Here is a 72,089-nt window from a genome sequence, read left to right as displayed (position 1 = left end):
AGCTCCAGCTGGCAACAAAATTTGTTACCTTGATCTTGCATAATATTGCAGATGAAAATAACAGAATTCCAGTGATCAAACTTGTTTTTCACTTATTACCGAGTGCAGACTCTAACTTACAACCAGATAATCTTGAGAAACAAGACTAAACCAAGCTGCTTATTTATAGATAAACATTTTCATGGGACTTGAATTTATATGCATCAAGGAAAGTATACCTGAGGGTACATTCTTCCTTTATTTTTCCATGGTTGAGTTAATGCTAGAGAGAACACGGAGTTTTAACAGCAGTTATTTATTTCTTTGTGCATTCTCACAAAGCCTTTCACACTCCTAAGTGGTGGACACTCCAAAGCAGTGACTAAAAGCAAAAGGACAACCATATAATTAGGATCAGATTAGAAGTTCTGCCGAGTTTCTCCTAAATTACTACCACCGTAAAGTGCAGAGTACAGATGTTACCCATACATTTACGGTTAAACGTTTTATTGTTGTTAAAGGCTATTTCTTAGAAGGCTGTAAAAGATAGTTCAAGCAGGTAGGAACAAGTCATGAAGGTTCTAATTCCGTACAGTGGGGCATGGAAAATATTTTCAAGTCTGTAATGTTAAAAAAGGTGATAACAGCTTAGTGTGATAGCTCAAGAAGACCCATCTTCTTATCGTATCTAAAGGGATCCTGAGCCATTTAGGGAAGCAAGCAGACAGAATGATTAAAAAATATCTATCTACCTATCTGTGAAGTGAAAAAGCATGAGAGAGATGCCAAAGTCATCACAAAATATCTTCATGATCAAGACTTCAGGTTGACTGTCCAAACACCTAAGGTCAGTACTCAGAATAAGCATGGGTTGAGGGCTCCTCTCACAGAAAATGCTCAGTGACCCATAATGTAAGGTCTTACTGTGTGGATTATAGTGGAATGAGGTCTACAGAGAGAATATTCATCCCACCACTTAATGGAAGAGCTTAGAGATGGTAAAATTTAGGTAATTATGTTGCATCCAACAGGGTCAAGGAAAATAGAATTAACTACTAGTCCTGTAACAGACAAAAAGAAGGTTCAAGAAGAAACGGAAGTTGAGAAACCCACAAATGGGTTCACAAATCTATGTCTAGGATCTATTCACATCAGTGAGTAGGAGACTTGGAAGGTTTGTTGTTCTTTTTCCTATTTTTATACATTCATTTTACCTTCAAAATTGGAAGAGAAAATCTGGAGAGGAAAAAAATAGAGCAAAAAGCACACAAAAGGACACCTGAGGAAAGAAGGTAGTTCTTTATAACTTGCAAAGCTAACATTGTATAACAACAGAAGGAATAAATGTCAAAAAAAAAAAAACAAAAAAAAAAAACAAAAAAAAAACATTGTGTACAGTGCTAGAAAAAGGGCATTACTCATAGCCTGATATAAACAACTAACAACTCCCATCTGGCAAGAAAAGTCTTTGCAAAGGGAAATGCACTAAAACTCTTGCCGTTGATAACTGAGGCCTGTTATGGGAAATGCCTGCAGGATCCAACTGTGATTGCAGCAGAGGGAGGGGAAATGACATGCTCATGTCCAAAATAGCTCAGAGTCCGACAGCATTTGAGGCATTTCAAAATAGCACACATTCAGAAATGAATAGCAAGTAAAAGTGGACAGTGGGTACAATGCAGTTCAGGCAGCTGAGCTCTGAGATGGCTCCTTGTACCTGCCTTATTCATGACTGAGCATCTGTGTTGCCACCATACCTAAGACTCTAGCTCCAGAGCTGGGATGAGTGGAGCAAAGAGGCAGTGCTTCAAATGGAAAAGCACAGGTGAGAATCTATGGGAAAATAAAAAGAGAAACTAAAAATAAGGAATTTTATTTAATTCCTGAGAAGAAATTCTCATTCATATAGAGTTTGAGCCAGAGCCCACCGAAGCCAAAAAGAGCCTTGCTGTGAGATTCAGTGGGCTTTGGCTCATGTCCATAGGCTAAACGCTTTCTCTGGCAAGTCTACAAAGTGATTCAGCCTCAAACTGCTCAACACAGCCAAACTCAAAGGCCCTATTCATATTCTAAAAAAGGCAACTGGACATCATTCCATGGTCCCAGTTGCACAATTGTCTTCAAACAGGTGGCAGCAACAATATCTGTTGCCAGCCAGAAAACCAAAGAGAAAGTCTGGAGCCTGTGCTATAGCAAGACTGTACAACTAACATTCATATCATGGAACCAATTTAGCATTTTCCATTGAGATTATTCTCTTTGAAAACACTGGTCAGGCTTTCTCTTCCACCACCCCTCTATGATTTCATTGCAGAACTAATATATTCGTCTTTTCTTACAGGAAATCACATTAGTGTGTGGAACTGATACAGCAAACAGCAGTAATCATGGTAAGACACTTGAGGGGCTTTCCATATACAAGAAGTATGATAGCTAGAAATTAAATGTTTTTGGATAAAGCTGAGAGGAGATTGGAGAAAAGCATGTCGCGGAATAGGAATTTCTGGTGGGCAGAAAGCAGATATTTTTATATATTCCCCAAGATGGATGCAAATGAATAGGCATAAGAACATTATTGGACTAATCTTTTGTAGATAGAGGTTTTTTAAGCACTATAGTTCCCAGACTTTATAAAACAAATAACCCCAAAACAAACATATACTCTGTGGGGAAGAATGGAGTGATAATATAGGAAGCACCCAGTCAAGGCAGCCAGTAAAACCTCTATCAGGGTCTTCCAGTTTGTGGCAAGAGAAGGCTGAATTATACACAGACCACACTGGTCTCTGATATAGAGTCTAAAATGCAAAGAATACAGCTCACATTTTGCAACCTCTAAGCAGAAAATGGCTATTTAGGTTTTTAGCTGGACCAAGTCTTTGTGGTATGTTTCTGTCTCAGGAAATTTAAGGGGAAAAACACTTCACGATTCACCAACATGATGGGGGAGAGACTAAAAAGTTATAGGAGAAGACAATTGACATTTCCATTTTGACATTTTTTAAATTGGAAAGCTTGTCTGGAAAAGCTAAAATGTTCATTCAATTTTATTTTATAAATGATTTTTTAATTTTCCTTTCAAAACACCATTATTTTGTTTTAAAATTATCCAGCTAACAAGAGAAATTATCACAATTTAAATAAAAGGTTTTGAATTTGTCTTAATTGAATAGTTTCTCTTCTACTTAACTCCTCATGCTTCTCTCTTGCTTTTCAGATTTGGGCGAATGAACAAAAAAATATGTTATTCACCTGTACTGTTTGAATGAAGACGTGGGGTGTATGTCCCTGCAGTGATGCTCGATGAGAATAGGCAGTATCTTAGCAAGGGAGGAAGAGATCCTTAGGAGTAAAATGCTGCTTAATTCTCTGTTGCTTTCTGCTTGTTGCAAACTGTTCGTGCAGAGTCAATGTCTGAAGCATATCTTCACTCTTTTAAGACAGTATTCTTTCCCCTTTTCCTCCTCCTGTAAATTAAAGGACAATATACCATGGGCCCAATGGGTTCTCACCATGGATGATGGTACAGCACCAAGTCCTAAAAACTTGTGGGTGTGACAAAGCAAATAAAACTAACTTTCCAAAGGATTAAAAGGCCAAGATTTTGATTGCTGACAGAGGAATCTTGGTCATGATTTAAACCATTGAAAAATTGCCAGGGTCTTCATTTGGCACAGGAATTCAAGTATGCTCCAGCTTCTCTATGCACAATGTATTTCCTTTAGTCCTGAACTTAATGTAGGAGCATTTTTTAGTTTCCTTTTTTTTTTTTTTTTCCCCTGGGCAAGGACACGAGAAGGAAGCCTCCTTTCTGTGGCAATCGGTACATGTAGGAACTTGTTGAGAGAGAAACAATGAAGTGAATTCCTATTTGCATTTCTGAACTTCTGCAGTTTCACTGTTTTAGTGCTTCTACCACTAAAGAGTTCTATAAGTTTTCCCATTTACACTTTTTGTTATCTGTCAGAGAAAAGCATCTTGAAGAACTTGCCTACTGTTAGATAAAAAAAGCTAAAATTCAGCTTGTGATAAACATTCACATTTAATAGAGTTTGCTGCAAACTTTTCAAAGCAGGAAGAAAAGGAATTTTAAAAAATCTAGGTAAACAAAGGAGTAGGTCACACAGCTAGCTCCAAATATTCCCCCCTCGAGCTCTGCTTCAGCTTGGTAGAAATGAAAACAATTTTTTTTCCCATCCCCCTTCCCTCTCTCTGGCTGTGAGTAGAACAGGCTAGCAGAAAGAAAATTCCCCTGGTGAACTGTAACCCATGTTTAATAGTCTCGAGGCCAAATTATACAACTGAATCAACATCCTTTGATCTCTTACTATCACTCTTCTATAATTGCATCTCACATAAATCACTTAGATTTCTCCAAATTCATCCCATTCCATTATAAACACACCCAGTCGACTGTGCAGTTCTAGTCTTGTCTCTGAGGTCCTCCCAGCCTGACAGAAGGCACATTGACCTTGCCCAGGAAAAAGGACAACGACAGGTTGTGCAGGTTTACTTTCCCAGGCAATTCTAGACATACAAGAAATTTATAACTGAGAAGTTTAAACATGTTGTAAGAATATAAACATGCTGTATATAGTACACAGTAATATGTTCTAACAGGAACACTGCAGGAGCTTTGGCAAACAATCAAACAGCATTAAAAAGCTCTCTTTCCTCACCCCATATTGTAATGTTTTTGGTTTCTTATTGTCAAATTAAATGACTACATGATATAACAAGAGTTGAAGGGAAAAGGTGTACTGCAGAGCCCCTCCAATCACTTGCCAGATCTGTAGATAATTAATTTTGCCCAGGCATATAGTCTACAGTGTCACATCTCTACTGTATTCTATTCATACATACTTGAAATGCATTAAAACAATGCTAGTGTTGCAGAGTCAGCATGCAAGAAGATGAAAATGCCACAATTAAAGCTGCTGGGGCAACATCAATCCAGCCCATTGATGTGAATGCAATGAGGTGCAGACTGACTTATATAACTTCAGATCTATTCCCTACCACCTCCCAGCCTGCCTGCTATTCAGCACACACAGCAGACTCAACAAACAGCCATGTCACATTCGTTTTATATTTTCTTTGTGAGAGTTGATTACACTCAAGAGGAACGCACACGTACTCTGGCAGTGAGTTTCTCAGATGGCTGCTGCCAGCAAGGAACGTGGCATTTCAGTGCAGTCTGTAGATATCCATAACGCACAGGAGAAGACCATAGGCTTTTGACCTGACCCTTAATGCCCTGACCAAACTGTCCTGTTCCTGTCTCTCTCCTCCCTATGACTTCTATGTTTTTTTCTCTCAATTCCAACTCTTCCCACTCCAACAACAAAATATTCTCTTCTACTGTATTTGCAGTTGCAATCCTCTCCACATTTTCCATGCAAATACCCTTCATTCCCAGCACAGCTTTCCTTATTAATTTTTCAGGCCTTCCCAAAAGCTTTATTTTAGTCTTACCTTCCCAACTCCTGATATTTCTACTTTCCACCAGCAAGCAATTCCAGCTTATCTTTCATGATCTTTATCTGAGAAAGTAACCCCATAACCACAACCAGGCTTGAACCTAAGTTCTTGATGTTTTTGATAATGCCTTGTACAAGGCAAACCTATTCCTCTTCCAGACCACCTGAACAGTCAAAAGAAATTTCCTTATCTCCCACAAGCGCTCTTGGCAGCAGGGTAGCTCCCTTCAACAGGGAAAAATACATCTGAGAAAGTCTTGATTTAGGCAAGGCACCCTGGAGAGAGCGCTCATCTGCTAACCACATATTTTTTTTTCTTATTTTTCTCTTTCTTTTCCATTTCTATCTTTTCTCTTTGTTTTTTTTTTCTGTATTTTTTTTTTCTTCCTTTTTGTTTGTGCCTTTTCCCTGTTTTCTGAGAGTTTAGCTGCCAAATCTTAACAAGTTTCAGTGGAGCACGTGTGAAGAGGTTTTTCAAAATGTTCACACTGGCTAACACCAGCCAAGTCCAATGGAAAAGAAGGCAAAAAGATAATTCCTTAAAAGATAAAAAAGTATGCCATGCTTCAGGATGCCATTTCAGAGCTACAGAGGCCCAATACTTCTCCAAGCAATTCACAGTATGGTTGAAGGTTTTTTACTTTTTACTAAGAAAAATATCTTTTCTCTTAAAAGGGGTTTTTAAAAGTGGCTTAACTATTTTGTCTTTAAAGTTTTTTTTCCAGAAATATTCCACCCAAGGCAGATAGCCATTATGGAAAAATTCATGCAGACGTATTTCATTAGAAATATATTTGTGGACCCACAAAATCTAATCATTACACTCAAAAGATCATCCTGCTTCCACTCTACCTCCCTCCAAAATACTTTGGTTTCACAATCAAAACAGATTTCATTTTTTCCCCCAAACAAGTGTGCTTTCTATGTTTTGTCACAACTAGGCAAGATGTTTTTTCCCCCTTGAAAACTCGGTTACTGGCAAATGGAAATTTGGCTCACTGTAAAGCACTTGAGATAACTCAAAAGAAACCATGTGTATCCATCACACTTCCCATGCTCAAGAGTATCAACTAACTCTGAGAGAGACGCAATTCAGGAACCCCTCCAGCAAGTCTACACACAATGGTTTGGAAACATTCCCTGATTTTTTTGCTGCAGCTTAGTTTGGCTGACATGCACTTTGGAGAGAAAAAAAAAAAAAAAAAAAAAAAGCACTTCTTGTTCTTGCATATGTTGGCCTTCATGTTAAATTTTACCTTTTGAAAAGTCAGTAAGATTAAATATGTGAACAAATATTTGAAGAGGCGAGGCCTAAACTATCTTCTGATGGAAGAACAGGAGAATATTTATGATCTTGTTGGCATCTCTTTCTCTCCAGATACTACAAAGGCTACGTGGAGTCTGCAGTGACTTAATTATCAACTACATCCTCTTATGTTTTCATTTCTTTTCTCCTTTCTTCCTTTGTCTAGCTGACCACCAATGGCTTTACTTTACTCTCATTTTAGGAGTGCCTGCATCTCAAAGAGTGCTGCTTAGATTTTCTTGCAGCAGAGTCTTCCAGTCAGACCCATTTCTTCTGGAAGCAAGCCCAAAGATTCACAGAAACTTACTCTATCCAAGTGGATCAGAGCAATTGAAATATCCTTGAGGAGTTCTCCTGAGCTAGGCTGCTCAGGAGAGCTTACAGCTCAAAAGCAATTACCAGATACTTCCAGGAGAATCACTGACCTGGTGCACAAAGGTATACTGCCACATCGGCGAGAGAGGGTCTTTAGGCTGATTTAATTAATAACAAAAAATAAAAAAGAAGAAGCATGTCCTGTCTTGTTGTTGGTAGTTTTTTGTTGGTGGTGGTGCTGATTTTTTAATTGGATTCCAGTAATTATGTTTTCCTCACTTCTTCTTTGGAAATGAAACACCTAAATGCACTGTTTTTGAAGAGGATTATCAAATGCTTTGTGGACTCCAGCAGATAAGATACTGTAACACAGTTGTAGATTTGCTGGCATAAGTAGGCTAAATTTCCACAGAGGTTGCACTGGAAGAAACACTTTGAAGTCAGCCCTCAGTAGATTTTGAATCTTCCTCCTGAGAGAAAGAAATCAAATGCCCTGCACCTCTGACAGACTCTGGACAGGAAAGAAAACTCATAATAACTTAAAGAATAGAGCATGATCCACTGAAGCAAATACATGCTATCATAGGAAACTAAATTTATTTAAGGTATTTATATTAACAAATAAATAAAGTAGAATTAGCATCAAAAGCACATGAAGGATCAAACAATGTACTGTGCTTATAATCCATTTATGAATATAAACAGCTTCAGTTGTTCAAAGAAGTGATGCAGTATTAGAATCTGCCGTGGAATGAAATGGAGGCTGGAGTGAGCCGAGGCTGCAGCTCACATAGTGGAGAAGGTTTCACTAAGGCCATGTGTAGAGAACATTGCCACATTGGCTTGGAAAGAGCATAGAACCCATTCCTTGTGTTGTTTCAGCAACCCCAGATGTGAAAATAGTCACCACATCAATAGAGCAAATGATGAAAGGTTGAGAGGACTGTTAAAAACTGAAATGGCCAGAGACTAGCAAAGATGAGCAGTGTAAACAAACCCAGAAAACCATTCAGTGGGAAGGTTAGAGGGAGAGCATGATGAATACTAAGGTGCCTTTGAAAAACGTGAGGCAAATACAGAACTGCACAGAAGATAACTCTTTCCCCATTGATGCTCCTGTTCGGGACATTCTGTCCAATTCAAAATAATAATAATAATAATAATAATAATTTGAAGCTCTTTCAGAGCTCTTTGGATTTAGCTGTCATTGTGACCATCCACCTTCCTGTCAGCGAAGGTTTTAAAGATTCAGGTTTGAACAATTGAAACATAACAACCTAATATCAGTAAAAGAACTAGATCTTAAAGGTCCCTTCCAACCCAAACCATTCTACGAAAAGAACTGAAATTTGGTATGAATAACAGGTCTTATGGGAGGTTAATTAATCTATGGCACTTCAAATCCCTTTCTCTCCCTTATCCACCAAGAAACTCAAAGAAAACCCCACATTTTTGTATAGTATTAGTAGGAAGAAAGTCTCACATTAGAGACTGTAGTAGAAAAAAATGTAGGAAAGCTGGCTCCCGTTAAGGATATGGCATCAACCAAGCAATCAGCAGTAAAAACTAAACAGGCAGAAAGCTCAATAACTGAGAAATCACAGAAATTTGTAAATCACTCAAATCAAGACAGAAGCCACTTGATTAACAGATCTAAGAAGGACCAAACTACATCTGGTAGATAAATTCAAAGAATTACAGAGCTGAGAACCACAACACCTTGGAATGATTTATGCTCAGGAAATACTGAATGCATGCATACAGTCTCACTCAGCTCATGGCATTGCAAGGCTGAGACCTGAATTTGGATTTGAGTTTCACACTCAAGTTCTCGCAAATATGAGTTCATATATATTGGCAGAAAGAGCAAACTAGTTTCATATGTCCCAATTCTTAAGCTCATTCTGTACTTATAGTAGACACATCTAGACGTACAAAAATACTTGCCTGCAGTGACTATCAAAAATTAAAATTCTTTTTTTCTGAACTGTGAGAGAAAGTGTCTATTGCAATTCACTTGATTTTTTGGGGAGGACAGTATAGGTTAATATTTTGCCTGATCCACTGCAAAAAAACTACTAAAAGTAAAAGCTGTGCAGCTGCCCCTGTTAATCTGAGAACAAATCACAAAGGAAGGTATAAACAAAAGGCAGGTGAGTTCTCAAATGAACAATTAGGAGGAGGACAAACAGGAAGAAAAAAAAAAAAAAAAAAAGGTGAAGCAATCCACCAAGCCTCTTCAACGGAATTTAATCAGAAAAGCAGTTTAGGACAGAGCAGAAAATCTACTGAAAACAAAGTTTCAAATAGCAAACACCAATAAAAGTACAATATAAATAATAGCCTCAAGGCCAAAGTCGAGAGATCAGTGGAGCAATCAAAAAGAGCCAAAAACAAATAATTGCAAGTCTGTGAAGCAGTCTGTCAAGCAAGCAGCTCTTGAAACCAGATTTAGAAAGCAAGCTTTGTGGAAGGAATGGTCTAAGGCTGACTGATAGAGCCAATATATACACCTGGGCTGGATTTCTTTGTGAACATCAATCTCACAAAACTAAAAGACTTTTCCTAAAAAGCATTACACAGTGGTCGGATAAGTAATCATAAAGATCAGATCAGAAATTTACTGCCATAATCTCTGTATTAAATAGAGCTATTCCCACTTGGCACTGGTGATTTTTGTGACATTAACTCATGCTTGCTCTCAGGAAATCTATTGGAGCTGTACTGTAGCGTACAGCATACATTAGCCTAAATGACAATAATCAATATGCCTTTGACATACAGTCACTAAAGGTATGCACTGATATTCAGAAATCTTGCCTTAGGTATGTGTCTAGGTACTTATTTGAGACAAGGTATGCAAAACATCCTTTCTTTTAGTCTTCCATCTCCTCCCAAATTGATGAGATTTGGAGGATACCACAGTTCTCAGGCAATCTCCTGCTCTGAGGTGAATGCTGCATAACAGTCGGTCAGAAAATGACCCTCCACTGGCCTGTCAGACTGTAACATCCACGACAGCAATGTTTTGGAATAAGCCAGCTCTTGAGACTGGACAGTTGGCAAATTGTACTTTATAATGGTGCATAAGCGTTTCAGAATGTTACCGTCAAAAATAATCATTTCCTGCAGAATAATAAAAGCCAGAGTTGATCTCTCTTTCCTCACAATACTTATTCTGACAGATTTCACTTTCTCAGACACTTGTTCTGTGATGAGGCCACGTTTCCAACCTGGCACAGTACCTCCACTGATTCATGCTATGCTGTCCCCTGGTAGTGGGAAGGTGCAGGGCTGCCCAGCGTGAGGCCCTCCAAACCCCATGGTGGGGATGGTGGCACTGGGATGACAGAATTAACACTGCATGTAGATCTGTGCACCCCACTGTGATATTATGAACATGGGATCATGTAATGGTGGGATAAGAAACTTTTCGTTGTGTTTGAGAAATAAATCCCAACTGTTTCAAGGCTGCTGAAGTAGGGTTTTCATGTTTGTCACCGTCTGCTTCCTATTTTGGGTCTTTGTAATTTAGCCTGCCCCACACTTAGGCCTGGAGCAGCTGAGAGAAAAGTCTGTCTGCGCTTATTTTTTATTGCTCATGGAGCCAAGCCACAAGCTAGTTCTCCCCAAAATGGACTGACCCATGAAGGCACAACTGATGAACTGCAGTAAAAAAAATACAGCTCATTTTAAAGCAGTGTCTCTTCAAGCAGCATGACCTTGTGGCTTTGTTTAACATTTCTAGGACAGAGACTGCAAAGTTAATGTATTAAGACAGTAAAACTTTCCCTTTGCCTTGGGCACATCCCTGCTATTCAGCCAGGCAAATAATACCCCACCTACTGCAGCCTGCCCAGCAGCATGGTGCTGCACAGCAACGAGACTGTTTCTTCCCAGCTTCTTGTCTCCTTGAGACTGACACTGCCTGGGTGCTGAATAGCCTGGTGGGGAGAGTTCAATGCAGGGTTTGCACTTTCCCAGCCATTAGCCAGCTGCCACCGCATTTCATTATCTTAGGGGGGGCTTTTGTACATCAAAGAGACTTCCAAACAGTGTGATGAAGTGGAAGTAACTGAGCTTGGTCCACGTTGCGAGTCGCGGTATTATTTATTGTTGTTATTTTTTGCGCCTGTATCATGCCATCTGGCCTGCCGACTATAAAGGCTGGTGATGGAAAAAAGACCCAACACACCCCTCTCCATTTCTTGGAGTGAATCCTGTGGCACAGCCGGGCCACAGAGCAACTGCCCGTTGTTATCAGGCTTCGCCATTGTTTGGCACAGGGAGCCCTCCAAAAAGCAAGAGGGGAAAACAAAGGTAGCGCACAGGATCTCGTGTGAAAACAAAGTAAGCAGACCATGAAAAGCAGCACTGAGATGGCTTTTTCTTTGCTTTCTTTCCAACATAGCCAAGAAGAAAAAAAGAGCTGAAAAAGGTTTTCTTTCAGTCTTCTAAAAGAGCAGCCTGTGAACAAGCCAAGGTATTGGGGCCTGCATCAAATCGCCTCAGATCAGTGTTCAGCTGGTCTAACTTACTTCATCTTTTGTCTCATTACAGCTTTCTTTTACTAACAAAAGCCCATATGGTTAGCAATTCATTGTGCTTCTCCAAAGGGTTTGAAATCTACTTTCGATTACTGGATATCTCTAATTGATACATTCATGAAATCTTGAGAACTACATTAAAAGTGTGATAAAAGTGAGATCTCTCTGTGCCACACACTGCTTCAGTAAGAGTTGTAAGGGCATATCTGATTAATGCTGCAGTCTGGTGTGATGAATCGGTTTTACAGACCACTGTACTACAGCATTACACCACACTAGTGTGTACTAGAGCACATTTCTACCTTTCTACCTATGCTGCACCTGCCTACTACCAAAACATCCTGTTACCAGGAAAATAACCTCAATGAGAAATGCTCAAACTTCTGTAGTAACATTTTTTTACATAAGTGTTTTAACTAATGAATTATTTTACTGTCATGCAGCCATCAGCTTGAGTCTATAAAAACATTGTAGTTTAACTGTAAATAAGGCAATGCAATTGACCATGTCAGGGCTTAAAAAATGTCCCAGACTTGCAGTTCATCACATGCAGATTATTGGTTCTCTTTTTTACAAAACCATATGGGTGTTTTACATTCTCAATTGCTTGCTATGAAGAAAAAATATTTGTTATGGTGAATAGCGATGTATACAGCCTTTACTCTGTAAACCAGGTTTTGTAAGTAAAATTTCTTCTCATACAAACTCCAAAGGTGTGCATGCATGAAAAAGTTTACAATACCAGGATCAAATTTTGCAGCCCTTTAGTGGTCTTGATTAACTTCATTTCAGATTGGCACATATAACACAGAGACAGCATAGGATCTTTAATTCAGTCCTGAAGTTTTCTGCTGTGTGTCCACTGCAGTGACCTGTAGCTGTGAAGTCTCTTCCTGTAAGCTAACAATGAGATTGCTATCCGAAACTGGCTTGGCAATAGTAGTCAGAGAAGTCAAGCTACTGGCAGCCAACATCAAAAAAACAAAAATCCCTGACCTTGACTTATCTCAATACAAAACCCCTTTTCCTGCTGTTTTTGAATGAAAGAATGAATGAGAACCAGCAAATAATACAGCAGACACTTTCTTCTGAAAAGATAAAACAAATTTGTTTCATTTCTATATAGAGTCTGCTACCCAAGTACAAAGGCAGCAAGCAATATTGGGAAACTCTTAAAAATATGATTTATGCTGGATAAAGTCTTTTGAACACACAGTAAGCCAAGAATTTCCTGAACTTTTGCAATTTGCTTGGAAAATTTGTTCTCACTTCCTTGGTACTGCATTGTGAAGAAATCATTTATTTCTATTAAGAGGTTATACATTTCACTTAAAGCCACACTTTATAAGCTGTGTTCTGCTTCTACTCCTACTCTCTTGGCCTTCTTTGTAATGGGATTGAACAGCTGCTGGTATACAGCTCCATTTTCAGGCTGCACACAGATAACCTTCCCCATTTTAGAGCGCAGCAGGCTGTCTGTCTTGAGTAACCAACCTAGTGTCATGCAAATGGAAAGAGTCCCAAATAGAGAAGGTATTTGCTTATTTTTAGAAATATGAATAATCTAGACATACTCAGTATGTCTTCACCAGATAGATTTCTGAAGTACTTTGAGAGTTCCCTGGACATATTTCCTCACCCGAGGTTGGGGCACAGGCTCATAGTGCACCAAGAACCTCATGGATCAGGAAGAGGAGAGTGCTCAGCCTTGGCACAGAGTTTGTCTATGGGAGAGACCAATTATTATCTTCTGATAAACTGGATTAGGGCACAGTCAATAAGTTGTTCTTCCAGCTGGGCTGCTCACCTGGCACAGGCCGATCCCCATCACACCAGAGCACAGTGGCAGCTGACGACATGAACCCTGTGTTCTCTGCCCAACCACAGGCTCTCCAACTGCAGCAGTGCTGCCAACTGAGGACTAGCTTATAGCTTGCCTAAGCACAGTTACCCTGGGGAGTACAGTGCTGTCCAGTCCCAACTCCCCTGGGCCCTGCATGGCCATTGTATGGAGTCCTGGCTCTGCCAGTGGGCTTGGAGCAATCCAGACTGCTGCTGAGGCATGGCCATGGAGAACAGAGACAAATCCACTGTTTCTTTGCTGGAAGTAGGGAAAAACTGAAAAAAAGAAAACTCAAGCAGAACTGCATCAGAGCAATGCAAGACAAAGAGAAAGGTGAGAATGCAGCAGTGCTCAGGATGGCCTACCACACCATGCAGCAATGTGGCTGAGAGCTGGGTCAGCTGGCCCTGAATCTGATGATCGGAGGGAAAAGGAAGCTGAAATAAGGCAAGCTGTTCACCAAAACGATGATAAAATTAGGCTCCTGTGTGAAGACATATTTCCTTTACATTAGGATATAATTAAATAGCGTGAAAGCAGAGACTAAAGATAACAGGAGTTCTCCCTTTGTTTCAGATGTGGTAAACTAGAAGCAGCTTTCTTTAGCTGCATGTATCATTAAAGGTCACTGTGAGGCATGAATCTCTCATCTAAACTTCTCAGCTATTTCCATGCAGTGTCACTGTCTGGACAGCCTTCCTAACACATCAGCAGCTAACGAGTAATGACAATAAGTTATGAGGCACAATTCAAGGAAACCAAAACAAAAATGGAAGGATGTGAATTCTATAGAGTGTGCAAAGAAAAATGGGTGGGATGGTCATTTCCTCAAATTGTGTATCAACTTCATAAATTAGCTACAAATTATCCCACACTGAAGAGTTAGGGTATCATCTTACATCCCACCTTTGTGTTCTTTTTCCAGCACTCCACTGTGGGATGAGATCTTTGCTGCTTTTATGTGAAGAACTGCTTTTTTTTTTTTTTTTTTTTTTTTTCATATTTTGGAACATAGAATTCATGTACTGAATGAATCAGCACTGGTCTTGCAGCACATAAACGTCAAATCATTTCAGAATATATGAAAGAAAGAAATCACAATGCAAATTTACACAAATTTGTGCTCAAATGGTAATGCTTAACACTCTTTTATCAGGATAACAAATTATTGATGAATGACATCTTGAAAACAAAACAGATTTTTTCATACAAAATTTTAGAGCGGCTTTCTGTAGGAGTGTCTTATCTCCTGAATCATTTATATATATATACATCTATTTTGAAATGTTCTAGTTTTAGTTTCCTTTTTACTTCGTTGTCCCTTTCTTCTGTAAAAGAAGAATGATAAAATAACCAAAACATTTTCTCTTTCATTTCTTATAGCTTCACTTAAGAAATGAATTTTTTTCATCCAAACTTTTAGTTTCTACAGTCAAGTATCATGTATGTCCTCTGCAATCTTTACAGTAGTTAAAAATGCTGTTTTGCATTGTTATACTGTAGACAGGATATAAAAAAATGTATTTGCTTTGAATGCTTGCAGTTTTCAGACATTAGGCTGACTTTTTTTCATTTTATGTAGGAAATAAGGAAAAGCCTGAATCCATTTTAAGAAAACAATTACTTGTTTGGTATTAAAATATTTGAGACATTGGTGAGATGCAGTTTTTCCAGGGCACTCTGAGTTATTCTGTGTAAAAATAGTGAAAATTGTTTACAAACAAGATTCATGTATAATTTTCTTCATAAATATGATCTCTTAAGAAAAAAATATTTATTTTTTTTCCTAAGGTAGTATTTTCTAAAAAAACATCTATGAGTTTAGGAAATATTTAATTTATGTTACTGTAGGATAGATTTATTAAATGCCACATCACCATTAGAGCAAAAAGATATGATTTATTAAATGAAATAAACACTTTCTCTAGAACAGGAAGGTCTGCAGAGAGATACAATAAGCAGTTTTGTCTTGAAAGATCTTACAATAAACATATAGCATAGCATTTCAAGACAAAGTAAAATGAATGAAATTTTTTTTTCCATTGTTTGAGTTTTAAAAAAAATAGATGCAAATTAAGATTTAATCAAACCTAGAAATAAATTAAACTGAAAGAGGATGCTCTGTATCAAAATAAATGTAGTTTGACAATGTTAAACAGATAGCCGAGATCTGCTGGGAATACATACCTTGGTTTCATTTAATTGACCTCGTATCATCACCATGGCATGTAACTACACCTGACAGGCCATTGATTCAGCAGTATGTAAAGTGGATCCTTAAGGAAATAGCTTGGCAGAGAGCAGCTTCCCATGTTTTTCAAATTCCCACAGCAAAATTCAAGTCCCTAACATAGGATTCATTACATAGACAGAAAAGAAAAACAACATTCTTACAAAAGACTCTATACATAGAAAAGATTCTTAGCAACAGCTCCATCTGTCAATTAACACATTTCAGGGCTCAGAGAATAAAAATGACAGACAAATATTGATTTCAAATTTCAGAATGAAAAATTCAATACATGTTTTTATCTCTTTCCAATCCAGAATTCACCTGCAATAACTTTAATATTTTTCTTTCTTGGTCCTCCTCGATAATTTTGCCAGGAGTCAGCAGCTCAGCCATGAGCACGATAACGAAACCAAATCAGAGAGCTGTTTATTCTGCTTCCACAAAGGCAATTTTACTCCACTCTGTGCCATCAAATGTACCACAATGTTTTCATCACCAAGTTAAAGGGAGTATGCCTAATGGCTTATTTAGTCCTACTGCACAAGAACCCTATTCAAACATTTGCTCAAGTCATGCATGGTTTTAGTCACATGCATAACAGCCTACAGACAAAGGCACAGGATACAAGGAGGGCTTTATGCATCAAACTGAACGTAGTATTTCCCTGTGCTAATACTATGTAAACAACAGAGAGCTGCAGGATATCATATGAGCATGATTTTTTTGGTCATAGAGAAAGAATGATTAATTGATATCTAATAGCTGTAGTACCTGTGTCTGGAGAGAATAAACACATAAAAACAAGAATGAGAGACAAAACATAATTTTAGATGTTAAGGTAAAAAAAAAAAAAAAAAGTACGGTTATAATAAACCAAATATCATTATTTCAACAGAGCTTAATCAAAAATCTTTTTGTAAAATATGAAAGAGAAAGCAGTTTTTGCTGCTTTATTAGACAGAATTCCAGAAATTGCCCACAATTTCTGGAAGAGACATAAGTAGGTAAAACTTCACTATATATTGAAAGAAAAGTGTTGAGTGAGTGATAACATCCTTCAGTACTCAAAGCCTGCATAAAGCCTTTCACATTAATATGGGGCTACTGTTCTGGAGTCAACACCACGCATACTGTGTTACTCCAAGAGGCAAGAGAAGGGAAAGGAAAATCATTAGGCAAACTCATCAGTTGATGCAAGCTGACAGAGCCGCCTCGTTCACAATGGCTGTAGCTGCACTTCACAGTAGCAAACAAAGACAACTACAAAACTGCGAGTGAAACCAAAGTAATCTGATCATCTTCATGGGCTGGACATGCAACTCTTTTATGAATCTTAGAGGACAGATTCCAGTCAACAGGCTTGTCACAAAACAGATGCCTACTCAGTAACAAAGGGCTGCTTTGGGGAAAAACTATGCCGTTTTCCAAGCTAAAAGCAAACGAGCCATGGGGGATGCAGTACTATGGATCAAGTTCTTTCCATCAAGAAGAAAATATAATGTGCTTCTTCCACATAGTTCAGTTATAAAATTAAATGTTAAAAAAAGCCCATTCTTTGGATCTTATTGAAACAAAATGTTGCCTTAGAACATGCATAAAACATACACTTAAAATATGCTGGCTGTGGACCTTGAAGCACACAATGCATGAGATCAGTACTGGTATTCTCATTTTTCCAAGTGGACATCATGACAAGGGAAGTAAACTAGCCTAAGTCATTCAGTGGCCTGAAAATGAAGCCAGAACTAGACCTAAACCTCTGAGTGCAAGTATCACGCCTACAAGAATGCAACATTTCCCTCAACAAAAGACTGGGAAACCAGCTGACAATGACCACTCCATGGAAAAGAGCAGGATAATTGTATGAAGCAGTGCTAAGTGAAAGTTCAATCACTAATGGATTAAATGGTAATTCTTATAAATAGAAACTGTTATGGAAATCAGTTGTGTTGGTCTAAATAAATTTCCTGGGACCAGAATAAAATTTTGATTCAAAATAAATGAAAGAGATGGAAATCCCCCAAACATCTTTGCAGTTTGAACCCTCATGCAAAGTGTGAGTACTTCCCAATGGATATTTCATATTCCATCAGTATTCTTGCAGACATAGAGGACCGAATGGGGGTGTGAGTTAATGGAAGGTATGATCCAGGTTGAGCATTCTGCCTTCTTATCACAACATTCCTAGCTGCTTGGTGTGTTTGTATCTGGTGTGAGTGTGGCACACTGTGTCAGGAGGAGAGGACAGAATTTCCAAAACTGTGCTTTTCAAATATTCTTCTAAGCGCTAATGCTAGATGATCTTTATTTGCATGGGAATAAGAGGTCAATTTCCCAAAAAAGAAAACCACAGATGGCAAACAGAACAAACAAGAAAAAAGCCCTTGTCCGGTAGCAGAACATGGGATGGTGCACCCTTACCAGGAAGTACTGCTGCTGATCTGTCAGTTAGATATCAGCACTGCCCTTAGCAGAGTGTTTGGTAGGATAGCTATCTGACTGCTGCATGCACATATACACCCTCTTCTAAAGGAACATAACTATCATTACCCAGTGCATTTTTGCTTTTTGTATCTTTCACATACCGCTACAAAACCAGAGCCTTGTTATGAGATTATCTCTATTTACCACCCCATACAGTGTGTTTTATTGTCAATATAGTTCTCAGAACATTCATTTGTGTGGACTAGCATGTTAAAATTTCAACAGAAAACTGTACAGGAGGAAGTAGCAATATCTATAGATTAACCTCCAGAATTTAAAGTAGCAGAAAGATTCAGCAATGTTACACACAAGATACCCCTGTAGCCTGAGCTGAGTCAGAGCTGAGGCAGAGGCTGTGTTTGTGTTGAGTGTGAGCTGATGTCAGAGCTTAGACTGTGGCCCAGAGAGCCTGCAGTCCCTAGAGCCTGTTCTATCCCTTCCCTTATCTTCCTTTTTCCTATTTCCAACTGGGAACAGTTGATCAGCAGTGCTCTGACCACCTGATACTAGGAGCAGACATGAAGCAAAGCAGGAAAACTCTGCCAGGACCACAGATTTCTGCCATTTCATCCAGTGCCAGTTTAACCAATGGTTATATCACATGTGCTTACAAGTCCTAGCTCACTTTCCAGAGTTGGCCCTTGATAGCATATAAGAGTCATGACACCATTTGCAGAACATCTAAGCTTATTTTGACGGTTTGAACAAGGCAAATGGAAAAGTGTTAAAGCTTGAAACTAAGGTTTTGACCTTGGCTTAACTTGTGACCATATACCTAGATACAACTGCCAGCATCTTTATATACTATTTTAAGGGCATTTTGGTGTATTCACCTAATGATTGCTTTCTTAGTGCAGACAGAAGCAAATTCACTAATGAGTAAAATTTCCCATTATCTCTTAATGCTGTGCGCTGTGGAATGAAAATACAGTCTGTCTGAAAGTCAGCAAAGATACTATCATAAGCTTTATTGAATTGATCCTCAGGTTATAAGACCTGAAGAATACATGGAGAAGCAGTTTTTCATTTTCTTTAGAGATTTAGGGAAAATCACAAAAGCACAGGTAAATTTACAACAGAAGTTTGAGATACTTTTTCTTTGTTTCCAGAAGAGAAAGAAATGCAAATGATAAGTACCTCTTTCAGAGATACCAAATACTTTGCAGATTTGGATTAAACTGAGTGAATTAAGTATGACAGGTTGAAATAAAAAGCATCAGAAACACAGAAAACTTTGCTTTTCAACATTTGCTAAGCAAACCATGAAGGTTTCTGATTATAGAATGTTTTCATTTGGAAATGAAACTTTTGAGAATTTTAGTGGATTTTGCTTTGGGACAATTTGAACATTTACTTCTACTCTGTGGTTTGACCTCTAAGTATATCATTTCTGTAAAAATAATCTTTAGTGTATTTGTAATGACATAACACTTATGTAACCCTGAGGAGAAAAAAAAAACCTAGCAAATTCCCATCTACTGTATATCTAATGCAGGATAAAGACAAACAAAGCAGGTTGCTCTTGGGCATTCACACTTCTCTTACAGGTTCCTTATTGGGTTTGAGTTAGGGACCTTAATGATCATCTAGTTCCAACACTCCTACCACAGGCAGTAACACCTCCCACTACATCATTTTGCCCAGGACCCCATCCGACCTGTCCATGAATGCCTCAACACCCTCACAGGGGAGAAATTCTTCCTAATACCTAATCTAAATATACCCTCTTCTAGTTTAAAGTCAGTAGAAAGAGGTTTCTAATAAGCCTGGACTCTCTGATGATGCAAATCAGCTGCAACATTTGCAGCACTGCTTCCCAGGGCTGCTTCTAAGGGAAGAGCCACAAAAAGGCATGGGACCTTGTTTTCCAAGAAGACAAAACCACCACCGAGGTGGCTCACACAAGTTTTCAGGTCCCTGAAGTGCCTCTAAGCAAGGATGTCTAACTCTGTCAGCATTGCAATTTAAACTCATTTTTAAATGGCTTGATGCAGCTGCAAGACACTAATGTGCACCAACACTGGTAAAGAAAGATGACCATCTGATATCAAGTGCATAGACAGGAAAGGAACCTAGGGTTTAATCTCAGCTTTCATTTCCAGTCACCAATGTATTTAATGAAATAAGAGGTAAAATCAATCAAGCATCTGTTTTTCAATACTGTGGTCCATTTTGAAACGTTATATTAAACCTAGAGATGGCCGAATCCACAAACAATCTCATGAAGGCAACTAATTTGCAAGCATGAAATGGCAACTGATGCTTTACAGTTGTAAGATGTATTTGGGACCCTAGTAATTACTAAAACATTAACTGAAACAACTATCCCTTGTTTCTGTCACACATTTTGCCGTGTTTTTATAAAAACTCTGTGCCTGTTTTTGTTTCCCACCTGTATTTACCTTTTCTCTGGTCACTAAACTCTGAGCTCAAAATGAAAACAGAATGTAATAAAAAATAGGCGTCAAAGTGTGAAAATGTTGCAGTTAACAATTTTCAAAGCATCAAATAAGTAGAAAATCACCTTTGCCATTCAGAATCCTTGGATGCCTCTTCCTTTTCCTCCAGGCTTCCTGTATCAGCTCATGTGAATATATAGAAGACTTATTTTCATAGTACTTAATGCAATCAGTATCTGTACGTTACTTTATTTCTACCAAGACACTCCCATGCTAATTTAGACTTGACTCAACTCAGAATAGTGAAGCAACACGAAGTATTTTAAGAAAGCACAGTTTATAGGTAGAAAACAATCCTGCAATTTGTTAGAGAATCAAAGTTGAAAACAACAGTCCTTGAAAAGATAAAAAGCACCTTTAAGTGTGTATGCATCGTTGATGTTAATGGAAGGAGAATTCTTCCTCCCTAAGAAAAGCATGATCCCTAAATACTCTTATAACTTTTTAAAGATACTGCTTATCAGGACAGCTGCAACAGGCACAGCTTTGGAATTAGGTGCAAAAAGTAAATCTATATATCTTTAATGGACAACAGACCCATATATAAAGAATGACTGCCAAGCCAGCTTGATACAACCAATTACTGTTCAGGGAATGCAGATAAAAATGAGAAAATGCTCCAAATATAGAAGTTTACATATTTGTAAATTCAGAATTTAAAGACAAGAAAAAGGTCCAATAATCTAGTATTTTGTTAGCTGTTCTATTTTTTAAACACATACCACAAGCTTGCACATTTCATCCAGTTTTCCTAATATGAAACCTACTAACTTACATTCAACTTTAATATATTTTCCAGAAAGTCAAATGGTCTTGATTTGCAAACATAAGAAAATGGGGCCCTTGGTTACTTTGGTAGGCTGCTGGAAGGATTAAACCTTCTTTGTAAAATAAGTATGTTCTATTTCCAATCCAAAAAATGCCTAGATCCAAGCATTTCCAAGACTTTGCTTTTCATTATCTCTCTCTCTGTAGAGCTGCAGCATTCTTGGTCACCCAGTACTTCATGCCAAGAAGCTTCTTGCAGACTATAAGGTGAGATCATCTGTCCTGGCTTTTTGATATGCTATCTGGAATTGAAAGCTGAAGTCTAAGCACTGCGAAATATTTGAATTCTGAAAGTCTTCTGGTGGCCTTGCTCTGTCCTCTCCCCAGTTTCTGAAATCCTTACTGTGACAGTGCTACCGACAAGACAACCAGCTTCCTGGCAACAGTCATGCCATATTTCAGAGTAAAATCACACCTCTCCTTGCCCAAATTTTATGCACCCAAGGGTCTCACTGGCTCTTTCTGCTATAACATCGTTCTGTTGGCTAACACTTTTGCTCATCTGCTGAGCTGCAAACTCATTCAGTCTAATTTCTGGGACACAGTTTCCCATTGGAAGAACAGAGGACAGATATTTCTTACTTCTAAATAAGTGACTTGAATATGTTTCAACAAGATCAAATATATCATAAATGGACTGTTTATTGAGTAATGCAGATCATTCAGGATCAGCACTTTATTGTCCTTGTTTTATGTTCCTCCAAATAGTGGTATATGGGCATTTTAAGAGCAGAATTTTTTCATGTGTTTCCAAAACACTAATGAGAATTCTTAATAGCATTTTTACAGTACTGGTCCCGACAGAACTTCACTAGAAACATTTCCATTCAGTGATGAGTCTCCATTGACAGTCTTTTTAAGAACAGCCAGTTCTATTCCATTTATTGTGTTCTGTGATACATTACACAGTTCTTAACAAAGCTATTATGACTGGAAAAATATCCAAACAAATGGCAGTTCTGTATGTTAGAGCACCAAGGGACAAATCCTGTTCTGAATGAAGTCAAGTTGTGCTTGGGAATGTTCTTTGTTGAGAGCAGGAGAAGACCTGATTTAAACATTTAAACCACAACTCACTCCTATAGCACCACAAGCACAGAGGAAACTCATTTGCAGCAATCAACAGCATCTTTCCCTCTAGTCCAAGGTAATGATAATCTATTCCATGTAATCTAAAAGGCAGTAATCAACCAGGAAAGTTTTTACTGGCTTTGACTCAGATGTGCCATTAGCATTCACAAGTATAGGCAGCAAGTCAAGACTGAGTGGCAGCTGACTTTGAAAAAAATAAAGCACAGCAAAATAAAACAACCCACAATTATTTATTTCTAAGCGTATTAATTTACAATTGGGATAAATTCACACCATGACCATATTAATGGATCATAATGAAAAAAGCATGGTCTTGCAGGGTTTTGTGCAGTCAAAATATCCAAACACTCAGAGGAAAGATCGTGTTTACATTTCAATGAGGGAGAAAATACAGAGCACAAGACAAAAACAAGCAGAACTCCTATCATTTAAAGGAAACACAAGTGAAAAACTGCTGAGAAATGATTAAAGCCACTGGGCTTGTATGCCACTGTGAAGATGAGTCCCTTCCTTCCCACCATCACTGATCACAGAAGTTTTAGCTGGCCAGATAACCAGTAGTAGGAGGCAACCTTACTTAGAGCACATTATAAGAAAGATAAGATGGTGTTCGGGACACCACCTAAAAAAAGGGACATGTCTTAGAGCCTATCTATTGCTTTGTGCTCCGTCAATGACCCTGGCTGCTCTTCTCTGCCATGAGTAAGCATCTTCTGTGACATGAGACAGCCCTATTTCATAAGATGACAACTCAACATGACCAGTCCTCCTGCTTTTTGTGTTAGTTACATAACACATCTCAAAAAACAAAAAAAAAGACGCGTTCACGTCCTCTTAGAGCATCTCTTAGAGCTGTTCTCCAGGAAGATGAGCTTAAGAGGTCTGGACACTGGACACTGGGAGTTGGTACAGGGAGAGAGCACAACAGGCCATGAAGAAGCATTCTGGACTTGGGGAAGAAGGGACATGCCTCTCTAAAATTATTTTCCCCACCTATAGATCAGTCTCTGAATCTAGATAAAAACAAACCAAATTAATTTCAACTTAAACTGATGACAGCTATGCTACATTTAGTTCATAAAAGAAGATATGCTCATAGATTAAGGATGTTAAGACTTGTAGGTGAGATTCAAGAGGCCTTGATTTCAGACTTCCATAAATCAAGCTCCTCCAATTCCCTCCTCTCAGGATCAATTTTTTCCAAAAGGCAGAACTTCACATAAAAAGTTGAAATATGAGAATTGTCCCCAGGTGGGCAGAGAATGCTTTCCTGCTTTTGGATGTATCCACCATTTTTTTCATAAATTTTATGCAATAATCATTGTTTAAACCAATCCAGAGTATTTGCAGATGTTTTTAAGCCAATCTCCTCTTTTATAGCAATGATTTAGCTTCTTGTACATTGCATGGACAAACCTTTGTGGACACATAGTGTGTATGTAACAGTACTGTTAAATATTTTAAGCAACCTGAGCGTTCTTGAGAATGTAAAGCAGTGTGCAGACCCACCACTGGGACAGCCAATCAACCACAACTACATCTTCCAAAAAAATTTCCACTAGAAGGATTTTTTTCTTTAGAAATAATTAGCCAAAAAGCTCTTCTTGCAGTTTTTGTTAGTTCCCCTTACCCCAGTTAGAATAACTGGCTTCCATATCACGGCAGCAACCCTATCCCCTGACCGTATGTTATCTGCAGCCCAAGCTGCATCCACGCTGCTCATAGCTACATCTGGAAAGTAGGCTGCAAAGAAAATAATCACTTGGGAACCTAATTCCGGCAAATCAGCACGGTGCTTTATCTTGGAGTTGAGCAATATATAGTAACAGTAGATGCAGTCAAACACATACCAAACTCAAGGACCGTGAAAATGAAGGATAGGATTATCCACTGAATTGTACATGTATAAAGTCAGGTTCCCAAAGCACCGCTGCTGTGCTACCTAACAAGAATGTAACATAAACACCGCAGGATGGTGTCCCACATTCTTGTAGGCATCTAAAAAGCAGTTCTATAATGCCTGCATGATTCCTAGCAAGCACACGCAGTTCAAAAGCAAAATTTGCCAGCCTTGCTAGCACAGAAGCCTGGGGCAACGTGGTTTAGAATAAAAGGAAACGTTCATATATACACAAAAAAAGAGGTAAGCTAAAATTAAAAGCTTGGTTTCTGTTGTTGTTCTTTCCTTTCCTATAAATTCCCTTGTTTGTCCCAAAGGACAGAAGATAAATGTGTATATTGCAGCCTATGTGATCAGACATCCTCTCAACAACTATAAACAATAGGACTGTGAGTCACGATTAGGTTGAAATTACATTCAATTCTCTTCCACTGACTCACCATATGGATTATTTGCCTGATCTTTCGCTCTCTCCACTCCCTTCCCTCCGCACAGCTCACACAGAACTTCATCCTGACAATTCAGCACAAATGTGCTTTGCCATACACCTCAGCTCTTGACATCAGGTGAAAACAGCAGCTTGCAGGGCTCACACAGACGGGTGTTAAGCTCGCAGTGCCTCCATTAACGCAGCCCTCGGCCAGAGGCTGCTATCTCCTCAGCAGGTGTGAGAGCAGCACTTGGATGCCACTGTGTCTGGGGTCTGCCATAGCACAAATCTAGCAACCCTAACAACTTCAGTTCATTTCGAGCAAGGGTCAGAATGGCCAAGGAATGTACCAGACACACTTTCTGCTACCCCATCTACCAGAAGGGCAGTTTCTGTGTAAGCAGGGGAAAGTCTGGGTTTGAATAGTTACATTTTAACCCACTGCAGCTAGGCCAGACCTACTAATAGCCAATCAAGGCTTTCATTTTTCATTTAAAAGAAAAAGGCGAAGACAGCCTCTAGTCTTCATAGCTGCATAAAAAGCGTTGAAGCTTCGAGTTCTAAATCTTCAGATTGTAAATAAAAGTGCTGACATTTATTGCTTTTAAGCAAATCGCATACTGGAGTGTGACTCACGTACACTGGAACAGGCAAACACCGAGGCAATCATGTTGAGAATGAGATCATGATGCAGTATGTGTGCAGCATTCACTTTTCAGTCTATTCACTATCTCTATTCTACTGCAATAAAGGGAAAAATTCTTTTCAGTCAATAATAAAGATTTTAATGTGCCTTCCAATGCCTATGGAAATAATAAAAACCACATTTCTGCCTCATTGAGAAGGCTTTTGACACATACTTGATCCTATAAAACACTGAAGGGCAGATGACGTATTCACATGAATAAGTTAAGAGGTTTCATGGTACTCATAATGGTGAAATTAGGAAAGTACAAAGATTGTGGCCTTAGAATCTAAAAGTGCAAATCCAATTCAAAATCCAATCTTCCTTCTACTGATTATAAACTGATTACAGAGGGATGTTTCTGAAGATAGGATTATGCACCTAGAAAGGGCAAGAAAAGGAAATCAACATATAAGAATTGCAGAATTAGTCATGGGGTTACATCAGTCTGATAATTCAGGAGACATTTTGTACACTTGTCAGCTTGGCTTGGAATTAACTTCTTCAACTTCAGTAAACTCTACTAATGATTTCAAACATGAGTGACATGCATGTATTTTTCCTTTTGAATAACTGTGGAAAATACCACTTGCAGGACTCGGCCAGTGTTCCGCTGTTTGAGATGCAGGACTTGTCATTTCTGCAATCAGGCTCTGAAGATATTCACAAGAACATTTGCATGAGCAATCAAGCTCATATTTGCTCAGGTGCCCCTCTGAAAAGGACTTACATCTTTGCAACATGCTTTTCCTCAGTCATATTACAAAAGCCTCATCTTGGTTAAACACATAAAGTGTGATAAATAACATCAAAATGCATATTCTAGTATCTTAGTCACACAGAATCAAGATCCTTTACAAACATGGCACTAAACATATTATTTGCTTTAATGTCATCCTGATTCAGACTGATATTGCCATTTCCTCTGCTTTATTTTTTCCCTACTGATCTGAATGCTTATAATGCAGATGATGTTACACTGACTGCAAGCCAGGGAGTTAGAATATAGGCTGTAAATGACAAAGGAAGCAAGCAGGCAATGGTTAAAGAAAAGATTACAAGTTAAACTTAGTGAAGCAATTGCAAAGGTTGACATAATGCCACCAGTATAAATTTATATCATTAAGTGTACCAAACATGGATAGCTTAATCTTATTTTGCATGTATGATATAGAGCCCTTCACACTTGGATAACAATTTCTAACTCATACACCACTGAACACAAACAATATCAGATAGAACCAACTGCTGTGGTGCACTTACGCAGGAAAAGGTGCTCAGCTCCACTGAAATGAAGCTTTTTCTGGTGGTTCATGTGACTGTTTACTGGGAAGTCTCCTGTGTGACAAAGCTTTAGTATGAATAAATCTAAGATTCTAAAGGTATCTTAGCTGCACTGAATTTATTTTCAGTCATATTAAATCGATTAAAATATGGCAAATATTCCTTCAGACAAAAATTTTTTTTTAAGCAGCACAAGAATATTCCAAAAATCTGCTCAGCCAACAAACAAAGCTGAGCTGCAAATTCACATTTGTAAAATTGAAACAGCAAAACAGAACGTGAATGTATTAAGGCACCAGAAGTAAGAGGAATCATTTTTTCTCATGTGCGTGCATTTACCATCTTCAGAACATCTGCAGTGACCTGTGAGTTAAATCACTAGAAGCAAGGAGTTATGATGACCCACTGAAAAAGATTTTAATAATTATATATATATATGTCTTTATAAAAGAAAGTTATTTGTGCCTCTGGGTATATGTATGCATACAAAAATGAGTTTAAAGTTCACACTGGAAAGAAAGAATGCATGGGTGAAGGTTGTCTTTCAGTATTCTTTCAAAGTACAAGATGTCTGTTAATGAACATGTTTGCTAGCCAGTAGAGTACTAGGGCAGACACCCATAATTAGTTGGTTTTAGGTTATAAAAAGCAATAATAATGGAATTTTGTAGAACAGCAGAACAGCAAGGGCATGCTGTTGAAATATCTCATTTGCAACCAGTGTCAGCAGATGATACTATAAGGACTAGAAATCTGTCTTTATGCTGATCTTGGAGTTTGAAGCTGTACCTAAGCCCTAGTTCTACATTGGAGCCAGTTGGCTGAGGGCTGAGCCTGGGAACGCAGCAGTGAAAGGCAGGCAGCATCCCCAGCCCTGTCCCTGTTGTTTGGAGCCTCAGATACTGCAGCTCCTTGCACATATTCAAGGCTGCTCCAAGAACGCTCAAGTTCTCCTCCCCTGCATCCTCAAAATCCTGACCGATTAAATAGTTGTTTATCATTTTATTCAGTTATATAATCATCACATAATACAATTGTACCGGATTTTACAATGCCCTAGAGAAATGGCAAAGCTAGAGGCCATTTCCTGACATCCAAGAGATAAAAGCATCAAATAAAGCTACACCTCTCACAAAAACTTTTAAAAGCTCATCGCAAACCATGATGAGATACTGAGAATCATGAGAATCACAGGGTGAAAACACTTCCCTGCGCATAAATGAATTTAATATCATCATAGTCCTATTTCCCTTCCTTGTGTGCTGCCCTGGGAGATTTTCGGTGAAGAACACCTCAAAACTCAAAGATGTGATATTTCACTTATTTTCATTAGTTGAGTCATTTCTCAGTGCTAGCTATGTATTTACAGAACTACAATATGACAAGTATTTCTTGTCACACATAAGTCCTAGCAGTCACGTGGATCCCTCCCGAACAGCTGGGACAAAACGTTCTTGTTTAGACAACAATGGTTAGGAGATGGGGAAAGCTGCATCTTTCAGAAATACAAGGGCACAGAAAACTACGGCAGCTCCATTGGACACAAAGTCGCAATAACTCAGATGCAATCATTTATGGTAAGTCAGCCATTTTACTGTTGACCTACTTTGTATCAGCAATAATTTGTCACAGTGCATTCTCCAACAGCTACTGAAAGAAAGGTTGAAACCATACATTAAAGCATAGTGTCAAAGCAACTGATGTTAATTATACCCTGCAATTCCTTTGTTGATGAAATTGTCACTTCTAACCATTAATACAGCATTTACTGTCAAAGCCCAGCTTGCTCTACCAACCTTTGAAAGCCACTGAATTAACATCCTGCTTCACAGTATTCACTTCATGCCACATTGGAATGTAAATCTAAAACGTGTAAAAATAACCTCTGCTATTACACCAAGAATGTGTAAATATACATTCCTTTTTAGGAGAGCTATTTATCTCCACTCTATACATGTTTCGCTCTGTAAACTAAAAACAGCTTTAATGTTCTTCAGTCAAGTGGCAACCTCTGCCAATATGAACTTATTTTTGCTAAAAATTATGACTTCAAATAGAGGAAACTTTGGAAAATGCAAAGTGCTACTTGATTTATGGAAATTCAGAAATAAGCTTTACATAGATAGTAAAGAAAAAAAGCTATGTTCTTCATTTTATTCACTGCTAAATAACCTGTGCAATAACAAGAAACCATATTCTCAGCGCATAAGTAAGCAAGGTTAATTAGAAGGACATCTTATGTGGATTTGGTGTTCACGTTCAGTGACATCTGCTTAATTTGGTGACAGAAATGTTTACAAGCATCAGTACAAACTAACCACCCTGGGAACATTAACTGGATTCTTTATGGTTTGCACATCAGTAAACTGTTTTGCAAGGTCCTAATGCAGGAGTTCCCCCACTACAAAATCATCTCTTAAGCCATTCTTTTAACCTGTTTAAGGCTGACACAGCCAAGAATATACAGAATGGTCATCATTAACTATGACACGAGACAGCACCATCTTCTGATTCCAAGTTGTCTTTAGTGACGACTAGATTTTTTTTAATATATATCTTGTGAACTATTCAAGTTCACACAAAATCAACAGAAGTAGATCCCAAAGACAGTACCTTCCCAAAAGAACAGTGCCCATGTAGTTTATTCCCAAGATCTCATGTAGCCTGATACAACCAACCAACCATCAGAAAATCCTGTGGCACTATAAGGCCCATCATACCAGATCTGCCAGAAAATCCTTGTAGACTTGGTAGAAAAGTAGAACACTAAAATCAGCATTATTAGAAATTTAATGAAAGTCTTTAGAACCTCTATTCAGACCTAAGAATGATCCTAAAGCCTACAGGAGAAAAAAATTATTATCTGAATGACTGCTTAAAGCAGGTGAGTATCTGTGGAATAGGTATGAACAAAAAAAAAAAATCACAACTGCAAGGAGAAAAGAAAGAAAAAAACCCCAAAGATTCCTGAAGAACACATATAATACAACTTGCTCTAGCAGCATCATTAATGAACATGAAATACAAAAGTACACTCAGGATCTGACACCACAAGACACAGTGGGGAAGCATCCTCTGAGAAAAAGAAAGATTTGCTCACCTGGCATAAACATGGAAGCAATTGTATACTTAAAAAAGACATTCACTGAAAGGTCGGCAAGTTTCAGCAGATGCTACATAAGTCTAGGATATGAGTTCTAATATTAAGTTGCACAGAGCTGAACACTGACAGAACAACAGGATTATTCAGTACCTTGCAAAGAAAGTCCAGATTATTTAACGTGCATTTGGCAAGCAAGTCTCGAACATGCTTCTCTCATCTCTAATATTTTCATTAGAATGAGAGTCATGGTTTCATAACAGCAACTTAAATAAAATTCTGAAGTGACAAACATTCGGCTTACTGCACTGTTTGTTCTACTTGAATCAAAACACAGGATTGGCAACAGCATTGGCAGTTACTCCATTTCTCTCAGAGTCCTTCCTATGCCCTGCTGCCTCAGTATGTTAAGTATTTTTAAAATTAGACAAGGGCACATTGTGTGCACATTGGGGTGTATTTAAATTCCAGCTGGAAGAAATCCCAATAACCGAGGACACAGGTTGTGCCAATTACTAGTTACAGCTGCAGTTAAAAAATCATGCCATGAATGAAAGCACCCCACCATAAAAGGACTAAAATGTTAACCATCTAAGGGAGCACGCTCATTCTTAGATCAGCATCACACACCAGCCTCACAGATGAAACACTTGCTGGCTTGCAAGGCTATGCTCAACTTATCAATATGATAGTACCAACAGCTGATGCTTTCATAATTTACACAGCTCGTGTCAAAGACCAATTAGATAGCCAATCTTTCTGCTGCTCTTATTGCACAGCAAAGACGACTACAGAGCATCATGACATACCAAGCCCAGCATAGTCAGCAGCACATTTCATAGAAGTTGAATGTTGCTTCACAGGAAGCCAAGCTCTATCTTTTTCTTTCAATGCAGGCACAGCATATGCTGCCTACGGCCATGTCATGCAACAGAAGCATCGCTTGAAGAAGTTTATTATTTGAATAAATCCATTAAATACTTCACAATTTGGAAGCATCATCTTGTAAGTGTAATTTTTAAGGTGTAAAGATGTGAAATTATATTTCAAGTATACTTAAGAGTAATGTCTGTACCCCAAAGCAAGCTCATTCCTAAGCTTTGACAACGGATCTACTACTACCAGTTCCAGATGGGTAAGGTCTTTACAGTTCATGGCTTCAGTAGCCATTATGCTTGCACTCATCCATACTAATAAACCATCCTTCTACACAATACTATTGGAAATATAATAGCAATCCTTAAAGTGCTGACAGTTGACATACTTTTTTTTTTTTTTTTTTTTTTTACCATGACCTACATATGTATTTGTAAAGCTGAACTTTCAAAAAAACTGTGGGAAAGAAATAAGGAGAAATAAGACAGTTTAGCCTTAGGTTTTGCTTACACAATTATTTGAACTGGATGCAAAACATTACTATTACTGTATTGTAAAGCCTCATACTCCTGTAGGACCTGCTGCAATACACTGCAACTCTGAAGTTCAGTCCTGCCCATAAGAAAGCAAGGTGGCAAGTAATGATTGTTTTCTTTTCCTTCAGTGCAAAAGCACTTGCTCTCATAACATAAGTGACCAACTTGGGTAGGCCTTTTATTAAATGCACACAGAACAAAGTACACAGGAGATAAGGAACAGAAAGTTCTTCTCAAGCTTCACTCCAGCACTTTAACAAGTGTAAATAAAGTGGTAAGGAATTTCTCTCAAGTGTAACTAAGTATACAAATGGTATTAGTGTAGTGCTTAAGTGAATCACGTCTCCACATCATTCATTAACTTTGAAAACCCATTTAAATATGGGCTTCTCACTTCGCCTCAACCAATCTTTTAAGTTCGGGAAAAAAAGATCTACATACCTTTTGTTGAATCCCATCTTAATGATTTCTAAAGTGAAAGTCTTGCATCTGAAGAAAGCAAAAGGCGAGCAACCTTTTCTGTAGAGTGGTTAACCTGCTCGTAAAGCTAAGGGACATTTGTCCCAAAAACTCTTAATGAGCAGGGAATCCATCAAGGAGCAACTGAAAACTTGTGAGCAAGTAGGTCAAAATGGACATTTAGTTTTGCTAGATCCTTCATCAGGAAGCCAAGTAAACTTTAATCCTCTGGATTTAGTCAAGTCATCTTTGGTGGATGTTATTTCTGTACCTTTTCCTCATATCCTGGAATTATTGGCCCTGGAGTTGCTTCCACATGGACTCATTTTAAGTTTTAAAATGACATGTAAATCATTGTGTTCCCTTAAACTTTCCAAGCATTTATATACAGCGAGGTCTTCATCAATCCATGCCTGCATCGAGTGTTCCCTAGTGTCATGGTGCCAGTGATACTTTCAATCCTTTGTAGTACCTATTTTACATCTACTGTGAGACAAAAATAGTTTAACTGGTCCTGTGTAATCACGACAAGAGATTAATTAAAATGCCAAGATAGGAAACAATTTATTATAGAGAGAAGAAAAATTTCTCATCCAAAATATAGAAATCTGTACAACTTTGCCACAATCAATATACATGAACTGTACAAATTTACACCAGTTCATAATTTACCAAATAAAAGATGACTAACAAAGTTCACAAAATAGATGGTGGTTTGTGGAAAAGACTTTTACCCAATTAAGAACAAGGAAATTACAAACCAGACCTCCACTTTCTAAAAATAAGAAGTTTACTCAGTCTTAGAAAACTACAAGCTAGCAAATGTACAGATAGCTGGCTGGTGCTAACACCACAGTTCAGACAGTGTCTTTATATGGTCTTTTTTTAAAGCCTGTTGCCATGGCAAACTCTGATCACTTGCTACTTCTGAGGCCAATGTAAAGATCTGACCATTTCCCCAGGTCATACTTACTAGTTTATCTTATGTACATTTATACACAGTTGTAAGTGCTAGGTAAAAGTCTGAAAGATAAAATTTCCAGTACTATTGTGTTCATAACAGTAAGTCTTGTTACTGAGCTGCCAAAAATGCTAACAATTAATAAATGTAATAGTGCAAATTGACTCTGCAAGACATACTGCAGAGAATCACTTTATAAATACAGATTGGAGTCGAAAGAATTGGTGTAGAAATTAAGTAAGATGTCTTGGAGAAACTGACCCTTCCTAGATCTTCTTCACTCCCTAGCAAGTTGTAATCATTTTGACTCACAGGCTATTAAATCACTGAAAGGTACTGTCCAAACTATGGCACTGTCACTTTAAAGAATACCACTCTAACGTGTGCCAGATCTTCACAGCTGTGACATGGTTTAAATTCCATAATCCATCCCCTAGAGGTGCCCACCCAAAGTAAAAACCAAACTTATCCATCCATTTTAAGGTGATCCATCCACTGACTATATCTTAACCCGATACAGTCATCATATTGTAGCTTTTGGAAGGGCTAGTTCTGCCCAAGAGAAGTTCCTCCTTACAGCTTATTCTGCTGTCTACCATTTGCATGTTGGTGTTATTTTGGCTACCTCCTGCTGGTGCAGCTTCATACAGCACACAGATCGAGCCATCCTCTCCAATACGATAGGACACTTCATACGGGTCAACCCATAGAGTGAGTTCGCTCGGAAGAAGCTGGAACAGTTCCTGACTGCTCAATCCAATCCGCTGTGCTGCCTGTCCAATGAGAGGATCCATTTTATGGTTGATCCGGATACATCGGTAACCTGATCCCTTGCATGGCTTTTCTGGGAACCAGTGGTGCTTATAATGTTCTATAAAATAAAATAAAAAAAAAAAAGATTATCCTCCTTAATTCTGCATCCAAAAAAGTGCACACTGATTACTGTTGTCTTACAAAGTTTCACAACTGTAGGTGTCGAGATGCTTATTTTAGGATCAGCTGATTTGGAATATCATTGTGGTCTCTCTCTGCGATGATTTACAGAAGTGCAGCATCCCTTCGGGAGCACTCATGTACGCTTATTGTTTTGTGTTACCATACAGAGAACAATGTCTGCCATCTGAAAGGAGCGAAACAACTTCCTGGTATTCATCAAAACGACTATAACAAAGTGCTTACAAAGCACTTTGAAAAGCACCATGAACCGAGAAGCAGCTTTTCAGCATAAATTTTGCTATTATGCCCATGCCTTAATTCTTCAAATCCTAAGAGCACCTAAAAATGATCAGGAAAACAACTGGGCGACATTTATGGGCTCAAGTTCTTCATCCCAACTATCTTTTCAGACTACTTTCCCAAGTGAGATCTACTGCTTAACTTACCTTCGGAGTTCTATCCCACCCAGCACCCTGCAACCACTTGTGGCACGAGGTACCAGCCACCGCCAGGCAGCCTAGGACACGAGTTGGGTGTTACCAGCCCTACGGGGCAGCGAGAAAATTATCGGTATTTACTCCCAACCCGACTTTTAGGGCGAGTATAAGACGTTCCCAGAAGAGGAACTGAGTCACACAGTCTATTTCACTCGACAAAAGAGCCATTTAGGAACATTTTCCCTGCCGGACACGGGACGGCTGGAGCTGGAAGCGCGGGTTGCTCCGAGCGCTTTGTCTGCGGGATGTGCGCGGGGGGTGAGCGCACCGCGCCAGGAGCGCTTTGTTTACAGCCCCCTCCGCCGGGGAGCGACGCGGCAGTGCCGAACGGCGCCAGCAGACCCCGCCGCCCCCACACCCCCCCCCCCTCGACCGCCACCGGCGGGGCGCGGCGGGGCCGGGCTCGGTTTTCCGGCCCCGCGGGAGGCGCGGCTCCCGCCGCCCTCACCTGCCAGCAGCTCCTGCAGGCTCTGGCTGAAGGTTTGCAGCTGCCGTTCGTTCATCAGCCCCTTGGTGCGCAGGAACTTGGAGATGAAGGCCACGGCCGCGGCGATCTCGCGTATCATGCTGGCCCGGGTGTACAGGGCGGGATGCATGGAGGCGGCGACGGCCGGCAGCCAGCTCTCCGGGGCGGCCGGCGGGCACCCGGACGGGGCGGCGGGCGAACGGAGCGGAGCGCGAGCGGCTTTAACTGGGTGAGGAATGGGTGGCGGTACCCAGATCACATCCCGGGGGCGGCAGCCTCCGCCTCCTCCTCCTGCGGCAGGGGGGCGGCGGCAGCAACGGCGGCGGCCGCGGCAGCACTCCACGCATCTCCTGCTGAGAAGGGCGAAGGGAGCCGAGCGCCTCCCGCCGCCTCTTATAGCTACGGCCGGCCGGAAGCGACGTCGCAGCGCCGGGGGCGCGGCGCAGCCAATCGGACGATCGCACCATCGTGACGGCGGATGGAAGGCGGCGCCTGGAGACGGGGGGGTGACGTAATCGGTTGTAAACAAATAGAGCGGGGGCGCGCGCGACGGGATGCGGGGTGCGCGCTGTGCGGGGGGCCTCCTTCCGCCCCCGGGCGCCGTGCAGACAGCGGCAGCGCAAACGCGCGGCTCTGGGCTCGGCCCCGCGCTGTATCTGGGGAGAGCAGCGACACGTCAGCATGGGGCGGCCCGGGCCGGCACAGGGAGTGGGGAGGTGTGAGCGCGCAGGCGGCGGCGGTGCCGGCGGGGCGCTCGCTGCGCGTGCTCGGACACGTCTCCGGGCACGTCCCCCAGTGTGACTGCGGGCTTGTCCCCGCGCGGGGCCTGCTGTTACCCGCTGCCCGCGGGCGGCTCTCCCTCTTCCTCCCTCGGAGCTGCGGTGGGTACCGGCGTCCCAGCCTGTCGTCCCATCGCTGTTCTGCCCTCTGTTGAGCGTGCCCTTAGTGCCCCGAGGGGCTCCCTGCAGGGGGAGAGGAGCGAAGCCACGCTGTAGGGCGGTCCGGGGGACCGAGCCGAAAGGCACGCTGCTCTTCGTGGGAAGAGCCTTCCCACGGGGCCGAACCGCAGCCCTGGGCGCCCAGAAGTACCCGTTTTGGTCTTGCAGGCGTTTCCTGTGCGCTGCTGAACAGCACGACTTTCCTTTGTGCAGTCCGGAGACGAGAGGCTCCCGGGAGGCCCCACTGTAGCCTTCCATTACTTGAAAGGAGCTTATAAACATGAGGGGAAGACACTTGATACATGGACTGATAGCGACAGGGCCAGGGGGAGTGATTTTAAAATATATGGGATTTAGGTCAGGGAGTAGGAAGCGGTTCTTTACTCGAAAAGCTGTGAGGCAGTGGCACAAGTTGCCCATGGAAGCTATGGGTGCCTCATCCATGGAGTTGGCCGTGTTGAAGGTCAAATTGGATGGAGCCCTGCACAGCGTGATCTGTTTAAGTTCCTCCCACGGCAGAGGGATGGAACTGGATGTTTTAAGGTCCCTTCCAACCAAAACGATTCAGTGATTCTGTGATTCTTACTTGCAGTTATCCCAGCCTTTGGATTGCTTGCTTTGCATGGGGGTGACACGGGTTGGTTGGGAAGGCTGGAGCGTGTTACTTACCTGGCAGTGGCCAAGAATAGGGTGAAGCTGCAGTCTCCCCAGTGCTATGCTTCTCCTTTTTGCACAGGAGAGATAAAAGCAGCAGCAGAAATTCTGTATTTTTGTTTTTTGGGTTTTTGTTGTTGTTGTTAGAAGTACAAAGTGTTAGCTTCATTGATGGAAAATTCATTTATCCCCTTGGGCATATACACTGCCCTTATGCAAAGGTGCAAATAAAATGCTTGTTTTTGTATATATGATGTATTTACATGTACAGCATTTGCAGTCAGAGATCAGATATCCAACCATTAAGGATGCGTGAAAACTCCTAATATTTCTTTATCAGTAATAATAATTTAAATAGAGGATAAAAATACACCGCTTTTGCTTGTGTGGCGTTAGGGATGAATCTGAATAGCACTGTATTTTTTTCTGCACTCGTGAGCTATTCTATCTCAGAGCCTCTGTCTCAAGGGACTGTCACTCTGACTGTCTATACACAAGGGAGATGTGCAAAACACCTTCAAGAGATAATCCTGGGAGCTTAAAACCACAGCTTTACTGCATGCTAAAAATCTTGGTGTAGGTTTTAGAGCACAGTCTCATCTGTTGTTCCCCCACTAACCTCTGTATATCGCATTAATGATCCATGAGCTGTCCTGTCCTATGAGGAGGGAGGAGCTGACAAACTGACCCTCATCTTGGTTCTCCGCAGATGCTAAGTATCCCTTCTTCCCCATTGCTTCCCAAGAGTATGTAAAGTGCATTCAGAGCAGCCATTTTTGACCTGTTCGTAGCTTGGAATTTGCTGTTCTTTTTCAAGCCTCAAAGCAGCAGATGATTTTCCTTCACAGTGAGGTCCATTGGCCCTTTGTTCTTGTGCAAAATCAGCATCGCAGTTATGAAAAAATAACTACTGAAAGTACTTCAACAGAAAAGAGCATAGCATGAGCATAGCACTTGCCACCTTTTTTTGGATCTGAGCTTCATCTGGGCCAATTTCTCATCTCTCTTGCTTAGTTCCAAATAGAATCAAGCTCAGGAGGAGTTTCAGAGACTCCAGTGTAGATAAGTTGTCTTATGCAGGTGCACCCCCAAACAAGTTTAACAAGCTCTCCTCATGACAGCACAGCTGTTATGGACAGCAAGGCTGTGCAGATCGGGTTTGAATCATCCCCTTTGAATTTTGCATGAAGAAAATGGTAGCATGCTCCTTATCTCACACTCTGTGATAGGGAAAGAAATGTAAAGATTTCCTTCAAATGTCCTGCAAAGTTATTAAACTCAGACCATTTGCCAATCAAGAAGTTCTGTTAGTTTCTGTTACTTCCAGACAGTTACAGCCTGTAAAAAGAAGGCCTTGTCTATTAATGAATAAATGGCTGTGCAGATTCCAGTCTGCTAGTGAGGAATGAACTACCCTGGTGTTCTTCCTGCAAAGCCAGCAAGGAATTCAAATGTAACTTTAAGAGTAAGGTTCTATGAGATGTCCACTAGCAGGACCCCGTCCCAGGCCGTAGGAGGGAGCAAGGTGCCAGGAGCTGCTTTTGCAGAGAACTGTCTTGTTTTCCCAGTCTGGCCAAGCCTGCCTCCATCTCAGTGCTATGGGAGAATAGGAAAGCAGCTGGTGCTGCTTCCTGTCTGAGAAATGCTCCCAGAGATCCTCATCTTTAAAGTATGCATGCTGTTAGTGATGATGAAGTCTTTGGCATACAGCTCACAGCATCAGGGAAAGCTGACTTTCCTTGATAAGACTTCAGTGGAGAACACCAGAGAAGCCGGTTATACCTTAGGATGGCTGCTGGTTTATTCCTTAGCTTCCTGCCAGAATGCCAACGTGTTTTACTGACCTACTATTTTGCTCTAAACTTTTTTAGCACCAGTACATCTTGGGGAACATGTACAGGTGTTCGTCTCTGCTCTGGCATCTCCAGACTTCTAGAGGAGGAAGCTAGGTCAGTAGTACAAGATGCTCACGGATACCTTGACAGCAAGGCACTGAAGGGGATGAATGCAAACATTTAACAACTGCCTTATTCATCTGATCTGATACTTTAAATGAAGCAGTGGCCCTAGGGAGAGAAAATAAAGAAAAGAGTTTGTGATCATATAATTAAAGACTGCATCATAATGTGCACAGAATGGTTGAGTTAAGGTTGTACTGGCAACCCAGCTTCTGATATTTCCTAACTTTTAAGCAATACACTGCAACCTTTACAACATTTCTTTCATGTTGTCTTTGCAAGCACTGTTTCTCACTATTGGTTTGGTGGGAGCCCAGCATTTTAGGAGTTCTGTCATCTTGGAAACAAGTAATACAAATACAACTTTTATCTGTGCCCCCCATTCACGTACACACCCTATAACTATTGCAACATGCTCTTTTCCCAGCTTTTTCTGAAGGAAACTATGGAATGCACTTCATGGTAAGCGAGAAGATCCAAGAATTCAAAGAAGAAGAATGAGAGTTACTTGATTTTTTAATTTGTTCTGGTTCTAGAACCTGAACTAATGCATACTTGTTTATGAAAATAAATGCGCTGTATGTGCAGTATAGATAATCTTCCTGTTTGGGGAAGTATTCTTGACAGAATAAAGAAATGTAGGAAAGTCTGAGGGAACACTGAACTTCTGTTCCAGAGACAGAAGTTTGTAGGTTTTGTGTCCAGCACTGCGTATCCATGTGCAGCTTCCCCAGAGCCCCAGCGCCATGCCAAGGGCTCCCACTTTGTCCTGCAAAGTTTCCAGTGAGGCCTCCATCCAGCCACAGAGGTCCTGGAGTCCTTCTTGGAAAGACTTTGGCCCCGTGAATCTTTTTAAAATGGGACAGGAACATTTGGGCCACCCCACTACTGGTGAATGTGCTGAGGTTCCTGTCAAGGGGCATGTTGGGCCTGTGGGGATTTAATGCGGTTTTGTGGTTTTTTTGCCTAAGACTGGACCCTGAGAGCAGGATGCCCTTTGTATTCTGCTATCACAGGACATGGTTAGGTTTGTGCCTGGGCTCAGAAATGTGTCATCGGTGGAGCGCACTTGCAAAGAGGCGCTGTGCAGTGGGGCTCTGGTTGCAGAGGCCCTTCTCTCAGCTTGGCATTACAACATTGAAAGTAACCACAGTTTTATCCTCAGAATGTCTAGGGGTGAAGAAGCCAGTTATATTCTTCCAGAATGGAGCAGTCTTGGCTTTGAAAACTTAAGATAGACTAATGTGAGTCAGAGAAAGGCAAAGTCTGAATGCGACCACACTGGGAACCTCCCTTTCCCTCCAGCATGCCTACACATACACAAACTGCATTTCTGGCCTGTTTCATCAGGCACTGAATCCCTCAAACCACTTCTCCCACAAGAAGTCTCTTTGCAGCCAGTGGGACAAGGCAGCTCAGCCAGAGTCCCATTCTGCACTCGGCAATCACTTATCATGCACCTCCAGCACTATGGGGAGCGTGAGAGGGTTGGGAAGGCTTGGGGTGCAGGGGATGCAGTCAGTGTTAGTTCTATCTATAGCAGGTTCTGGACATATTCTGTACAGAAAAATACTTGCTTGGTGGTTTTAAAGGGCAGTGTTCACAGCGAAAATTCTCCTTGTGGCGTGAGCCTCAAGTAGAAGAAAGCAGAATCCAGCAAGGACAGGTTCATGAGAAGTGTTTTCCAATTGTATTCCTTTGAGTTCAGCAAAGAATTCGTGATACCATGAACATGTAATACAAAAAAGAAAATTCAGAAAATAGTAGTATTCTGGTCTTATTGCAAAGGTGATTCTTTTTCAGGTGGGATTATAGCAGGTGCGGCAGCAAATGTGGTGCTTGTTTTTAGCAAAGCAATCATCGTTTGGATCCAATAACAACAAAAATTTAAGATGACAATAGAAGCAGGTTATTTGAAAGCTTGTCAATAAAGAGCTCCTCGCAACCCAGAGTTGCACATAACCAATATTACGCATCCATTTTTTCATTTGTATGTACTTATGAATAAAACAGGAGAGGCTAATACAGATGAGATAAATAGTCAGAGATTGCAACTCTGCATGGGAAAGTTATTAACAATAATATTAAGGTGAAAGGAGTTTTTATATTAAGAGACTGATTTAACCATTTGTTATCATACTCTGTATTCAAACAATGACATTGTATCAGCTCAAATTCCAAGTTTTTGCCTCTTTTATCATTTTTCATGGTGCACCTGGGATGGAAGTGAAGATAAATAGATTTGTGTATAACTCTCTGGTTCCCAGAGTTTTCTGGGCTACGGTATTGCTTTAAGAAATCCTGAAATAATATGAAAACTGCCTTCTCTGTAGGGGCCGTTTGTGGACTTTTGCACTGTTGCCTGCCCAAACAGGCTCTGTGGGTCAGCATGGGGCTGTTGGTACCACCATGGTCAGGCGAAGGGAGAGCAGGCAGGGGCAGTCTGCTGGGAGAAGGACAACCCAGGCATGAAATCAACAGCAGGGACACGATATTACAGTTTAGATGAAGCTTACCAGCTACTACATCAAGGGCAGCAGAATCATTATGGATTGTAACATGGTGCTTTGCCTAATGCTTGCTCACAGAATTGGCATCCAAACATCTGATCCATCCAAACACATCTGAGCATGGTTTTTAGAAATGTAGCAGTTTCAGAACATAACTCCAAGCTGTAAAGAGTCCACTACAGATTATGTGGATTTTAATGGTAGTTTTATAGCAATATTTCCTTTGCTTTAGAATAAAACTGTCTGCAGATTTTAAGTATAAACTTTCATTAAGATAGTTGAAGATTTTAAGGAAACTGTATATTGATCCTGTTACTACATTCATTTTTCCTTAGGATTTGCAGTTTATGTACTTAATGATGTGGTTAAAAAACCCAGACACATTTTTAAAAATCCTTTGAAATATCCAGAAAAATAATCACTTTTCCAGTTATGTCATAAAAATTGCTTGAGCAGCTTTATTCATGTTTGTGATTTGGAAATGTGATACATTTTCAGACGGATGGCTTATTTGGAAGGGACTTGAAGTAATAACAATGAACCTTCAGTAAATCTGCCTGTCTCAAAGGTACTTCAGAATAGCAAAATGGAAACTTTGCGACAGCAGCACTGGAGATCAGATAGCAAAAGAGATTGCCCACTATTCTCTTGTTGAGGCAGAAGAAAGAGTAAAATGGTTATTGCAATATGTAGATAGACATACACCTCTGATTCACAAACTCAGCTTTTTCTGGCACAAGTAGGAAATAAAGAGTGTGATGTGAGATTGTAGCCATATTTTCCTTCTGCCAAAGCTGGATGTGATTTTTTTGGTTGTAAGCACATGTTCCTGCATGTTTCATTCAGAGCAGGATCTGTCTACAAAGGACAACTGATTTCAGATTAGCTACTTCTCTGTGATTTCATTGTGGTCTGTTGTATCTAAATCTTGAATATAATGCAATGAATACACTGCTATAAAAGCAGACGCTAATCAGTCATTTTCTAGCCAACTCTTAGTGCAACTTATTCTTTGTTTCATTATCATTTGTAGTCATGGCATTGCTCCCATTACAGCTTTTTCTTTTCTTTCAGTGGTATTAACTTGGGCCTTTTAATCAGTCTCAGACATAAATTTCACCTGTGATTCTCAGGGCAAAATTAATATAATTAGTTTTCTTGGACAGATTTGACAGTCTGAGGGAATATCATGTTGAGAGTCTGTGTATTACCTTGCTTTGAGCACTGATAGATGTTCTGGTTAAGATCAGATGAAAATCCTTCAAAAAAAAATGGCAGTGACTGTTTTTATTTGATTTGTAATATATATTTGCCTATATACTACATCAACTGTACTTATGTGTGAAGACTTCAAACATACCTGTGTGAATACATAGTCATTATTTCCTATAAAAGGATTGCATTATGTTACGTGCCTGATATTAATGTTTGTCTTCCCCCATGCAACTCCCTCCCCAAGAGCAGTGAGCAAACCTAACACTCAGTAACTTGTTTTCCTAAATTCACTCTTGAGAGTAATCTTCCTGACTTTGATGAGAGCATCCATGCTATTCCAAGTGAACAGGATGGTGATGTTTGGGCACATGATCCAGGACCTTTCATCTCAGAGCTTACATTACCTGCTTGTTGCTTTTTTTTTTCCATTCTGAGAGATGTACCATAAACTGAGGAACCTGCTTTGTTCTATATTGCCTATAAGTGGCCAATTCCTAAAAAAAAAAAAAAAGACAAAACACTGGGTTACAATTTTATGTTTTGGTGAGCACAAGAACTGACTTTTAAGAATATAAGATTATATATGTTATAAGTGTGCATAATAGCACTGGAAATGGTAGAGGACAGTCCCAAATACAAGCACAAGCAGTGATGTGCTTCTATGTCACCAAAAAGCGTGGATTGTTGCCTCCATTGTTTTTAGAAGTAGTCAGAAAAGCCTAACCCAAATGAAAATAAAGATCTTGACAGCAGAAAGAGCAGAAGCATGCACCTCAGTAAAATTAGGCCATTAGTTCTGATTTAGAGTAACCAGATGTCTCAAACAGACGTAATTTAAAAAAAAAAAAAAAAAAAAAAAAAAAAGACAGTTTTCTAATTAAATTTTGAAAAAGCATAGCATTGATGAATCTCAGAATCCTGCTTCCAGCACCATCTTGAAGCAGTGACCGTTCCCCCTTTCACTTCCCTATGTTTGTCTCTGCTTTATTCCCAGAGCCAGAGGAACAAAAAGCTGCTTGATACCCCTCTTACAATAGGAAGGAGATGCGCCGGGTTGTGTGGGAGGAGCCGCTCGATTCTTCCACGTAGCGCCGGGTACACATGTTTCGAGCAGCGTTAAGTGTTCCTCGGAGCAGGGAACAGAGTGTTCCAGCAGGATCTAACACACAGGCAAAGACAGAAAGCCATTTTCTTCACAACTACGTGTGCATTAATACAAGAGCCTGAGCTTGCAGAGGACAAACCTACTGTTCCAGTGCTTCTTCTTGCCTTTTATTTTCTACGTTGTAATTCAATTTTAATTTTTTTATGAGATTGCATGAATTTTGTTTTTAAAACATGATTTATTTTTAAATTCAAGGCTTCATACAAAAAAGTATGTGAGAGAAACAACAGTTACATAGAGCATCCTCTGCAGTTCTATATAATATTTTTGGAGCAACAGTTTTTTTCACCTGAGTGTCTTCTGCCCAACAATCCAGCTAGGAGTAAGTGGAGGGGGAGCAAGGTAACAGGGGAAGGGAGTGTTAAAGCCATGCCCATCCATGCTATGAAACAAGAGCATTATATGTCCCTTGGTACACAACATCATAAGCAGGCAGAACCCCACCAGCTGTCTCGGCCCCACTCTGATGCCACACCACTGCAGCCAGCTCAGGCCCCAAAACTGCTCTGCTTCATACAAAGAAATCAACATGTTTGAGGTGAAGACAGGGAATGTCTTCATCGCATTCCTTTCCTCTGCATAGACATGCCTTCATTGTTTCCACTCAGTTTTGTTACCCTGGAGCTGTAGGGTATTTCCTGCAGAGTCATCTCCTCCCACCAGATCGGAGGTTCTGTCTCATCTACCAGACAGCATGGCTTCAAGGGCCATGCCAAAACTGGTGCTGCCAGCACCCAGACTCTTCAGTTTCAAAGTAAAAAGGAAACAACAGTAATATTCCAGGAGAACTGTTCAAAGCTGCTGCTAAGTGTGGGTGCATGTCCCCTGGATTTTCTGTATTCATATCACAGCATAAAGAAATGGTCAGGGGTCTATAAGAAATTACTAGGGATGGTCAGGGATGTCCAAGGAATGGCTAGGGATGGTCAGAAGTGATCAGGAGAAAGCTCCCTCTGTTGCTGCAGACCTGGGGGAATTGATCTGACCGTAAGTGGTGCAATTTCCTACTTTGTACCAAAGGCAAAGTCATTAGTTTATATAAAAATGACTTAGAAATAGCTGATATTACCTGAAAACTGGTCTTCTTTTTGAGGTAGTGGAATTTACAGTAAGAAATACAGTAAGAAATTGAAAACTGCATTTTTTAAATACATGTTTTAAATTGATAGACTACTGCAGAAATTTCAACGCAAAACGGAGCGTTAAAATTACAAATCCAGTCTTACTTCTGTGCTTTGTTGACGTGTCCTCGGTATTCCAGCCAATGACCAAAACTATAGCAAGGATGAATTTCAGTCAGTTGAGATTTGAAGATAAGAGTGGTTACAACCCTCACACTAACACAACAGCCAGGGGGGCTCAGTACCTCAGAGTGCTTTGACTGTGTGAAGAATCTCACGCTCTTGGGGTGCAGAATTTTGCTTGTTGCCTGCTTGTGGTGCGTTTGATACAACACACATTTCATAACCGTGAGTTTAAGTCTATTCTGAATTTGCGTCAGATTACTTTGACCTCATGTTTGTAAATGCCAGAAACTTTCTGTTCCTTCCCCGCTTCAGCTATAAAGTAGTAACACTGGCTGCAGAAATGCTTATGTCATCAGTGGAGGTTTCAGAACAAAGCCAAACCAGTTTTACTATTCCTGATAAAAGTAAACACCCTCTTCTATGAAGATGAAGACATAAAAGATGTAAATAGTAAATATGGTTATGGATAGGCACATAAAAAATGCAATGTTGTTGTTCATTAACTCCAAAGATTGGAGGAAACCAAGCAGATATTTAATGGAGGGTGGAGGTGAATTTTGCATGTACTCATTTCTGAAGCAAATGAAACAAAAGCAGTGGAATACTTCTGTTTTATAACTGCTGTGAGTTCTCTCAAAGTATTTTTATGGCTATATCGTTTTTAACTTCCTCACTGATTATATAACATTTGCACCAACTCATTGAAAAGGTGACCAAGCCTTCCTGCGCTTGTAGTATAGTGCGTTGTTATGCACTTATATGAGTTGTTTGCCACTTTATGTGCTGCTCAGATTCAGTACACTTTCTTCTGAACTTTGCTCTGGAGTTCTGTAGAAAAAGGATAAGGTTTTACTACATTGTTTACTGTGCTGAATGGTTTAGAAATTTTAACTTGATAAATGTAAAGGTAATTTTCTTTTCCTTCACATCGTTCATGACCTGTAGACTAATATTCATACTTGTTTATCTGTTTTAACTGACAAACCATTAAAATGTTGGGAAGTAGGTGAATTCCTTCTTGCTAGTAGAAGAGTATGAGATCAGGCATTGTGGAGAGACAGAGACAAAGAAAAAGTTTGCTCTTCAAGAACTGTACCTTATCATTAGCCCTTTAGTATGTAGTGTGAAGAAATCTTGGGACTGGAAAACTTTGGCCAACCCTATGAATGAGAAATGGATTCAAGAGCTATTAAAATTATTAAAATACTGAACATTTACTTTGAAGAAATTCAGGCACAAAGATCTCAAAACCGCAAAGCAATTATTTTTATATCTAGATTGGTTGAATGGACTTTTTTCCTTGTAAATCAAGCAACACAAACAGGAGTGATAATTTGAATTAGTCAAATTCCTCTATCAATACAAAAATAATTAAAACCTTTTTTTTTAATGATGCCAAAAATAGCTGAAAATTTAAACAGTATATTTGCTTATAAACCTCAACAAATGTCAAAAATTAAAAATAAGTAGATTACCACGTGGGTTACAACACTGATAAAACACAGTACAAGGATTTAAAAGTTTTTGTATTAAATTGGGAAGACAAGTAGAGTCCCACTCTGCAAGGGAATAAATCCATTTCTGCTTTCAGTTTCATATGCACAATATACAGTACTTTGAAGAGATTTGGGGACATCCAGTAGAGAAAAAGAAAATAAATTGGTAATGCTCCAGCTTACAAGGACAGGAAGCAAAGATAATGTACAGCTGAAAGAAGTGGAGCATTTCAGACGTATTTAGATATATAATTCATACATCCCACAGTTCATGAAAAATGGGTGGTTGGTTTTACCTCCACTTAGCGTAACCTTTTTTGAAAAACAAGGTTGGATGAATATTTCTGCCCTATTCTGCAGTGTGTGGAGTGGCTGGTATTTCTATGGAAATAAGTAGAAATAAAATATTACTAGAAGATTTTAAAAGATACATTGGACCAGTCAGTGGAGAAGTAAATAATTTTTGGAGTGATCGAATCACTGGCTCTGGCCCAAACAAATCTCCTACTTACACTGTGTACAAAATCAAAGCTATTTTAAGCATAACCTCAGAAGTTGGAGGTAAGAGCCATTTCCCATGCTGTGGCCATGCCTATGCTTTGGTCAAGAGAAGAAAATTTCTGAAGTAAATATTTGGTGCTGAGTACCCAATAACTACACTACACAGCTTCTAAACATTTCCTTTGGGCCACCTCTAGTCTGGTCTCATGGGCTATATGTGTCTTAGTGAATGGAAGACGTTAGATGTGCTCATGGGCCATCATGGTTCTGCTGCAGCCAGAGTGAATCTCGTTCAAACCCTTAAGACCATGCTGTGATGGGAACTAATGCATTGCAAAGTGATCACAGCAGGGAGCTTCATTTCCATAGAACCCTCTTGTGATACTCTGTCCTTGTTAGCATGCATGGTGCATCCCCATGGTGCTCTCCAGTCAGAATCAGACTGCAGTCAGTCCAGCCAATGTACTCCCACCAGCTTGCAAAAACTTGATCCATTTGGGACTGGGGTGAATTTAATTCCACAGGCCACTAGGAATCAGGGCTTCCTTAGAAGGAATGGTGACAGGTGACTGTCTACTTATGCACCATAAGCACAAGGGGAAGTGTCACTGCAAGGAAGCTTGCAGTTTGGGGCTACCATGGAAAGCCCCAGGAGCAGGTCAGTTGGGCATCAATCACCTTAGGGTGTTTCTGCTTCTGGTAGCCGTACCAGGCAGAGTGCTGCCACAACAGAGGGCCTGGTTTCTTAGCAGCAATCAGGTCCATCCTGCAGCTGATAATGTCTGTCTAAATATATCGGTGATTAGGGCTACCCTGCATAGATTAAAGTCACAGCTCTGTATCTCTCATCTGAGGCCCAACAGTTGGCCTGATGACAGGACAAGCATGAACTCTTTGACCTGTTTTTCCAAACTGTTTTTAAAGCCTGCTTTAAATACACTGGGTCGCTCTCTGTGAGAGCGGATTGCAACAACTGCAATTCCTTACCAGAGCATGGCTTCCTTAAACTCCAAAAATTGCACTAGGGTGGAGCAGGCTGCATGGTTAGGAGGTCATCTCTTTAAGGACTTCAATGCCTCTTAAGTGTGCCACCTCGTTAGAAAACAGGACTAAAATTTGTGTGTAAAGCACCGACATAAGCTTTAAGCAAAAGCAAAAGATCAAATAAAAGCATTTCAATTTATCACTATACAATGCATAGAATATCCTATTTTAATAGAATGCCATTTCTTTTTATATAGGTGCTCAATTATCTGTTTTAACTCGTTTCTGGGGACACAAAGTGATCTTGAACAAGCCGTTCTAATTGCATGTCTGTCCGGAGCTGAATTTAAGTCTCGGCTGCCTTGACAAACACGATTCCCTCTGCTCTGCACAGAAATCCTCAATATAATTATAAAAGATTCAATTCTTCCTAAGTTTTTCCCTAGGCAATGACCTGCTTGGCTTGTATGGCAAAATCAACCCCAATTTTATTATCCAGAGGATAGCAGAGTTGCCTTATCCTTTTCAAATAAATGCAACTGGGAATTGTGAAAAGGAAAAAAGAAGACCTTATTCCTTTAATTGTTCACCAGTTTAGCATGAAGAAGTTACACACAGGGGAGCCTTGAAACTTCTTTCATGTTCATACCCTTTAATTCAATTAAGGCCCTAAGCTAAAGCAAAGAGCTAGCAAGAGTCAGATACTATTGCTCCTGATAATGTAACTGCCAAAAAAATTAATGGCATATAAACAATCCAGTGGCTGTTTTGTTACAACATTTCCCCTTCTGAAGTAGGTTAGTTTGCCTGTTAGATGACAAAACTATGGATGAATTTCTTACTCTCTTCAATCTTTGATTTAAAATAGGCCGCTGTATTTAAGCACTTGAGATGCAAAGAAGCATTCATATTTTCTAAATGGTCTTCTGTGATCTGAAGAGATCAATGGTATCTGTTTAGGCTCCATTTGGAGCCTAGGGGGGAACAAAAGCACAAAAAAAATGGATTGATTTAGATGGAATTTGAGATTACACTCATTTCAGACCCATTTTGAGGACTTGTGAGAGGTCATGTAAAGAGCCAGCCACTTCTGCTTTTTCCTTTTATCGAAGTATTGACTGACAAATGTGTTACTTTAAAGAAAATGGAATTTAACCTTAAAATTATTAGCGCAATCAAAGGCAAATATATCATGGCCTGGATGTTGAGCCTTAAATTAATAAATAAGCAAACAAAACAGGAAATGGGGAAGGAGGAAGATGTTTCAGTGAATCTAAAGGAAAAAGTGTAGTCCTGATGAATACATTTACACTGACACACATTCCTGTGTTACCAAATAAAGAACTCAGAAATATATTCTGACCCAGAGGGAAAAAAAAGATAGATAGGTAGATAGACAGATATGTATATAAAATGAAAAAAATACATACAAAAATACATCTTTAAAATCACTTCCCCTAAAACCCATGAAAATACCTAAATCTGAGAAAAATTCCTCAAGAAGTAATCAAGCAAAGATACTTAAACACATTCCAGTGTATATTTGAGGATCCGTGATTTTTCCAGATGTGTTGTCAAGGCAGAAGCACCAGTGTGACAAAAGCAACAAAAAAGAGAAGTGTGGGCTGCATGCAGTCAGGATGACTGGATGGGTGCAAGGCCCCAGGTTCTCACCTCCTAATAGGAAAAGTCAGGTAGCAGCTGTAGCTCAAGTAGATACTTGCAGATGCTCTCTCACAGCAAGCATTTTTAAAACAGTGTAGTTCTGTCTGCTCTTGCTTGCAGCTATTGAGTGCTGCTTTAGGCAAAGGGTAAAGGAAGTTCCCAGTGAGGAACTGTGAATGGATTTGAATGCAAAGAGACAGTGGCAAGCCAATCTGCTTGTCCTCTTCTCCCAGGAATTCGTAAGTCACATTGTATCTCAAAATAAGGGTAATGTGAGGGGGAACTTTCTCCCCACACTGTACACGCAAATGCCCAACATCCTATTTTGGAAGAATTTCCTTAGTAAACCACTGTCCTATGGCCTTTCGGTTTTGTAGTTTATGTGAGTTTCTCCTACCAGAGCATTTTATGGGGAATAATTCACCTCTAGCGAAGAAGCTGCATCTTGGATTTTGCTGCTACTCCTTGGGATGTCCACGCTGCCTGACTTCATTAATCTTGTTTTTCATGGTCACTGTACTGTGCAGTTATTCCATTAACATATTGCATCGCCTGCGGCTGCTTTAATGTATGCTCTATTCTATATTTGCCTAATTTATTTAGGCATTTGTAGTGCACTGACCACTGTAGGGTGTCTCTCTCTGCAGGCAAATGAGAAGAGCATATGGCATGGAACTGTGAGCTATTGACGGCGCTCCTGGGAAGCCTTGTAAAAGGGCATGGCTGCTTTGACACAGCAACTTTACACACCAATTATTTTTTTTTTTTTAAAAAAAAGCAACAATTTTCCATGTAAGGAGAACTTTACATACATTGATGCCTATTCATACTGTGCGCTAAAAGAATGGAGAATGTGTTTATGGCCTGTAATAGATGTTTAAACTCCTAGCAATTTGGGGATCCAACATAAAATGTAGATGGTTACAAAGCTCAGAAGCAGAGCACATTATCTGTCATTGCAAGGATCAACCCTTAATTGAGACATTCTTTTTTTCTGTCATTTTTAGAGTCGACAGTAGAACTGGCTAGATGCAGCAAGCAGAGTGTGACACACAAAAAAAAAAGATTTGACAAAGCATTAATAAAAATAGAGCTTCTTTCCATGAGGTCATCTCTTCTGCATTTTACATATGTATGCATACATTTCCTTGCTTGGAAATAAAGGTCATAATTATTTTATCCTTTCACTCACTAAATGTCTACATAGCCTTTTTTCTTTAGGAACACAAAAAAGCACAAGGTGTCAAATGACAGAGCCTAAAAGGCAGGGGATTTTTTTTAAATTTATTATTCTCTGGTTTAAAACATGTTGGCACAAGATATTAATCAAATAGGAAATAATTTGTTTTTCAGTAATGCGTAATCATAATCTGGTATTGAAAAAGAACCATTAAATTCTTTCACAGCCAATCTTTGTTAGCATCTTATTTTTATTATTAACTGTATTTAGTTGAACAGAAGTGGAGGGAAAGTATGATGCATTAATATAAATGGTACTGTGAGCATTTGAACTGTATCCTAGTTTTAAAGGATGGTCATCAGATATCTGTAGTATATTCTGAGTGGATTTCCTTGTGATAAGAAAAAATATTGCAGAATTTCATGACGTTTACCATACATGGGTAGTGAGTCTGGGTGCTGAATCTGAGAACATGTAACCTTTAATAAATGCAACCACGATTTCTGAGTAGATGGTTCACACGCTAAAGAGCTAGAATGACAGCAACAGTGTGTATGAGAAATTCACTCCAAATTCACACACATTTAAGAGCAGACAGTCAGCTTTTCATTTAAGCTTTAAAATATCCAGACCTCTCCAAAGTGAGAAGGGATGGTACTACTCAAAATAATGAGAAACCAGCCCAAGCCTGATCCAGGCATCCAGTGCTGGTGTCATTGTCATTACACGTGCAATTGCAGTAATCCCAGAGAAGATGTGCTTTTAGGTGAGGCAGCAGGTACCAGCTCATTGTTGTCCACGACCATTTGTCCCTCAGTAACGGTGAGGAGCAAGGCAATTAGGAGAACAGAGCTGAGCGCTGCTGGAAAGGTAAGAATATCTTTAAAGCCTCAAAAGCTTCTTCAAATTGTTTTACTGTTGCGAAGTAGCCTTTGAAATCATTTAAATTGCAAACAGTGAAAGTTTATTGTTAGACCAGCTATTGTTTCTGAGCCACAGGGGTATCTGAGCAGGGAGGAACGAGCTGGAGCCAGATGGAGGAGGAAGGAGTTTCTTACCAGCACGTTGCCCACGCAGCACCTCAGGCGGCAAAAAGAGCAGATGTTTGCTGGAGGAAGGAGAGCACTTACCTATTCAGTACCTATTTATTTACCAGCACTGTCAGCCTGGTGCTGGGGGGCTGGCAGTCTGTGAGGAACACCATGAAAATGCTAGGGAATGGAGGTAGAAAGACTTAGCCTCCTCCTTAGCCCCATATTTATCTCTTGTGTAACACAGAACTTCATCATTCCTTGTGCTTCCAACTTCAGATCTCAGTGGAGCTTCTGGAGTTGAGAAAACACCGAGCAAGTGTTGAAAATCAGAAAGTAGTTTTTACACTGTGTGTGTCATGAGGGAACAGAGTGCATCTCACAGATCTAGACTTTGGGAGAAGAGTACTCAAGTTGATACTTGCACACTGCTGTGTTTTGTGGCCCCTACATGTTAGGGTCAGATGGAGACGGTTTGCTGCAGGACTGATTCTTCCCACTGACTCCACATGGGAAAGAAACCACCTTCGTGGGGCAAAGTTACAGATTCCAGAAGTAATACAAAAACTAAGCTCCCACCATCATACTGTGCAGAGAAAGGAAATTTAAAAGCTGCCATATGTGATAGCTCCTTTAACATAACTGATGAGCTGATCTACAGTCTCATCTGCAGCTCTACCCTGGGACAGATCTTGTGTCATCAGAGAACCCCAATACAGCCACTTGTTCAACAGATGGGGCTGCATTAGCATTAGGTCCCTTCCGTTCACAGAACATGCAATTGTATTTGTTCAGAAATTAATGTGCGCAAGTGTCATGAGCATGGCTAATCCAGGCAAAAAAAAACACTGTCCCAAATCTGAATAGCTGCAGTATGCTTCTGCTGAGGGGACGCTCTAGGAATACACCATGAATACAATTACATCTTCTTTCAGCAAGACCTCCTGCCTCAGAACAGCTGAAAGCACATTGTCAGAGCTGCAGACAACAGCTTCAGCTGCAGATAAGACGTATTCTGTAAAGAAACCACCTCTGTGATGAAACACAGGAAAACCTGTATAACTGCATGCGTTGCACAAAGTAAATTAACAATTTATAACTCATTCACATAATGCAGTTGCTCACAGAAGGAAGTAGAGAACAATACCATATTCACTGAAGCTTTAAGAGGATGCTATTCTCACTCTGCTTACGAAAAAAAAAAAAAAACGAGTTGCTACCAGAGACCTAGAGGAAATGGTAGGTGTTAGCTATTCTAACCATTGTGGATTTGGCTGTCAGTTTTGTGTCATATTGAGGTTGTGCATGCTTGCACGCACATCTAAATTTCAAACTCCTTACATGCACTGCAACTCAACTAGGTCACGTTAACGAGATCTTCAGAAGTGTGGCTGTAGGTGTTCTCCCAGCCAAGCCAGATTTAATCAAAGTTTTTCCTCAGCCTAGTCCTCAGAAACAAAAATACACCTGTGCTTTCTTTGCCCTTGGTGTTGTCAGCACTCTGGCTTGATGCTCTTAGATAAAATGTGTATGCACACAGATAGAATTTGTATGCATACATTCTCATGCAAAACAATGCAGGCTGCATAAATGTCAGTGTGCTTGTTTGGAAATTTGTTTAAAAACATGAGTTATTTACTTCCTGTCTGAACTCTGTGGAGGTGCTTCACAGCGCTACCCAGACTGTGTGACACTGCATGCAACACAGGGATGCCCAAATCATTGAGATGTTTTCAGACACCCACATACCCATACCCAAAATGTAAGAACATAGAGCAAGTTATCTCCTTATTCACATAATTTTTTTTTCCTTCTTTTTCACCTGAAGTTAAATGATACCAGAGTGAAAGAATGAACTACTTTGTTAAAAAACAAAGAGTTGGAGGAGTCTCAAGGGAGGCATCATTGCTCTCTACAATGACCTGAAAGGAGGTTGTGGCAAGGTGAGGTCAGCCAGTTCTCCCAGGTAACTATGATAGGATGAGATGTCCTTAAGTTATGCCAGAGGAAGTTCAGTTTGGATACTAGGAAAAGCTTCTACTCAGGAGTGGTGCTGCACTGGCACAGGCTGCCCAGGGAGGTGGTGAAGTCACCATCCTTGGACGTGTTTCAGAACTGTGTGGATGTGGCACAGAGGGACGTGGTCAGTGGGAATGGTGAGAATGGGCTGAGGGTTAGGCTGGATGATCTTAGCGGTCTTTTCCAACCTTAATGATTCTGTGATTCTATGACTGTTTCTATGACTGCTTCTATAACATGTCATTTTACAGAGTATTTAAGATACTGGATGTTTATACAACAATTTAGACATTCATTCAGTATATACTAAAAAACAAAACAAAAATGTTATTTTCCCTTTCTTGCATTGACTGAGTAAAGGAAATCACTTGTGACTTATATAAATGGCACACAAAAACACACTCCCCTGACTTTTCCAAAGTTTAATCCAACAATCAAAAATGACAACAGCATAGATAAGCACAAATGTCAGCCAGCTGCACACAAGCACAGACATGTTTCATGGCAGAGATGGAAATAGCTCTCACTCTGTTACAGAAAGAAGGCTGACTAGAGTCATGTTTGCTTTCCAGTATATATTCTTAAATATTTGTGTTCTTTGGTTAAAAACAAAAACAAACAAACAAAAAAGTGCTGCTAACATGAAGCCATGCTTCAAGTAACCTTTCAGTTTTCTAGAGCACAGTATACTTGTAGTAACACATGCATGTGCAGAAATGTATACACTCGTATGCAAAATACCAGCAGATTTTGCTGGTGTTAAAGTGCTTTTGTTGCAAAATGGGTTCTCTAAACTGGAAGATCTAAAGTCAAATGCAGTGATTTTTCTTAAACTGCAGGGAAAATTTCCCCTCAGAGCCCAAGCACAAGGAAAGCAGGGAAAGGGAAAAAAAACAAGGGCTGCTCTTTGGGGAGGGGGTGGCTGGCTTCCAAGGGCACAAAGCAAGTACATGTCGGAGCAGCTGCAGACGCTTGAGCTGGGATCCAGGCGCACAACCACAGCCTTCATGGTGATTAAGGAATAAGTTAACTCTCTGTAGAAAGTTCTGTTATTTGGAACGTGCAGCGCTCAGCACTGTACAGACAGGGAGGGAAACACTGACACATCTCCTTTGCTGCTGCCTTAAGTTTATCAGCAGCTGTCAGATCATTCCCAGTACATACTGCACTTGAAGTTCAGGCACCTGGTTATACCAGCTTTCATAGCCATGCATTTTAAAATGATTCCTCCTCTGATTTTTTCACTTTCAAACCAGTTCAGCTATCACCTCACTGCAGTTTACTGTGCAGCCCTAATCAACATATTACAGCCTGGGAACTGCTGCGCCATGTCATTGCACTAAAAGGAAAAAAAAAAACTCCTTCCTATGATGCATCCAATTGCCTGTTCACACAACAAAATTAAGCCCTTTAAAAAAGAAAAGAAAAAAAAAAAAGCAATCGTTAAGCATTTTTTGAACTGTGCAGCCGTGTCAAGTTAAGCCCTTCCCACCCCCTTCATAATGCTGCCTGCATTATGCCTCTGGAAACTTGTCCAGGTGTGCTTCCCACTGCCTGGAATCACGGGGTTGGTGGAGACAGGATCTTGAAACCGCTGACAATGGCTTTCGATGCACTCCTTACTTCCAAGCAAATATTCTGCAAGCGTGTGATTTTTTGGCGCTGCCGTAACTATTGTGGCATTGCCCCGAAGGACATACTAACCCAGTTTAAAATAAGTGTATTTAATAGTGCAGAGCTCTATAACTTGTCTAGTAGGACATTAACCACAGCTTTGTAAATGATTTCAAAAGCAACCTCAGTTACAAACAAAAATGAATCTTCAATGGACTGTTTTATTGTTTTTAATAATAATTAGAAGGCTGTTTTACAGGCTTTTGTTTCTGGAAAGGGTACAGGTTTACTAACCTTAAGCACATTTATGAAGTCATGACATTTATTTTTTGCTTTTGAATCAGAATCTAAGTTACTGTATTAAGGATGATTCTTGTATCAAGTTTACTCAAAATATGCAGCCATGCAGAAGGCAGATCAACCAAGTGGCTGCTCCTCCCTCTGCCCACACAGGGAAATATGTATAGTATGGCCAGATCTAGTAAGTACTCTTTCAGGGGAAGTTCATTTCAGCTTCTTTAGTTTATGTCCAGTGCATTTGCTGTGTTATGTGTCAATGACCACTACTGGATATGAGACTCAAGCGTTCAGTGGAAACTACTTAGCTTTGAACAGCAGTTTAGTCTGTGTGCTGGTAATGAAAGATGCTGTTAGAGTGTGCATTACTCTGGCAGGTTTTTTTGTTTGTTTGTTTGTTTGTTTCTTAACACAGAAAGAGAAAATGATTATTTTCAGCAAGAAAATAGGCTGACATTATTCAACATGAACAAAATTGCCTAACCGTTCAAAGGGCTTCATAATGAAAACATGCCCAATTTTAAATTTCTTCCACGATTGATGGTTGGACAAGGTATGCTGTAAGGCTGATGTACCTCTTTTGGAGATCCCTCATTTTATTTTAGCTGTGAGCTACTTCATCACCAAATGATGGGAAAATTGTATTTTCACAGTGTAAGCAAAATCTGGTGATTTTGAAAAATACTGTGACCATGAATCCAATAATTGACCCTGAATCCATCTCCAAGAACAGAGCATTTACATCCAGCATACAGCTACTTCCTTGAGCTACATTTTCCTTACTTCCTTTTCTCAGTCCAGGGTAGATAGAAAGTGATTTGGCAGCGGAATTAGAACTATTGAATACTGTGTTCATTGTGGTAATCTTTTTATCAACCATTTTGTTCTGGTGCTGATGTTGCTCCAATTCCCACATTAACCCCACATTTTTGTTTCACAACTGGTGAGAGTGCGAGGAAGTAACTCTGATCGACACACAAATATGAGTTTGTATTTGCATACCACAGTCTTTTTTTGTCTATCGGTATTTTTGAAAACAAAAATATTTTTCTTTATTAACACATTGATCCTCAGTAATAGAAGGATAGAACACTATTGCTTTAATTTATGTATGAAATTGTCCCACTGTCTTGTGTACACAATATATTTATAAGTTTTGTTCTTACTTAACAAGCATTCTGTGTCTTCTTTCAACATGACTTCTACACATTGTTAGAAAAGTAGTCAATGTGTAGAATGGACTACTCCAGTAAGTCAAAGAAAAATATAATTTTTCTTCTTTCAGACTCACCTTTGATGTAATCAGATGGGACTAAGTACAGCTTGGGCAATTTGAGCAGTTTTTCCACTTGCAAAAGCAACAAAGTAGCAATTGCAGTATCAGAGCTCTTCTGCTTGGGAATAAAGACAACAGATAAGATGAAAACTGGTTTTCCCGGTGTGTGTGGATTTTGAAAGACACTCAGTCTTCAGACAGTAGGCATCTAAAACCAGGGAAACAGTTAAGTAGCCAATAGCACTGATAACTGATACCCCAGTAGGGTAGGTGGACAAAGCGCCACAAAATCCTAATTTGGCCCTGTCAGCAAGACATTATTTATGTCAGGGTGCATACAGCAAAAATATGGCAAGCAGATGGAAACTGGGTCAATCAAAGGCAAAGAGGCACAGGAGGAAGAGTTTAGCTTCTATCACTTCTTGAAGACAAGGTCAAAAGATCTCTTGCCTTTTCATTTGTTTATAGATGCATCATCTTATTTTATTCAAATATTTACCAGAGCCTTTCAAATAATCAAACAAGAGAGATTTATTATTGTTGTTTCCAAAGCTGATTGCAGAGGAGATATTGCTTGTTAATCTTCTCCCATTTAGAATACATGCTCCCATACCCCTCCCCAGAACACAGATGCTTAAACTGCAGGACATCATTTTAATCCCAAGGTACTGTCACAGCTATGAATCCAAATAATGGTTTTATTCCAGGTGAAGAATAGCCAGCTGCAATATGCCTACTTGCAAAACTATGATTGGGGGAGTTGTCATCTAAGCAAATAATGTGTCAGCTGACCATGCACAAAATAAATTCTTCAGAATTAAGCTTACAGTCTCCTATTGACTGATGTGATGGGAGGTAGGGGCAGTTCAGGAGCTAGTCCAGTTTTAGCAGGGCACAAAATCTGGGACTTATCTGACTTGAATGGAGCCAGTCTAGTAATCAAGCAGGGAAAAAAAGCTATTGCCAGAGATTCAGATAACTCCATTTTTTAGCTGTGAATCCTGTAGGAAAAGAAAGAGCAAAAGAGACAAATGGTAAGAAAGAAGGAAGGAAGGGAGGAAAGGAGGAAGGGAAGAAAAAGAAAGGAAAATAAACCTTCCTGATTTAGGTAGAAAGCTTCAGTTCTCAGCTGCGATAAAACTCAAGTGTGCTAAAACAGCCAGCTTTATACACTAGCAGGGAGCAACTCATTAGAAAATGAAGGAATGTAAGTGCATTTTGAACATTTGCTCCAGTTTGGAAAGGACACTTAAAGCACATCTTCAATTCAGGCCTTTAAAGGAAATATTTGTGGCTTACGTCTGCAAGTGGGTAGCATATCTAAAAGTATTTTTTAAAATGACAGGGCAGAAACAGTTGTTAGATTGATTGCTCATCAGCTAACAGGGCCCTGGAAATGAAGGTTTTGCCAGACAAATAATTGGAAATTGTGAACTAAACCATTATGTGGACATTAATTATTTATCATTTAAAAGTAGCTGATGACAGAGATGACAAGCTGTGTTAAAGCATCCCAGCTACAACACCAATTTGCTGTACGGAGCACCTGAGGATGCACATCAGCCAGCAGCACACCTGAGCACTTTTTATTTACTTTCTCCTCCCACAGGTGTTTGCAGAGCCTTGTTCCCACGACTGCTGAGGGAGAGGGCTGAAAGCACCCAGACACTGCTGCAAGCCTGTATTTCTGTGTAAACATAAGTCACACACACATGTGTACCCCAATCGGGTGCGTGCCTGCCTGTGCTCACAGCAGTCTGTGGCACTGATGTGGTGTAGCATCATGAAGTGGCTCATGATGGTGCAGGGCCTGAGGTGTGGATCCGGTACCTCCTGCACTCAAACAAGGCCTCCTTTCTGTGTGCTCTGTGCCACAGTCAGTGTTCAAACACCCGGTTATGAACATCACATACTTTGGCCATTAGTCACAGCAGGCTAGCATGTGTTCATGCAAATAGCATAAAAGTCAACAAATGCATAAAACCCTCTCAGCTGGTCTCAAGTGAGTATGTGCAAACAGGAAGATGCATTTACCATGAGAGGAAGGGCTGCAGAGCAGCTGCCAGGCTCCATCTGGCCACTCAGAGGCTGTGCTAGCTGCCATTGCAGATTCTCCCTGCTCAGCACGCCTTTAGGTCCCTGAGCCACCCACACCCCACAGGACTCAAACCAGCCCTGAGTCATCAGGAAGTTACCACAGGGCCAGAAACAGAAGTCAAGTACACTTCCCCTCAGTTATTCCCATGCTGCTCACTGTGTTGAGGCTGCATCGTAGTCCTATTCCACACAGCCATAACCTGTACCCTGAGCTCACATCCCTGCCCTTCTGTCCTGATTTCCTCTCAGTCCTGTCAGCACAGCTCTATCTCTTTCCCAGCGCTGGCCTCTTAAATAGTGTTTCATGGGCAATTCCACAGCACAAAGAAACTTGGATTTCTCACAGGGTTGCTGAATTCACCCAGCTTTACTCTTTCCTCTACTGTAAATCATCCAACCCTGAAGACCTGAAGCAAAAGCACATACCTGAGAGTTACATGATGACCTCTTATTGATGCAGGGTATTTTCTGGCTTAGATTTCTACTAAGAAATGTGAAAGAGGCTCAAGCCAAGAATATAAACGAGCTTCTGGGAGATGCTTTATGAAAGCAGCTAGACATAGGAATCCTTTCAATTAACTCTATAACTCACTTCCACACAGTATGGTGAAGTGGGTCATCCTGCAGGAGAGCAATGTTTACCTGTATTGCTGCCATCCCACACCCTTCCATCCCAGTGCAGCCAGTCCAACGGCTCCTCTCATCCACAACGCACCACCGCCCAGACGTGGAGCAATACGAGTTCCTTCACACTTGAGGACTGGATAGGAAAGAGGCTGACACTATAAGGTGGATGGATAAAAAAACCAGGAAGAATGTATTATACAGCTGCCATGTGTGTTGCCTGGGGGGGGGGAGGAAGATGGGAAGGATGGGGTCTGGTGTTTGGATTAGGGTAAGCCTTTTGTTTCAGCAATTCACAGCTCACTGTGAGACCACTCCACTTAGACTTAGAGGGCACCGGTCAGCAGGTTGCAGTCAGCCACAGAGTCACTAATCACTAGGGCCAGCATCACAATTGCGAGATCTGTGGCCAAAGAGCTAATGTTTTAGACACATCTGGTTTCCAAGACAGGCAAACCTCTCCTATGAAGAAAGGTTGAGGGAACTGGGCTTGTTTAGCTTAGACAAGAGGAGGCTCCAGGGAGACCTCATTGTCTCCTTCCAATATTTGAAAGGAGCCTGTATACTGGAGGGGGAATGGCTGTTAATGAGTGTGGATATTGATAGGACATGGGGGAATATTCTTAAACTGAGACAGGGCAGGTTTGGGTTAGATATTAGGAGGAAGTTTTTCACACTGAGGTGGTGATGCACTGGAACAGGTTGCCTGGAGAGGTTGTGGATGCCCCATCCCTGGAGGCATTCAAGGCCAGGCTGGATGTGGCTCTGGGCAGCCTGGTCTTGTGGTTGGCGACCCTGCACATAGCAGGGGATTTGAAACTAGGTGATCTTTGAGGTCCTTTTCAACTCATTCTATGATTCTATGATTCTATGATACTGCACATTTCATCTCTTCCGACATAATTTTTTATCTGCAGAAACAAAACTAAAGATTTGCTCACAGTTGTGTCTTGAGTGATCCTATGTTTTTTTTTAAAACCTTGTTGTGTTTTATTCAGGATCTGCTCAGGTACCTATTTTATGTAACTATCTGGGCATATTAGTTCAGAGCAGGAGCAGAAAAGGGTAACTGCAGGTTCAATAGTACCAAATAGCTTTGCTCCGGCAAAACATTAATTAAGTTTTTCACCCTTCACTCTCTCTAACACAGTTCAGAGAGGCTTATTGCTGTTCGTCAGGTCAGAACTGGTTACAAAGATCTGAGTGTCAAAGTTCCACTCACAGATTATTCTGGCTGGAGTCTGTCTGCTCACACAGGATATGTTGTTGTCCTTGACCTTTGTTATTTCTATAGTCCTTTGGTGCCAAAATAAAGGAATTAGCCTTCCAATACAATTTACGGATGACATCGATCAGTGAACTAAAATTCCACAGCTGATTAGTTCTGTCTTCTTTAGAAGTTAATGAGAAAATAAGCCGCTTTAATGAAACAGATGATGTAAAAATGTTTTCCGGGAAATAGATAAAATGTCCTATTGCAAAAAATGATACATGCAGAAAAGCAGCTAAGTGCCAGAAGGCCCACAGAAATGATAAAGCTCAGTAAATAAGATGGATAGACCGAGGACTGTGAAATTCTCCTGCAGAGTGAGGTAAACTTGTTCCATTTACATAACAGTCCTACACCCAAACCTGTTTTGTTTGAGAACTCTAAAACAACACAGAAAACTGTCTAGAAAAGCATTCAGGCTTGTGGTGTGCAGTGGTAATTTAGTCTTTATCCCACATGAAATATTATGCAGGAAATACACATCTGTTTATTTGTAGAGCTTACCCTATAAGGGTGGGGATCAATCTGTAAACACTTCGAGCTAATCTCAGACAGCAGGAGTGGTGTATGCACAGGTAAAGGTACATGCCAAGAACATATATATATGTTGCATACCAGAAGCCCTCCACAATAAAAGCTAACCAGTTTGGTACCATTTGAGCCACTGTTTCCCAAAGTAAGCTGTCTGCATTTTCAGACATACTGAGCTCTCTTGGGAAGTACCTCAATTCAGACCCCAGAAACTGAAGCAGTTAAAGGTACAGATACTATTGAAACACAGGTCACGGGTAATTTCATATATCATCTGTGCTTTTTTTTTTTTCCTTTGAGGGCCAAATCATTGCTCTGAATGTGTTGTCATTCCCAAAATCTTACAATGTGAGATGTGAATTGCGAAAGAAAAGTGTTTCCTACAAAACTATAATAAAGGTATGTGTCAAATTTACAAATTCTACTGATAAAAAGATGTTGAAATTACCCCAGAAATGCAATGGTAAAGTATGGGAAAAATACAGCACAAGTCAGTTTTGGTTTGGTATTATAGATTAGGGCTTACTAACATACCTCATTTTGTGCATCAAGTCAAATAGAACTATGTTACCTTTAGGAATTTGTACTTTATTCAAACCTGAAAGTTGAGAAAGTCTTTTTCTGCAATTACTTCTAAAGGGAACCTGAAAAATTAAGATGCTTCACAGCAGCTGCAGAACAGCATGATGTTTCAGGAAGCACAGACTAGGGAGAAGATACAAAGGAATCTATCTCAGGTTCAGCTGTACATCCCTTTGTGCTAGGGTGCCAGTTTTACTAAAGGATGTCATGGGCTCCTTAGATGTAGAAGTGAGACCATGCACAGATGAAATGGAAAAGTTGTTATTTTCTTCCAAAGTAGTGATCAGTTCTGTCACTACTTTGCTTTCAGCTTTTCTCATTCTTTTCCTTTTCCTTCTCCATACATTTTTTTTTTTAATTGTTAGGCTTAAGCTCACTTCCATTTAACTTGGGTTCATTAGGAAAGTTGTACCAAGTCAACCCTTTCAGCTTTCATGTCTTTGGCCAAAGAAATTGGCTTGACTGTGTTTACTCCTTTGGGATTTTGATTATGGTGAAAAACCTAAAGAGCGCATTTTTGAGAGACTTTCTTGCAAAGAGAGTGGCTGGCTGACACAGCTGCTACAGGACACCAAGGATATCATGCCGTGAAAATACTACTGCCACCTCTGGGTACACAGCATATCTATCATTAGCATCACTGCATGGCGGGGATGATGGAATGGCACATGGGGATAATTTTCAAGTCCATCTAGGCTATAACCAGGTGCCCGCTCCAAAACACAGGGCACATCTGTGTCTTGCTTTGTGGCAGGGTAGGATGGGGAAAGGAGCACTGAAAACAATAATACAGGGAAAAATGTCCCTCTTTGAAAAGAGCCTTCACGCTCCATATAGCAGTTGGTTATTATACTACTGCCATTGGAGTCCCTCTATGCTCCTGCTCTGTTTGTTCTGCAGTTATATACAGGGAGCAGGAAGGCCTCAATTAGCCATATGTGGGACACTGTGCAGTCTTGGGAGCATTACTAATCTTGTAATGATATCAACTGTGAAGCATCGCTCAGTGGTAAGGGGGAGTGGAGATAAAACAGACAATGGGAATAAGGATCCCAGTGCAGAATTGAGGCAGCAAAACAGGAAAACAAAGAGGGATAAGGGGCAGGGAAGACAAGAGAGAAAGATAAGATCAGAAGGAGAGTGTGCAAAAATAAGCATAAGGAAACAAACTCAATTTTACACCAGAATAAAGGGCTTGTGGCATCCCCAAAGGCTCCCAGTTCTTTTGATACCTTTTCAATAACAATAGGACTTACTACTCCAGCAGATCAGTGCTGAACTGCGAACAGCCATCTCACATCAACTTTTAATCACTGACACCTCAAATTGCAAACAGCATGGTGAGAGAGCACCGAGAGGTCTGTGCATCATACCATGGCCATACAAGGGCTTAATCATCTTCCTCGGGTGAATTTAGGGAGCAGCTGCTCTATAAGGCCTCGCTGCGTAAGGATGAATAATGTGTTTTTAGGAACACTGCTGTGTGTTGAGGAAGATTACCATGCATGTCCTTAGGAGATGGAAGAGCTGTTCTTCTTGACCTTTGTTGTAGAGGAGAGACAATTTTTTTTTTTTAATAAAAGTGTGATTATTTGTATTTATTATTTTATTCTGTAGCCTGCATCATGCTTTTACAGCTCAAGCGGCTAGGTTTGACCAGAGATGACCTCTCAGACTTTATTACTTAGCAAAAATATCCAGCAGTATGCTTATATATGCTTTTTCCCTGCTCTGGTTATCATTGCTTGGGATCCTGCAAAAGTAGGGTATACTTTTGGCTATCTGGGAAGGAAGAAGATGATTTCTGTGGGGAAAAAAAAAAAAAAAAAAAAAGTGAAAGAAGCTTCTTCCATCCCATGTAGTGCCTGGGATTTTTTATTCACCCTAAATGATGCCTGCAATTCCCTTAGGGCAGTAAGAGGCCAGTTTCAGGGCTTGGAGATCATTATTTTAGCTGACGGGAACAAGAAAAAAAAGATTTACCTGAATGTTTATGAGCACTCAATCCTTGTTAAAGAAGTTGCAGGAATGAAATATGTTAAAGATTTTCTGTCTCTTGCTTACTGTGTTTCATATTGCGCTAACATACTATGCAGGAAAACAAATCAGGGACCTTTTAGCTTTCTGCACAAAAGAAGTCCTACAGTGGCCTCCTGAAAACTGGACAGACAGAGTAAGGGAAATCCAAAAAAGTAGCACCCACCATAAATACACAGGTCGCTCAGAATGTAATGGATCCAATTTATTTCCACGGAAAATATAACAGATGCAAAGAGCACAAAAGCACTATTCGATAGAGCAAATTCTCAGCTACACAGCACTATTTTTCAACGTAGTCACCACCGTTACCTCTGGACCTTCACCAATGATGAACGAGAGCCTTCATGCCATGCTCGTAAAAATCTGCACCAGTAGAGGTGACCCACTGGTTCACTTTGGATGAACTGATGGAGATGCTCATCGTTTCACAGTGTGACAGCAGTGCATGGCTGTCCTGAATGTGGCTTGGCTTTCATGCCACTGTCACCACTGCTGAAATGCACCACTCACACCTCACTATACACTCTTTGGTCTCCATAAACATTGAGAAAGCATTGGTGAATGTCACAGGGTGCCATTTTTTTTCTGAATGGAAGAATTCAATGACACATCTTTGCTTCATATTCAATTCCATATTAGATGCCATTTTGTCACATGGCAACAAAATATAGCGGAATTGGTGGAAAGATTCAATCTTTACTGCCATACAACCAACCTCCACCTCTGATGTCATGGGCCAACATCATAAATAGGAGGTGTTACTTTTGGAGCAGCACTCATAAATCTCACCATATTGGCAAGTTAATGGATTCATTCTCATATTAAAGTATTAGTGGTTTAAGCATCCTGAGATACATACAAATACACCATGTAGTTACTGCATTAACAGTTTAGGACAATAACTGCTTGCTATACAGAGGGGAAAATTAGTTGCCCAATTGAACATACATTCTAAATCTCAAAAGAAATTGGTGTCTCAGACTTCACTTTACCTAGAACACGATAGCTAGCATTTCTGCTCTAAATGTAGATGCCTGACTGCGACACTTCCTGTTTTTTAATAACCCAGATTACTTTGTCCATAGCACCACGCTTTTCACTGAAAAGGAATAGTGACATTTTAATAACTGAGTCATCTACATGATGCGTCACTTTCATGTAGAAACTTCCCTGAAGAATTTCCCTGACCAAGTACTAGTGACAGCTGAGCAAAATGTTTTGTAAATGTCTCAGCTGAAACCTTGTTCTTGTGGATAAAGTGAAGCCCATACTATTGGCTGTCTTTTCTAGCAGGTTGAATCTATAGCTGGTGGTATCTTGCCACAAGGAGGAAAAAAAAAAAAAGTAAAAAAAAAAAAAAAAAAGTTTGGATTCAATTTAGAAACATTTTTCTTTTTCAAGCTACAATTGGAGGACTTTTTCCCTGTCTCCAGCCCTTCTCCAACATGTAAGAGCTTCCTCATCTTTCACTCAGACTTGCATGGGTGACGGTCCTGCTTTGATTATCCACACCTGAAACAAAAGACTCAGAAGCATTTGTTCATACAGTAACACAAATCTAAATTCTTTTTTTTTTAATCCCCTTGCCCTGTAAGTGTTCTTGTTTCCTTCATTAAGAACATTTATCTGAGATTGCATCTTTCACTTCACAAAGTCTGAAAGATCCTTCTAATATAGTAGTTATCCTTTATCTATCCCCTGCTATTACTCAGAAATTATATAAAGAAAAATCACACTTCCCAACTAATATACAACAAAGAAGAATAACAGACTTCTCACTTAGTCATTGAATTACTTGCCATCTTCAAACTGTCAACAAATTATTGATGGAAGTATTCTGTGATTCACACGTTCCTTTTCGTCATCTTAATAATTTCCCTGATCACATTTACCTTAAGATACTCCCTTGACTGATTAGAGAGGCTGGTTAGTTTGTTTGGGGTTTGATACAGCATCAATGAAATATGCTTGGAAGTATACAAGGAGATCAATTATGCGAAGCTCAAATTTGTTAATTTAAAGTATTTCATCTTGAGGTCAACCAGGACCTGTGGAGTCTCATGGATGATTTCCATGTGTGCCTGGATGCTGAAGCAGCCCAGATGGCAAGGAATGGATGACAGGAAAGTGAGGTAAGGATGAAAGTAGGCAGTGCTGTCCAATGTCTGCACCCATTTGTTCCCACACCTTTCCAGGCCCTAACTTGGGCCTTGGTGCCAGTGCATCAGTGTATCACTTTCAGTAGATACACTAGACATTAAAGCTCAGAAATCCCTCTTTTTTGCAAACATGTATAGAGCGTTACTCATATTTACTGAAGTTTTGAAGGTCTGGATTTTGAAATTCTTTATATGCTTCATTTTGATAATAATCCACTTCTATCTGCACAGAACTCTGTGGTGATGACTAGACATTCACACACTTTCACATACCACCATTTGTCTGCAGTTGTCTAGTGCCAATAACAAAGGAAAAATCATTGGCCTATAAATACTTTTATGCTAGTCTATATCCAGTTCTTGTAGATCAGTCATTACAAGCATATGACAACCCCCTGCTTTGGATAAGAAAAGTCTTTGTGAGTATCAATCCAGAAATTTTCCTTAGAAAAAAACAAACTACTTCTCTGAAATCTGTATGAGAAAGACTCATTGGCGATTTGTTTTATGAAACAAAAGATACACAACTCCCTTTGATAACACATAGATTTTTTGTTATTATCTACTGAACAAAAAAACACATCTCCTGTAGAAAGGGCAAAATGCAATCTAATATTTCTAAGTACTACCTTGTTCCTTGTGGATTTTTTTTTTTTTCAGTAGGAATGAGGAGAGCAGCAACAAACAGCAGCACTCACTTATCAAAGGCTGCTGTAGCACTGGGATATCTCTGCAGCTGCTGCTTTATTGAATCTTCTCTTTATGAGGCCTATTATCCATGCATTATAGTTCTTGTTTGCTCTTCTTCACCAGCATCTTCTTTACTACAGGTGACCACTGCTGCCTTGAATTGAAATTTTTCTTGTGCCTGTAACGTCTCCTTTGAACTGCACAGCCTCCATTTCTTTTGCAATATACTAAGAAATGCTGTTCTTCCTTTCTATTATTGTGCCTTCAGCATTACATCTGGGCATTATTTTCACCTTTTTTTTTTTTTTTTCTCTTTGTTACATCTTTAAAATCAGAAAATGGCGTCTCTGATCATTGCCAACATGTAATCAGGATAATCAAAGGCAGCTCTTGCAGGCTGCAATTACAAGTTCAATAAAACAGACCACCTAAATGTGAAAGTCTTGGATTAGATAGCTGTTCAGATAGGTGTATGCAAGCATGTGTCTTCAAGTGATGTAAATACAGATCTCAGCAGTGCCTTCAATCATCGTGTTTTTAACACCATTTGAAAACTTGGTATGACATAAAATAGGACATATCCTTATTCTTGTAAGCATGGCAGTTGCCAAATCTGTTTGAATGAAAAACAGAAAATGTAGTGCATGTGCAAGGACACCTATTGCTACATTTTTATTTCACGAGAACCTACTGTGTTAAGATACTACGTCTAATACACAGGTAGAGAAAGAATGTCATCTGGCAGCTGAACAACTCTTGTCTTCGAATGAAGAATGCTTTCCTCTACAGAGTCTTCTGGCCCAAATTGCTTTAACTGGTTAACTGGTAGAATTAAGTAAGAACATTTTTGCTTTTCCCATTTTTCTTAGCTTAGTAATCTCCTTAATTTTAGAAGAACACATGTCACAGTCACAAGCTTTCTTGGTACTACAGAATATTCAGAACACAAGTAATAACACATGCACTGACTATTTATTTTGAAAAAAATTCTAATCTTGATGTGAGCTCTCCATTCTCACAAAAAAAAAAAAAAAAAAAAAAAAAAGAAAATACAGGGATTGCCTCTAAAACAGTTTTCGTATGGAATCTATCAAATTCTATCAAACCAAAAGACCAGGATTACAATATTTTGACTGATAGACACAAATGGGAAAAAATTATATTTTGATTTGGGACTTCTATTTGCTAAACTGCAGTCTGAACAGAACAATGCCCTGGAGTGTTTACTCCAGCTGTGGTCAAGTGTATGCAGTGACTGCTCCATGGTAGTACAGCTGTAAACCTTGCATTCCTCTACTTACAGATGAGACCTGGATCTTGGGGATCCTGGAGGACGCATCATCCCTCAGATAGCTTCTTTGTCCCACTCTGACCATAATAAAAAAGAAGTGGTATGATAGTGTTGCCTTGCCCCAGCAGACTACCTTATGTCAGCAGATAAACTGCTCATCTTTCAGCCTTAGTTTTGAGATAAGCTGAATGACAGCACGTCACTGTGGTCCTCACGAAGCCCAGGGAACCTCTGAGACTGGGCAGATATAAAGATGCACTTACCCAGTCCACATCACTGGAAACAGTGACTCACAATTCTCCTTTTGCTACTCTCTGCATAAATTCGACGCTACAAGAGTCTGTGCTCAGTCCATGTTCTTTCCTATCCTCCTCCAGTTCAAGATTAGCTGGAATTGCCTCAAAATTGCCAAAATAAAGTAGTTACCTCTAAACTAAAAGCAAACATCAACAACCTGGCAGTCCAAATTTAAAACCAAGATCAGATTCACACACATTATTTCAGCATCATAGCTGCTTTGCCAACAACACTGTTTATTTAATAAACAAATCTGATTAAATTCTCAGAATCTAGGGTTCTCAGTTACAGCTGCACAGTTATCTTGTAGTGATAAGTTTTTATACATGTAGGATAAAAACAATAATTCTTTTATTCAGATATTGAAATTCCACACTTGCACACAAATCCACATATGAAATGTAGTAAAAGAAATATCGTATACAAAGACAGATTTTGTCAAATTACTGCTTTTCAGGACATGTTAGATTAGTAAGTTAGACTGACATATTAACAAGCTGAAGATCACAAGATGTGTTTTATGGTGCATTAAAATCTCATCATAACAATTTCAGAGAGCTAGCATAATATATTATTCAGAGTTAAATACTGCCTTGAATGATAAGGGCTTTGTGCCATCAGGCTATAATACACTACAGCTTTGAAATATCAATTTTAATTTATCAGTGAAGTAATTTGCATAGCTAAAGCAAGAATAAAATGATGCATTCCATGCATTTTCCAACATTCAGAAAATAAGAAAATATTTTGAGAAAGCTATTATTAAATCATTTGACCTCTCATAAAAAATAGTCTGACATGGATTTAGTTGTGTAGTTGAAAATAAACATATTCTGATTTCTTGTACTGAATTCAAGTAAACTTATTTAAACTCCGGGGGAAATACTGTACCGAGGCACAAATGTATTACTGAGACTGGGTTTCTGACAAATTGCATCTATTTATCTGATTTTTCTGTAAGTGACACAGAAAAGCCAAGCAGCTCTTCCCTATGACTTCATTCCAAAGAGGAATTCATTGGGATGAGTTACTTAGAGCTGCGCATTGCCCTTAATCCACGTATAGAATTCTGCATTATAAGGTCTTTAAGCTGATAAAAGGGTATGCTCATGCAGATAATGGAAAAAAGGGCAGCTGATAGAGACAGTGGATGAGATCAAAAAGTACTTTTATGCTCAGATCTCACTATAACTTCCTCCATCCTGGATTGAGAACCACAGACATAACCACCACTGTGTTCACCACTCTGAAGAGCATCAGGATACCTTATCAAATTGATGACCCAAATGTCAGCAGGTGGTAGCCCTTACATGACCACGAGGAACAGTCAGTACAGAAGTGCTGCTGAGAACTTGGCTGTAGAAGCCATGGGGAAGTACGTCCTGGGCACAACAGGTCCTTAGAGCAAGGGTTGATGGGGCCTTTGAGCCACTAGGGTCAGCTTGAAGCTGGTAACCCCAGTCCCATATGCCTGGACGTGTGCTAGTGCAAGCAGGCCTTTATCCACCACCCTCTCTGACATCTTCGGCATTAGGACTAGACTGTTATTTACACTGTAATCTTTAATCACAGCAGCAGGCAGATCAGGTCTAAAGCAGTCATTTAAGCAGGCTCTGAGGCTTACAGTTTTGAAGCAGGCTGTAAAAGCTCACGCATATTCTCAGTCTCTCTGAATTGTGCACCTGATAAAGTACACCGCTCTACTCTGTTTGACTCACTGTACTGGGAATAATTCAGTGTGTGTCACAGGCAGCGTTGGTTTTATAGCATAATTTTAAAAACCTCTTGATTCACAAGATTCTGACACACAGATTGGTTAATCTGCTGTGTGGGAGTGAAATTCAGTCATTTAAAAACAGGGCACTGGAGTGGCCATCAGCAGTGCTGTGTACAGCACAGCCCCTGTCCTATATATATATATATATCCATTCTGATAGCATGCTAGGCTTCTGTATGACAGCAATGCTAGATATGTTGCACCAAGTCTAGCTTAATTCTGGAGCCAGGGTAATCTCTCACCGGCTATTTTTCCTTATCAACAACATCCATTGTTACCTCCAATGCTTTTTCTGCAGCAAGGTTGCCTTAGAATTCCTCTTCTTTTTGTCATGAATAGTAGTTCTTCGCTTTTTCTTCTTTTCTTTCTTCCTTCTTTTTTCTTTTTTTTTTAAGCGGTTGCGACATAAAAGGGAAAGGAAGGGCAGATTTAGTATTTCAAATAAAAGATACTGCTAGGCTTTTCTAATGTATTTTATCGTGCAGTGTAATTGCATGTGTCAGTCACTGTGCACTTGCCTCTGTGGAGGGGACAAAGGGCCCTGCAACAGTAGAATGAGTTTAAATTAGCATTTAAAAGACCTGTGCCTTTAAACCTTTAAACCTTTTTTTTCCCTGCTTTTCCCCTCTATCATTCCTTTCATATACACTAATATTACTGGAGTCTTTTTTTTTTTTTTTTTTTGTAATATTATATTTGGTCTTTTTTTGACAAAGTATCAGAGCAATACTCTGATGGGCCTGTACAGAAAAAAAAAAGTGGTATCAATGGCCAGTGTCAGGCCCAATTGGACTGTGAGGAAGGAACCAAACAGCCTCCTTTCAAAATGATTGATGACTTCTCCAGATTTAGCTTAATAACTGTGTGCATTTGTGTGCTTTGGGTCTGCTGTGGTGATAATTCCTGTGCTGCTCTTGTCATTTCTGCTGAAGTCGGTTGTCAAGGTCTGCACGTGGCTGAGGCCAGCACAGGGACCGTGATCAAAAACCAGCTATCAGCTACTGCAAATTCCCTCCACTGTTGCCAGCCCAGGGAAAGGAGCTGGAGAAAGGGAACATCACTATAACAAATAGCATCCTTGACTTTAAAACATGAGGATGAAATTCACATCCACATACAATTTAGTGAGTGGCCTAATTTCCAATAGCTCTGAGAATTTGTATTGTACAATACACCCAGGGAGAAAAGGAACAGAAAAACAGACCTAGGAACAGAATTAGGAACACAATTTCTGCCAGCGTTGTCAGGCCCCAGCCTGCTTCCCCAGTTGCAGTGAAGCCCATAACGTGAGCCCCAGACAAGTGCAGTCACCACAGTCCTCATTCCACCACATTTGTTTTCATATTCATTTGTCAACAAGAAAAGAACAAAGTTCAAGCAAAATGTTAGGGTGTCATTTCTTAGCAATAATGAAGAAGGATAGACACCTCATGCAGATTAATGACTGGTTGGAACCTGTTAATCACCTCAAGCCATTAACCCTAACTATTATTAAGCTCTAAGATCTAAACCAAGTCCTCAATCACTGTGGCTGCTGTTCACCTCTCCAATTTTCAAAACCGTCTCCCAATTTCTCCTCTGTTCTTTACACCAAAAAAGTCAGCTAGAAATTGTATATTGGAATTGTTTTTATATGCATATGGAGATAGAAGGCAGCTACATAGATTTTGGTGGGGTACGTTTCTCACCAGTTTGAGAGGAATATTCATTTTGCATCACATACATGCCAGCACAAGGTATTTGTGGGCATTGAAAAACCTGACATATTAGTCAATCAGGGCCCACCAATCTTTCCACAGGTAGTTTTGCTTATTGCATGGCAGGAATAAAGAGGAAAAGGGCGGGGAAAGAGAAGCTGGGAGAACAGGGGAGAAAAAGGGGGAGAGAGCTACAGGATATAAGTGACTATTCAACTTTCTGAAGAGGATTCTATTCACAAAGTTTTTGCTTGATGTATTCTGATAGGCTTTTGTTTCAGTTTATTTTATAGCTCTGTTGTACAGTAGGCAGCCCATTGTTTGCTCTAATAATCTGTTTCCATGACTTTCACCTTTATCGACTGGCCTACTTCCTAAGTTTAATGCAGCCTCTGAGATTAAAGCCATTTTTCTCCAGGCCGAGTTGGTTAACAGAAGATTTGTTTTTAAGAGAAGTAGAAATCATTTTGATTAGAAAAAAAGTGATTTTGAGCACTGAAAATATGAATAAAGTAAAAATAACAAAAAAAAAACAAACAAAAAAAACCTTTACAAGGCTGAGTGATAGAAGGGGGAATTTAGCTCACA

General features: G+C 40.0%; 1 protein-coding gene and 1 long non-coding RNA gene across 2 annotated transcripts; one reads left to right on the top strand and one right to left on the bottom strand.

Annotated features, from left to right (window-relative positions):
* Nucleotides 1–32,375: 32,375 nt before the first annotated feature.
* Nucleotides 32,376–35,061, bottom strand: BTG1 (BTG anti-proliferation factor 1). The gene is made up of 2 exons (XM_052667709.1): nt 34,679–35,061; nt 32,376–33,668 (listed from the first exon to the last, which is right to left on the bottom strand). The coding sequence occupies exons 1-2, from the start codon at nt 34,824–34,826 to the stop codon at nt 33,304–33,306; spliced, it is 513 nt and encodes a 170-aa protein (XP_052523669.1). The 5' UTR covers nt 34,827–35,061; the 3' UTR covers nt 32,376–33,303.
* A 5,380-nt stretch (nt 35,062–40,441) lies between these two features.
* Nucleotides 40,442–49,788, top strand: LOC128073180 (uncharacterized). Its single transcript, XR_008202639.1, has 2 exons — nt 40,442–46,982; nt 47,115–49,788. It is a non-coding gene; the product is annotated as an uncharacterized LOC128073180 (long non-coding RNA).
* Nucleotides 49,789–72,089: the final 22,301 nt, after the last annotated feature.

Source organism: Tympanuchus pallidicinctus, unplaced genomic scaffold, assembly GCF_026119805.1.
Source record: "Tympanuchus pallidicinctus isolate F22 unplaced genomic scaffold, pur_lepc_1.0 scaffold8, whole genome shotgun sequence".
In the NCBI taxonomy this organism is placed as follows: Eukaryota; Metazoa; Chordata; class Aves; order Galliformes; family Phasianidae; genus Tympanuchus; species Tympanuchus pallidicinctus.
This window is presented reverse-complemented; position numbering and strand designations above follow the sequence as displayed.

What these genes read in the sequence shown, in the direction of transcription:
- BTG1 (XM_052667709.1), bottom strand. Translation starts at nt 34,826, where the DNA reads ATGCATCCCGCCCTGTACACCCGGGCCAGCATGATACGCGAGATCGCC. An exon ending in CCTGCAGGAGCTGCTGGCAG is followed by an intron (nt 33,669 to 34,678) that starts GTGAGGGCGGCG and finishes TTTATTTTATAG; the next exon opens with AACATTATAAGCACCACTGG.